Source organism: Ziziphus jujuba, chromosome 1, assembly GCF_031755915.1.
Source record: "Ziziphus jujuba cultivar Dongzao chromosome 1, ASM3175591v1".
NCBI classification, from domain to species: Eukaryota; Viridiplantae; Streptophyta; class Magnoliopsida; order Rosales; family Rhamnaceae; genus Ziziphus; species Ziziphus jujuba.
Genome location: NC_083379.1, coordinates 8992830 through 9064918, shown reverse-complemented (window position 1 = coordinate 9064918; position 72089 = coordinate 8992830). Strand labels below are relative to the sequence as shown.

The following is a 72089-nucleotide window of genomic DNA, read 5'->3' as shown; positions in this document are numbered from 1 at the left end:
AAAATATTTGTTTAAATTTTATAAATTATGCCCGCGGTATTTTTATGGTTGCATCTCGTATTTCGAGAAAATTGTGGTTTGTTGTTATCGCTGTTTCGTACTGGTTTGGTTAAATAAAAATGTGTGGGATGGTAAGTGTGATAATTTAATGTATTTTCCACGGTAATTTTGGAAAACGGTACGGTTGGTTATTAATGTTTATTTTTAGACGCACTTATACAGTATTGGTGTATGGTGTATGGACACGTGGTATCGCGCAGGTATTATGTGGTTTAGCGCGCGGTTATTACTTCACCCGTGAGTTGCCGTTGGACCGTGGGCAGGCAAGTCTGTTATTGCGCACAGCCGTCCCCCTCCTTGGCCGGGTGATGGTTTCAGCAGCAGTACTGTCGGGACGCCGAAGTACCGTTGCAGGTTTCTCTCTTTAACCCCCCGCCAATCGGTGCTCGGGACGCTGGATATCGGAGGGCATCACCGGTATATGGTGTGGTGCGTCGGTGTAAATTGCAATTAATGTTTTAAACCCCAAAGGTGTTCAAAGTTATTTACTATAATTTATTACATTTTAATTATATATTGGGGTATGTATTTATTTAATTATTGTTTATCAAATGGTTTAATCCCTTGGTTTTCGGGAGGTATGCCCACTCGGTTTTGCGAAAAGGTTTTAAAAAGGGAACATTTCAAACGGAGCGATTGGTAAGAGTTTTGAGGGAAATTATTATTTTTCAACAGTTATTATTATTTATTTATTAATTGTTGGTATTTGTTCTATTCCTTAATTGCTTTTAATATTATTTTATTATCACTAAAGGTGTTCAGTAGTTAGGGTTACTCACTGAGATGATTAGCATCTCACACTCTTAAATTCCGTCCCCTTAGGTGCAAGTGGTGGTAGACGTTCTTCCGGAGCGAACCAAGTTTTCCGCTGCTGTTGTGTTTCGAGAAGTACTTCTGTACTCTTTTATTTCAGTGTATTATTTCTTTCAGCCTTGTTGTATTTCTATTGTTTAGCACTTCTTAAAGCTCTGTATACTATTGGGATACTTTTGTTTTATTTATGCACTGGACTGTTGTTGTTTTTGAGAAGTGCTGAAACTTGTGGAACAACTTGTAGTTTGTGGGAGGAATAAGGGGGTGATTATAGAAGTGTGTTTTCAGTGCAGGTAATTTGTGGTTAGTCCATCCCTTAGGGGAGGCTCTGCCGGATTTTCCGTTGGAGGGTCCGGTAGGGTTTCCCTGGGATCAGGGCTTGTCTAGGGTTCCGGGGAAGGAATTCTGGATGAGTCCTGACACTAGTGGCACGCCAAATGCCGAGTTATGGATAAAAAGTTATGGTTCTGAGAAGTTTTAAGTATAAGTTTTATATCAGTATCCAAACCAATCTCCAAGTTTTTATCTGTTAGTGACCTAGGCTCTATATAAGCTTGAGTAAGCATGTCAAACAGGAAACCAAATTCCAAGATACCCTTTTCAGCCCCAAAACCCTAGAAATTCTCCCATCAAATCTGTGGGTCCAAACTAGGTCGTTTCGACCTGCTTATCGTCTAATCGGGTCACCGCTGTTTTTGCCCATTCTGGCCACCAACCTTGTACATGCGCTAGCTAGGGAGAAAGCCCACGCCGAGATGAGCTTGGCCATAAAATTTTTTGACGAACGGTGGGCAGACGCACTCGGATCTGGCCGACGAAGGCAGCTGCAGCCGGTGAGGTGGGTCACCGGATTTTCATGATTTTTGGACGTTTCAGCCCAATCCATACACCTTTTCCACTATTTTCGACCCCTCTAAACTCATTTCCATGATTCTTTTGCCTAGATTCTTTACCATTTGGGAAATCCGACGATGGGAAATTCGGCCGAAGCTGCAACCGAGTTTTTCAGCCACCGGAGGAAAATTTGGACCAAGATGAGCATGCTGATGGGTTCCTTTGTCTTTTGGGCTTTCTGTCAATATAAAGTTTGTGAATTTTGGAGGTCGTTTGATAATTTTTTCCATTTTTGGGTCAATTAATTAATTTTATGGTAAGTTGGGACTGTGTTTGGGCAAAATTAGTCAAATTAGTTAAAATTGGAGTTGGATTAGTGAAATTAGATATTATTAGGACCCATTAGTGGTTCAATTTCGAAATATTAGGCTTCAACTAAAAATCTCCAATTTTGGGTACCGGATCCTAAGGATATGTGGTATAATTGGACTGTTTGGTATCTAATTTATACAATTTTATAGTACTATAAATTATTATGAGACATTTGGTGTCAAGACCCGTCCAAAATTCCTCACCGGAACCTTAGACAAGCCCTAATCCTAGGGAAACCCTACCGGACCCTCCAATGGAAAATCCGGCAGAACCTCCCCTAAGGGTGGACTTACCACAAATTTCCTGCACTGAAAACGTACTTCTATATTCATCCCCTTATTCCTCCCATATTACTACAATTTGATTCCACAAATTTACAGCACTCCAAATGAATAACAGTAATTCAGTGCATAATTAATACATAAATGTCCAAGACTGTATACAGAGCTTCATGAAGTACTATTAAGTATAAAAATTATACAACAAGGATGAAAGAAATATTGCAATTGAAATAAATGAAGACAAAGGTAACTTCTCGAACTAAGACAGCGACGAAGATTAGGTTCGCTCCGGAAGAACGTCTACCACCCCTTGCACCTAAGGGAATGAAATTTAAAAATATGAGATGCTAATCATCTCAGTGAGTGACCCTATCTACTGTACACTTTTAATATTAATAATATAACAATAAAAGGAATTTAATTACTCAATACCAAACAATTAAATAAATAAATAAATAATAATTCATTGAAAATAATATTTTCTCTCAAAATCCTCACTATTCACTCCGTTGGAAAGGTTCCCCTTTTAAAACATTTTCACAAAATCCGTTATTCGTATGCCCCAAAATCAAGGAATCATTAATTTAATAATTAATAAGTAAATAATCCAAATATAAATAAAATGTAATAAAATATAATAAATAAATTCAGAACACTTGACGCACCACACCATATACCAGTGATGCCCTCCGATACCCAGCGTCCCGAGCACCATCTGGCGGGGGGGTTAAAGAGAGAAACTTGCATACGGTCGCTTTGGCGTCCCGACAGCGTCGCTGCTGAAACCGTCATCCCGGCCACGGAGGGGAGCGGCTGATGTGCATTACATAAAACTTGCCTGCCCTCGATCCAATGGCAACTCATGGGAGACATTATAACTTGCGCGCTCATCCATATATACAGTACAGAGCACCAGTACTGTATGAGTGCGTCTAAAATAAATATCCAAATTTTTATTATAAAAAGATACGCAAACTTTTCCAAAATCCACCATGGGAATTATACCATTTTTCGAACTCAACCTCCCACATTTTTTTTCTTTAATATCATTAGCCTGAATACTTCGATAATGTATATAATTTTCTCATATCACAAAATCCATCAATACAATTATTAATTTTCAAACCCATCAACTTTCATTTCCATCAACTCAAATATACAATTTTCCAATGGCATAAATATTTTTGAAACATAATTCTTTAAAACAATATTTTTCTCCAATCCTCAAAATCCATTTAAATCCACAAATCCTTAAATCACATAAATTTCATATATAATTAATTCATATAATTGTGCACAATAATTGAATAATAACCATAGCAATAATTAAAATAAATCAAATGACAATTTCTTTAATGCACAAATATTTACCTAATATTTAATTATGAAATATTCCAACAATGAAATTTGATAATAATTACCAAAATCTCAATTCCTTAAAACCAAAATATTTTATAATGCATAAATATTTAATTCCACTTAATTTTGGCACCAAAATTCCAAATATAAAATTATTAAATATTCAATACATCAAACATATTTTTCAAATAACCAATTAACACAAAATATATATATTTTAACATCCCAAAATAATTTTGAAGGTGGGTCACTCACTTGGAGCACGCAATTAACCTAAGATCCTCCATGAGATCAATTCTACGACGCACACGTGCTCCTAGAACAACAATTCACATACAGTCAAAGAAAATAATATTTTATTTGGGTAAATAATACCCGGTACCCGAAGGGTTAAACATAAACGTTAACCAAAATTGACGAGTAATATACCAAATCGAAGCTTGAGTGATGAGGATTATGAATCCGGTCTTACTTCCCGGAGATTGGACCGATGGTGGCCGGAATCTCGCCGGAAAGCTATCGGTCTTTAGAACCTCAATTCTCCCAAACCATCGCGAATTGGAGGAAAAGGACACCGAATTTGGATTCAGGGGGTCGGAATTAGTGGAGAGGGACCGGCGATGCAACTGGGTACTCGCCGGAACTAGATTTTCCGGCAAGCCACCGAATCCCACCGGAAACCATCACTGCCGGTGGCGCGTCCGATGGTTGGTGGCCGAGTGATGTGATTCCGCCCGAGCCCACTCCACCGATAACCTGCTGGGGTGCTAACTCGACACGGATGAAGACTAGGCCAATCACAAGAGCTCAAATGAAGAGATTTAAGGAAAACCTGGAAGTATTTATACAGGGGGTAATCAATCTCAACAGAGCTTGTCCATACTTGAAGATACAAAGCCTATTCTAAGCATCCAAGTGGTGGAAGCCGATACGGACCCGGGTGACGGTTTTGGTACATTTTTGGAGTCTGAGAAGCATGAAATGGTTCCAATGCTTTATGGGTTCAATACATATGCCTAAGAGGTCATGGAATCAAGTTAAAGCAGCCTCAAATGCAATCAAAAAGGGCTTGTACGGACAGCTTCAACAATTTGGCCGAATTTGCTGTATTGCTTGCTGACTTTACTGTATTTTACTGTATTAGCCTTTTCTTATTTTTCCAAGCATGGGCAACGTGTGGGCCTTCATATTTAGTTTATTTAGCATCCTACAAAGCATCTAGAAGCTGATTTGGAGCTCAATTTGGTCAAAGATTGGTCAAAGTCAACTTAGTCAAAAAGCTAGTATTATAGTTTCCTAATTTGATTCTACTTTTTGTTTTAGGAAATTACCATTACTTTTTAGTTTTTATTTATTTATTTTCTGGAAAAATAAGTTTAGGAAAGTTATTATTTTATTATTTTCATTGTAAATTAATTATTCCTAATTCAAAATAAAGGAATTAATTATTCTAAATTAGATTAGGAAAGGAAGTATAGTTTCAGCCAACTAGGTTTCTTTATGTGTGGTGGCTGGTTTTTCTTTATTTTTAGGGTTTTATTTCATGGCTTTGTAGCCTATTTAAAGGCTTATTTTTCAATAAGAATAAAACTTCGATTTGATTAAGAAAATACTTGTGAGATTAATTATCTCTTTGTTCTTTGAGAACACCTAAAACACCATTAGAGAATTGGTTGTTTTAGCTTGACTTATCAATAGGTTTTCCATCCCCTATTGTGGCGTCTTCATTATACCAAGGTTTCTAACCACAGGTTGGTTAGGGGTTGAGGTCCATTCCATTAGAACTTGAACTTAATTAAGATCCGGGCTAATATAATACGGGTTTAGGAGCAGGTCGTCCTAGGTTCGTATCACCGAGATTTTTGGGGGTTTTGTACATTGAAGGGAGAAGGTCTCAATGGGACCGGCGGTGATAAGTATGGAGGCTGGAATGAGGAGATCTCGGCGGTTGAAGAAATCGGCATCGTCGCCGAAAAAAGCCCTGATCAGGGCGCGTTGCCGGTCGATTGGCCGTGAAATTTTGGGGGTTGGCCGGAAATGGAGAGGCGCTCCTGCCTGGCCAGCGCATGTGGCAAGATTCGGCCGAAAAAGTTTGCAACTCCGACGGTCGGTGGTTTTCTCTCTCTCTCTCTCTCTCTCCTCTCTCTGTTTCTCTCTCCTCCCCCTCCCCTCCCCCCTCCGCCCCCCGTTTTGCAAAAATAAAAGCCACCGTGGGTGACACTGTTCACCCACATGGACCTCTCAGATGTCGACATGTGGCATCACTGTTCACTTAAGCCAGATATATTTAAATATTACGGTATTCAGAAAACTTCGCATGTCCATAACTTTCAAACCACATGTCCAAATCGGACGTGCCGCTAGTCTACGGACTCGTATCGATGAGTATTTCACAACCATGCATGAGTCAAAGCTCAACTTTGCATGAATAAAAAGTCAACTCCGGCTCCCCTTGGACAGTTTGGACCCCAATTTGTTTTGCTCATAACTTTCAAACCGTAGCTCCGTTTTCAACGTGCTACTAGTCTATGAACTCATGACAACGTGTACTTTGTAACGGTACCTCAATCAACCTAGAATTCCATCCGAGTCAAAAAGTCAACTTTTGACCCTTTAGGTCAACGGTCAACAGTCAACCTCGGTCAAAGTTGGAAAATTTCCATTGTACTTTGGGATAGGGTGTTACATTTGGGTTATACAAGTGTTTCTGGTTTAGTTGTTTGGAGCCCGAAGAATATTTTATTATATTACAGGCACTCAAGTTGAGTCTGGAACCGATCCGGTAAAGGAGTAGTGTGACAGCCCAGACCAGTCCTTATGGGGAATCCTCTTACAACCTAGCCCTCATGGGTTTAAAATGCATCTACAAGGGAAAGGTATCCACAAGCTTATAAGCTATGCTTCGTTCCCCTTTCCAACCGATGTGGGACTTCACAATCCTCCCCCCTTGGGGCCCAGCTTCCTCGCTGGTACATCGATTCGGATCGGGCTTTGATACCATCTGTGATAGCCCAGACCACCCGTATGTAGATATTTTTCACTTTGGGACTGGGGAATCCTCTTATAACCCAGCCCTCACGGGTTTAAAACATGTCTATAAGGGAAAGATATACAAACGCTTATAAGCCATGCTTTGTTCCCCTTTCCAACCGATGTGGGACTTCACAAGCAGGTGTGAGCATCTACAGTACTGTGAGTGGTTATAATTTTAAAAATGTTTTGGGTGTATAGTATAATATATATGTGGTTTGAGTATTTTACTTATACCTATTGTTTGATTTAAATGTTCATTTTATGAATATATGAGGATCTACTTTTACATATATGTGTTATCATTTTATATGACTTTCATCAATATTTTAAATGTTTGGCAATTCTAATGAGTTCATGAATGAACTTATGGTATTTAAATATTTTGGTATGTGAATTAAGGTTTTAAATCACTTTGGAAAATAATTTATTTGAGAAAGCAGATTGAAAATTATATGATTTTAAGCGTGTTCAAGTATTTTAAAATTTTATATGCTTAAAATTGGTTTATGGTGAATATATTTCACTGTGGCATTTCTAATTTTATATGATATGATGATTTGAAATTTTTGAAATATTTAAATGAGCAGATAAATTTTGAAATTAAATAAGGACTCATGATACAGTATTGTTTGGAAAAGTATTTGAGATATTACAAGATTGTTTTAAGGATACTGTATCGGTTATTTTTAAATTGATGTACTATGTAATGCCAATATCTTGGATTAGTATTATATTATATTACAACGCGCTGGGTTTTGCCACGGTACCGTGAGGTTGGGTTCAGCCCACAGGATATTACTGCCACTAACCGTGAGGTTGGGATGCTCCCACAGGTTATTATTGCCACGGTATCGTGAGGTTGGGCTCAACTCACAGGATATTATTGCCACAGACCATGAGGTCAGGTTTATCCAACGGTTTATTATTATTGCCACGGTACCGTGAGGTTGGGCTAGGCCCACAGGATATTATTGCCACGGACCGTGAGATTGGGTACGTCCCGATGGTTATTTAGTATTTCCACGACACCGTTGGTATATTGAGGGTCGTGAGGTAGGTTTATTCCACGGTTTACAGATTGGTACATCGTATGGTACATTGTATACGTTTGTATATATTGTTGATTTACAAATATTGTGGTGATTTCTTCATTTTCATATTTATTTGGTGGAATTGTGTTTATTATATTTTATGCTCAAATATTTATATCTTGATTTGAGACATTTCATAATATTATGATGATTGTTCATTCACACTTTTAAGCATCGGTTTTTATGATATTAAATTGGGGTATAAGTTTGGATTTTGTGAAATGATTTTTAAACGGGGAACTTTTCAAACGAGTGAAACGAGAGGTCTTGAGAGAAATATTTTTCAGAAACGAATTATTATTTTTCTATTACACTATGCCACTCACTGAGATTTCTTTATCTCACATTTTCTTGTTTTTAAATTTCGTTCCCCTAAGCCCAGGCAGCTAGTAGCAGTCTATCTCGTGCACAGTTTATCGCTTTGTTCCTTCCACGACAGCAGCTGTATTTATCTTTCCTTTATCTTTTGTTATCTTCTAGACTTACTTAATACTTATTTGTACTCCTAGACTTCGTTGCCACTCCTAAAATGCTCTGATTTTAAATATAAGACTCAGTAGAGACCATGGTACTTATGTGTGTAGTTATGGCCTGTAGTACAGTAAGCCGGTTGTGGACTTTACGCTATTGTGGATTTGCTTTTATATATATATATATATTGAAGTATTATTGTTATTGCTTGTATTCATTGTCCACGTTTTAAGGTGACGTTCCATTGGATATTCTCTAAGGATTGTCCAGTGGGACTTCACTAGGCGGGACCATCCGGGAGATCCTGGAAGGGTTTTCGGGGCGGATCCTGTCAAATTGCCACCGATGGGGTTCTTAAGAAAGTCAAGAATCCTCCTCGGTGAGGCATCGATTCTGAGGACAATCTTATCATGATTCTCTGAACAACTTTGAGAACCGAGTATTTCGACAGGGTCCAAGGGATTCTAGTGGGTAGAGGCACAGAGATGAAGCCATAAATAGAGACAATGAAGGAAAATTTGTCTGTTACAAAAAGAAAAGGGATTTTTAAATAAGGTTTAATAGGAGATGGAGTTGAAAAGTGCGAATGAGAGAGTAGAAAAACTACCCGTATGAACATTATGCGAAGGTTTATAAGGGCATTTGCTGTTTTCAACTCCATCTCCTATTGAACCTTATCTAAAAATCCCTTTCTTTCTGTAACAGACAAATCTTCCTTCATTGTCTCTATTTCTGGTTTCATCTTCTTGCCTCAACCCACCAAAATCCCTTCGACCCTTTCAAAATCCTCGGTTGTGAAATCTGTTTTGAGAATCATGATGAGCTTGTCCTTCTCAGAATCGATGCCTCGAGAGGAGGATGCTTAACTTTCTTAATAACCTCATTGGTGTCAATTCCAAAATGAAAATATAACCAAAGTCGACGCAACTACATGTCCACCGCATCGGCTTTGGTGCATGTTCTAATAACCATTGAATAAATAAATAAATATGGTTTTAATTTTATTACAAATTATGGATATGTTATGTCAAATCCTTTGTAATTAAGCTTTCCAAACTGTTTTTTTGCATGATCATTGGAACTGACAATAGTGACGAATAATGATAAAACAGTAAGAAGAACAAAAAAAAAAAATAAAACAAATATTCGCCAAAGGAAACGCTATTACATGTCCATAGCGTTGATTTTGTCCCAAGCAAACGCTGTGACATGTACTTAGCATTGGCTTCGGTGAATCGCAGTTGATGCTACGGTTATTGGTCCGCGTCAGTGTACACCAATTTATTGGTTTTTTTTTTCTTTTATGTAAAAAAGAGTTTCTGCTCACCATTGTAATTTTTCATGATGCTTGTCACTTTGTTCTACTGATATTGGACAAAACAAGAACAAAGGAATTTAAACAATTGGTTCAACATCATTTAAAAATGAAACAACAATTAGTAATTACTAAATTTTTAATCATGATTCAAACTTATGCAACACCGACGTTACGTTGATTCTACATCGTTGGCGTATATCACCCATTTACTTTGATATTTTGTTTCATTGTTTCCCCTAACTATTGTAATTTGTTTCATGCTTGTAAATTATTCGCCTGCTTTTGGACGAATTAATTACAAAGAATTTTAAACAAAAGATCCAAACTCATAAAAAAGCAAAAAGATTTTAATTAATTGTCTTTTCTTAATCTTTAGTATTGTAATTTCTAATGGATGTAGCGTTACAATTTTTTATCATTATTTTCATTTATGACTATTGGAGGGTAATTATGACAATAGATATGATTACCAAGCTACGAAAAGATGCGAGTACATCGAAACACGGAAGGGTGTTACTAACGTGTAAGGCCTGATTTTATTCCCTACTTTTAAGGTGCGTGTTGAGCTGTGGACTTTATGGATGAGTAAAAGTAGGGTTAGGCAGTTATGCTGCCGTACCATAAATTAGGCGTAGCTGTTCAAGCTTGATGGCTAATCTGACACGTTGTTTGATCGGAGCATCGCCATTTTTTTAGTAGAAATACTTACATAAGATGACGATGAAGCTCAAACGTAGTGTCGGCGTAGTCCCTTACTAAACATAAAATTCCTTTTCATTCTTGCTTTATTTTTTACATGATTTTGCAAAGTTTGTTTAAATTCCTCAGTAATTATTTTGTCCAAAATCAGTGCAAAAACTTACAAGAATCAAATGAAATTACAAAGATAATACAGTCAATAAATTATCCTAATTTTGTGGACGTAGGCCTACGAGTGGTCGTTGATCTAGCATCGGCGTTTTTTCATAAGAGGACGATGAAGCGCAAACGTAGCGTCGGTGTAGTCCATTACTAAACATAAAATTTCTTTTCGTTCTTGCTTTATTTTTTACATGATTTTGCAAAGTTTGTTTAAATTCCTTAGTAATTAGTTTATCCAAAATCGATGCAACAAATTACATGAATCAAACGAAATTACAAAGGCAATACAGTCAACAAATTATCCTAATTTTGTATCCGTAAACCGACGAGTGGTCGTTGATCTAGCGTTGGCGTTTCTTCATAAGACGACGATGAAGCGTCAATGTAGCGTTGGCATTGGTCCCCTAATAAACATAACATATCTTTATGTTCTAGCTTTATTTTTTACATGATTTTGTAAAGTTTGTTTCAATTCCTAAGTAACTATTTTGTCCAATATCGGTGCAAAAACTTACAAGAATCAAACGAAATTACAAAGGCAATACAGTCAATAAATTATCCTAATTTTGTGGCTGTAAGCTGATGAGTGGTCATTGATCTAGCGTCGATGTTTCTTCATAACATGACGATGAAGCATCAACATAGCGTCAGCATTGGTCCCCTAATAAACATAACATATCTTTTTGTTCAAGCTTTATTTTTTACATGATTTTGCAAAGTTTGTTCCAATTCCTAAGTAACTATTTTGTCTAAAATCAGTGCAAAAACTCACCACCATCAAACGAAATTACAATGGTGAGGGAAAATAAGCAAAAATAACCATACGACAAATAGGGTACTAAAACGATGTGGACTTGTTAATATAGCATTGGCGTGTATATAAACCGACGTTCTAGCGTTACCTTCATGTCTCCGTTGTTCCACATTAAAACATTTTGAATTATTTTATAATTTTCCCATTTTTTTAAATGAGATTGAAAATTTTGTTTAAATTTATGTGTACTTATTTTGACCAAAATCAGTCGAGAAATTTACACGGATCAAACGACATTACAAAGGCAAGACAGTTAAAAAATTATACTAATTTTGTGTCCGTAAGCCGACGAGTGGTCTTTAGTGCAGCATCGACGTTGACTCATAAGATGACGATGAAGCATCAACGTAGCATCGGTGTTGGTCCCTTAATAAACATAATATTTCTTTTTGTTCTTGCTTTATTTTTTATAGGATTTTGCAAAGTTCATTTAAATTCCTTAGTAAATATTTTGTCCAAAATCGGGGCAAAAACTTACAAGCATCAAACAAAATTACAATGTTGAGTGGAAAAAAGAAATAAAAAAAATTTGCATGTAATTATTTTGTCTAAAATAAATTTGGGGTACAAAGTCGACGCATTTGCAAGTCAATAGCATTGGCTTAGTCCTCTTCAATATCGAAAAAATTGTTATAATACTTGGTATTTGACGGCTAAGACAATGGCACCAAACTAAGGAAACAATTATTTCCGCGTCAGTTTTGCAGGCCTGGTAGCCCACACGCAGGGGTCATCCCTTAAGCTGCTAATGCGACCCTGTATAACAAAACGTTGAAGCTGTAAGGACTACTTTCGAATAGGCATCAGGGACAAGATATTTAACAGGCATACAATAGTTATAACCTAGTTTTATACCTGTAGAATTAAAATTGGTCAGCGTCAGATTCAAATTCCAATTCTTGTTGACATATATTCGCTTGTTGTGAGGACCTACATAGAAACCATAATAGTTGGTACATGATATGATTGTTCCAATTGCATAAAACAAATAAATAATACAGTTTCTTTGTTTTACATATTGTTAAAGACTGGACAGTTTCTTTTGTTGTGCGTTTGGTCAATTTTTCCACATCCATTGTAATGTCGACCTCTACACTTAGCAGCATTTGTTTGATTCTCTTTCCCCCCTTCTAATCTTCTTCCACATCCTTTTGCCTTCACCTGAGATGGATCTTTCAGTGTTGTGTCATTTACATTACTACCTTTTTCAGAAATGCCTCCACTCTTTGTACTACCAGCTATAGATTTAAATTGATCAACCAAACTTTGCAAAGCATCATGCACAATTACAATTGCCTTTTCATTTGACATGATGTTATTAACGAGTTCTGAGAAAAGTTTGAACAGTTTACTTCGCCACGTTAACATTGAACCACCTTTTCTAGTTATCTCTAAACCTTCCTTTTCGTATATTATTTGAGATTTTGCAGCTCTAGTCCACCTTTCCATTATATATTGATTCGGTAGAGGAATATTACCAAAGAGTTGCAAAAATGCCAAATATGTCTACATGGAATCCCTTCACTCTCAAATTTTTTACGGCTACACAAAAACTTTATCATAAGCAATTTCCCGAAACCTTGAAACATTTCCATTTGGACAACTCTAGACCGTATACATTTTATATGTACCATTTTCACTAACAATTTGTGGCAATGTTACTAAGCAATGCCATAACTCATCTTGAAACTTATAAAAAATCTTGCGTGTGTATATCTCAGCCATTTGCTTCTCCATTTCCAATGGCAATTTTAAAATAGGCTTCTCATTAATGTCAACATGATCAGCACTTAAGGCTTCGTGACATTGATGTAAAGTGCCCTATTAAATTGAAGTATAAAATCCATCAATAAATTTTTCTTTGAAAAGTACCTCTTGAATAATGCATGAGAGCTTTCTGCACATTGGCTACTTGACATTCCAGCTGAGAATACATGATTAACATATGCCGGCACCCATCTTGAGCGTAGTTCAAATATTGACTTTAACAATTCATTGTAATGTAGGTTCGCCTTTTCGATGATAAAAGCCCATTTTCTTTCAAACTCTTCTAGACATTCTGATTCCCAAATGTAGTGTTTGAACTCCTTGTAAAAATCCTTGTAAGTGATTGCATTTAAATATATAAAAAACTTCTCAAGTATGTGCCAACTACAATACCTATGGAATGTATTTGGTAAGCTTTGAGCTACAGCCTTTGTCATTGCAAGCTCTTGATCGGTGATAATCATCTTTGGGGTGTTTACAAGCATGCTCTTCTTTAATAGCTTAAATAACCAAACAAAAGATTCAGTTCTTTCATCGCTTAAAAATGTACATGCAAATATCACTGTTTAACCATGATTGTTAACCTCAATTAAAGGTGCAAATATCATACCATACTGATTAGTGTTGTAAGTTGTATCAAATACCACTACATCACCAAAACATCCATAAGCTCTTTTATAAACCGAATTAGACCAAAAACAACGCTTCAATTTACATTCATCATATGCATCTATTTCAAACATAAATGATGGATCCCTTTCTTGCTCTGTTAGGAAATATTCCTTCAATAGTTCTGCATCTTGTCCTGCATTTCATTATGCAACTTAGCTTCATAGTTATAAATATCCTTCTTCATACACCCAATATTCTATATACCCTTAGCTTCAAATTCAAGAATACTTATTTGTTGGTGAGTTGGCACGTTTGCTACTGAAAACTGCTGTGTTAATGATTTTTTGGCTTCAGATACATTACGATGTGATCTCAATAAATGTACTTTTTTAGGGCTTGATAATGGATGACTGTACTCTTCAACAAATACACTAATGACATATTTTTCCATTTTGGACTTAACCACAACTAATTTTGCCGTACAATTATCTCTTGTTATCCCTCGATACCTTTTTTTCTTACCGCCCTTTATAGAAGATTCTCCTTTTTTATAACAAACAAATTCTTTCCTTACAACTTCATTGGTACCTTTACGTCTCTTACTAGAATTGCTACGAACACTAAATCCCGCCTCTTTTGAATAATTAATGTAAAACTCAAGTGTCTCATCTATCGATAGAAACTCTTGTCCAACCGTTGGTTTTAAGTTTTCCAACACTTGGGGAATGTAAACATCATCAACGTCATTAGGGCATGATAGCAGGGATATTTCTACATCGCTAGCATGATGATTATTTGCTTCGTACTGTAAATCATTCACGTTGCCATCTGAGATAATAAAATCAACATATGATCATTATTAATTTCCATATAATACATTTCAATCCACTTTCAAATCACACTTACTGACTACTTATAATTTATACAACATGCTATTAATCATTAATACCACAAGGAAGGGATGGAAGCATAGATTTTACAAAAATGAAGCTCACAGGAAGGGATAGAAGCAATCAAAATTAATAGATGAACATGTATAAAACGGGTGAAGCCTTGGCTTCCCACAATTGGAGCTTCCTCTTCTCCTCTATCCATGTTTCTTTCCCCTTTTTTTTCCTAAATCGGAAACAAAAAGAAATTCATTAATACACATTGTCAGAATTTAAAATTTTTATCTTTAAATCTAATGGATTAAACTTAATGATTATGATAAAGGAAATGAAATACTAACCTTTAACTCCGAGTATGGTACCAACGGGGGTTGATGTGATTCCGCCTGAGCCCGCTCAACCGATAACCCGCTGGGGTGCTGACTCGATACGGATGAAGATGGGACCGATCACTAGAGCCCTAGCCAAGAAGTTCAAGGACAATCTTACTGTCTTTATACAAGGAATAAGTCATAGTCAAGAGGGGTTGGCCATATCTAAGGAATCAAGGCCTGTTTTACTCATACAAGCAATAGAAGCCAAAATGGGCCTGGGTGGCGGTTTTGGTACATTTTGGAGTCCGGGAAGCATGAAATGGTTCCAATGCTTTATGGGTTCAATACATATGCCTAAGAGGTCATGGAATCAAGTTAAAGCAGCCTCAAATGCAATCAAAAAGGGCTTGTACGGACAGCATCAACAATTTGGCCGAATTTGCTGTATTGCTTGCTGGCTTTACTGTATTTTACTGTATTAGACTTTTCTTATTTTTCCAAGCATGGGCAACGTGTGGGACTTCATATTCAGTTTATTTGGCATCCTAAAAAGCATCTAGAAGCTGATTTGAAGCTCAAAGAGGTCAAAGATTGATCAAAGTCAACTTGATCAAAAGGCTAGCATTTTTAGTTTCCTAATTTGTTTTTACTTTTTGTTTTAGGAAACTACCATTACTTTTTGGCTTTTATTTATTTATTTTCTGGACAAATAACTTTAGGAAGGTTTTTATTTTATTCTTTCCATTGTAAATTAATTAATTCCTAACTTAATATAAAGGAATTAATTAATCAAACTTAGATTAGGAAAGGAAGTATAGTTTCGGCCAACTAGGTTTCTTTATGTGTGTGGCCGGTTTTTCCTTTGCTTTTAGGGTTTTATTTCGTGGCTTTGTAGCCTATTTAAAGGCTTATTTTTCAATAAGAATACAGCTTTGATTTGATTAAGAAAATACTTGTGAGATTAATTATCTCTTTGTTCTTTAAGAACACCTAAAACACCATTAGAGAATTGGTTGTTTTAGCTTGACTTATCAATAGGTTTTCCATCCCCTATTGTGGCATCTACATTATACCAAGGTTTCTAACCACAAGTTGGTTAGGGGTTGAGGTCCATTCCATTAGAACTTGAACTTAATTGAGATCTGGGCTAATATAATACGGGTTTAGGAGCAGGTCGTCCTAGGTTCGTATCATTTGGTATCAGAGCTAAATTTTGTTCAGGTTTGATCTATCTTTATTTGCTTTAATTGTTTTTGTGTTATTCTACAATTTTAGCATTAGGTTAAGGTTGCTTCTATCACCATACACGTTCTGTATCTTAAAAAAAAAAAAAAAATATTCATTCCTAGTTGAATTAGGTTTCCTAGTTTCATCGTATTTTTGTTTCTTAGTTTGTTGGTTGTTTTTCAGTGTTCTTGTTAATTTTGGTTTTTGTTGATTTTTCCTTGCTGTTTTAGTCTTAAATATTTGCATTCATATATTCAAAAAAAAAAAAAAAAAAAAGAGTTTGCGGCAACATTTAAAAAAAAAAAAAAAAACTGCACATTTGTGTTTATTTGGAGGTCACGGGTTTGGTGTTTGTTTTGGAGTTGGAATTGCAATTTTGGTCATTATTCTTGCTACTGCAGTTTTTTATGTTCTGTGAGTGAAAAAAAAAAAAAAGAAGAAGTTTGCGGCAACATTAAAAAAAAAAAAAAAAACTACACATTTTGTTTATTTGGAGGTCACGGGTTTGGTGTTTGTTTTGGATATGGAATTGCAATTTTGGTACTTACTCTTGCTACTGCAGTTGTTTATGTCCAGTGAGTGAAAAAAAAAAAAAAGAAGAGGTAAAGCCGGATTAAAAAAAAGAAAAAAAAAGAAAAAAAAATATTTCGGCTTGCTGGAGTTTGATTTGTTTGCTGGGAATTTGTTGGTGCTGTTGGGTTTTTGTTTATTTATTCAATATTTGAATTGCTGGGAAATTATTTTTGCTGCTGAATATCTGGATTTTGGGTGCTTAAATTATTTGGATTAAAATCAGTTAAAGGATTTGATACAAAACTTGAATTACAAGAACAACAACCAACACTTTTCTATATTTTTGTTCTCTTTGATTCTTGTTCGTATTTGAATTTCTTTTTCTGGAACTTTATTCTTAAACTCATACTCTACTACAATCTGGTGCAGTTTTCAAAAATTCCAACGTTTTCCCATTATTTTGTGTTTTCTTGTCTAGAAAGCCGAAAAAAATTAGGATTTGTTCGATTCTTTCGGCATTGCCTACTTTTTGCTTACTGTTTGTTGATAAGTTTAATTAAAACATACTAGTGATCTAATTGCTGTTTTGTGGGTGTTTTAATTAGAACTTTGAGATAATTCATTGAGTGGGAAAAGCCAAGAGTGTGTGAGCTTAAAAGAGAGTAAAAAGCCGAAACAAGTGTGCAAACACGAGTGTCGAGTCCTCATTTGAGTGAAACACGTAAGGGAGTGAAATTGTAAGGTCCTATTTTATTTCTATTGCATTATTATACTAACATGACAGAATCAAGAATGAGGAGAGGGAAGCCACCCTTGAGGATCAATGAGGAGGAGTCCGTAGCATTCCATGGCGATGCCCGAGCTACTGGGAGTGGAGACCAAGTGGACATGAAAGCTGTTTTGGAGTCAATACAGCGGGTTAGTGCTCAAGTTGAGCATGTGAATCAAAGGATGGGAAGGCTAGAAGTTTCACAAGGAATTCTGAACACAAGAAATAGGCAAGAATTCCATGGAGGATGAGGCCGAGGATGAGGAGGTCGCGAGAGACAGAGAGAGGAAATTGATAAGGAGCCATTCGGTGGAGACTTTGAGGAAGGTATGGACGAAACTTTTGCTGTCCAAGATAGAGCTGGCCGTGGAAGATATAGGAGGGGTGTAAGATAATGGTTTGGATTTGTTTCCAACAGTGGAAGGTCCAATTTAAGTGGCTGGAGGAACAATCCCATCTATGAAAGCAAGCCAAAGCCGAAAGTCAAAGAAGAAAGTTCAAACTGGCCAAGGAAAGAGACTAGAATCAAATCTATCCAAGCACCAAAGAATGAGGTAAAATTAGATCCTAAACCTTTTAGAACTCATGATGTTGTGTGTTTTAAGTGCCAGGGAGGAGGACACATTGCTAGCCAATGCCCGAATAGAAGAATCATGGTGTTAAAGGGCAATGATGAGCTAGAATCGAAAAGTGAAGAAAGTGAGGATGAAGCCAAGCAAGAGGAGGAGGACTTGGAGGATGAACCCGAAACCTTGCAAGCATGCAATGCTGAATTAAACTTGCTTTCTAGGAGAGTACTTGCTGCATACAAAAATGAGGATGGAATTCAAAGAGAGAACATCTTCCACACCCAATGTGAAATTCAAGGTAAGATTTGTAGTATGATTATTGATAGTGAAAGTTGTACAAATGTAATTAGTACCATTGTAGTTGATAAATTAGGCTTAATAACTATTAAACATCCAGAACCTTATAGATTACAATGGCTTAATGATAGTGGTGAAATAAAAGTGAATAAACAAGCCAAAGTAAAATTTAATATAGGTAGATATGAGGATATAGTTTTATGTGATATTGTACCCATGATTGCTGGACATATACTATTAGGTAGGCCATGGCAGTTTGATAAAGATGCTACTTATTTTGGTCAAGAAAATAGTATTGTTTTCAGGTTTAAAGGGAAGAAAATCAAGCTGGAGCCATTATCTCCTAAGGAGGTTTACAAAGACCAATTAAAAATGCAACAAAGGAGAGAAGCCGAAAAGCTCAAGGAAAAAGCAAGTATGGCACCAACGACTTCACCACCATCCTTTCAAGAAGGTGAGATTGAGGTTGCTGATCAAGGTAAGCTTTCTAAAACCCAAATTGAGTGGAAGAACCAAGAAAAAGCTGAGAGAGGGGTGAGAAAAGAGAGCAAACCCGAGAGCACAAAAAATCTGGAAATTTCCGCCAATGAGAGCCAAACCGAGGAAAGAAAAAGAAAAGAAAGAAAAGAGAGGAAAAACCAGAATTTTTATTTGAGTTTTAGGAATATTAATAAGGTTATTGAGTGTAAGAAACCTTTGCTGGTCATGATTTATAAAGAAAATTATTTTAATGATCAAACTAACTTTGAAGAACTTGAATTGCCAAGTTCAATGATTTCTTTTTTGAAGAAATTTGGAGACGTCTTCCCAAATGAAATTCCAAGTGGACTACCCTCCAATCAAGAGGGAAATTGTGAGCTTGCTGTCCAAGGTAAGTCTTCTAATACTCAGGTTGTGTGGAAAAATTTTAATAAAACCAAGAGTGAGAAATTTGGTGCAAAAGCCGAGAGTGAGGAAGGTGAGATGGCCGTGAGTGAGAAAGGAAAAGGAAGACAAGAAAGGAAAAATATAAATTTTTATCTTAGCTTTGGTGATGTTAATAAAGTAATTATGAATAAGAAATCATTGCTGACCATGAATTTTAAAGATACTTATTTAAAGATGTCTTTATTTCATAGAACTTTATCTGCATTGTTGAGAGCTTTACTTAGTGGTAATTTGAAAATTTGGGAAATATTGTTTGCTAACTTTAAAAAGTGTAATTTTTACCATAATGAGCATGTATTTCTAGATTTTGTTGTAATAGTGTTTGACCCAGGAGAATTGGTTTGGTTACACTTACGAAAGGAAAGGTTTCCTAAACAAAGAAAGTCAAAGCTCATGCCGCCTATGGATGGACTTTTTCAAGTTTTGGAGCCGAATAACAACAATGCCTACAAGCTTGATTTACCGGGTGAGTATAACATGAGTGCTGCATTTAATGTTGCTGATTTAACTCTTTTTGCTGCAGGTGATGATCTTGATTTGAGGACAAATCCTTTTCAAGAGGAGGGGAATGATGTAATTCCGCACGAGCCTGCTCAACCGATAACCCGCTGGGGTGCTGACTCGATACGGATGAAGGTGGGACCGATCACTAGAGCCCTAGCCAAGAAGTTCAAGGACAATCTTACTGTGTTTATACAAGGAATAAGTCCTAGTCAAGAGGGGTTGGCCATATCTAAGGAACCAAGGCCTGTTTTACTCATACAAGCAATAGAAGCCAAAACGGGCCCGGGTGGCGGTTTTGGTACATTTTGGAGTCCGGGAAGCATGAAATGGTTCCAATGCTTTATGGGTTCAATACATATGCCTAAGAGGTCATGGAATCAAGTTAAAGCAGCCTCAAATGCAATCAAAAAGGGCTTGTACGGACAGCATCAACAATTTGGCCGAATTTGCTGTATTGCTTGCTGGCTTTACTGTATTTTACTGTATTAGCCTTTTCTTATTTTTCCAAGCATGGGCAACGTGTGAGACTTCATATTCAGTTCATTTGGCATCCTAAAAAGCATCTAGAAGCTGATTTGAAGCTCAAAGAGGTCAAAGATTGATCAAAGTCAACTTGATCAAAAGGCTAGCATTTTTAGTTTCCTAATTTGTTTTTACTTTTTGTTTTAGGAAACTACCATTACTTTTTGGCTTTTATTTATTTATTTTCTGGACAAATAACTTTAGGAAGGTTTTTATTTTATTCTTTCCATTGTAAATTAATTAATTCCTAACTTAATATAAAGGAATTAATTAATCAAACTTAGATTAGGAAAGGAAGTATAGTTTCGGCCAACTAGGTTTCTTTATGTGTGTGGCCGGTTTTTCCTTTGCTTTTAGGATTTTATTTCGTGGCTTTGTAGCCTATTTAAAGGCTTATTTTTCAATAAGAATACAACTTTGATTTGATTAAGGAAATACTTGTGAGATTCATTATCTCTTTGTTCTTTAAGAACACCTAAAACACCATTAGAGAATTGGTTGTTTTAGCTTGACTTATCAATAGGTTTTCCATCCCCTATTGTGGCGTCTACATTATACCAAGGTTTCTAACCACAGGTTGGTTAGGGGTTGAGGTCCATTCCATTAGAACTTGAACTTAATTGAGATCCGGGCTAATATAATACGGGTTTAGGAGCAGGTCGTCCTAGGTTCGTATCGGGGGTGGTATGGCATTCGGAATGGCGGCCGATTCGGAAGGATTTAGGATTTTTGAAATGGTCAGTGGATTTTTGAAATGGTCAAGTCGAGCCTCCTAGCTACACTGTTTGGTGAAAAATTTATGATGATGGGTGGGAAATTTTAAACGGCCAGATCTGTGTGAAAATATGGTGAGCATGAGGCAGAAAATGAATAGCTGGAATGTTAAAGGAATGTAAAATTTCCTGCAATTATTTCTCACGTGTGACAAAAAGTAATCTAAGCCGTTCGCGAGATTCCTTGTAATCTGATGGCTGAGTAATTTTCCACATTTTTGACCGCACTATTTTTGTCCGGTCGGTCCTGACCATAGAAAGACTCTATAAATATAAATATATATTAAAGATGGGAAAGTTGAAATAGAATTATTATCCAAAGAAATAATTATTTTTACTATTGGATTATCTGATAAGGTCATTTCAAAACAATCAATGACCATTTAAGCAAAAAGTTAAAAATATTTGAAGATCAATTTAGTATGTACTCCTGAAGCAAGATTTTATTTCAAGATAGTATTTAATTTATCTTTTAAAATTGTTGTCTTTTTAGATAATTATTTGAATTTGAATTTTTTATTTTAATATCAAAAAATAAAAATAATAGTAGTGTTTTATTTATTTTTGAATCTAGTTTCAATATTTATTCAAAGACTAACTAACAACAAAATGAATTATAATATGATATAATATATATATATATACATATTCATAAGTTAATACTTTAAAATTTACCAAAAAAATATATATTAACATTTGGATAAGTTTATTACCAAGAAGAAAAAACAAAAACAAAACATTCAGCATCTCTAATGGCATTCATGTTGTCATTCTAATGCCAAATTTTGATATATAAGTCATTTCCAATGATACATTACAAAATTTGATAATTGCTAATTGTCAAATTTTAATAGTGAATTCCACCATACTAAATTTTATGAGGCCCACCATTATTTAATATTATATTTAAATTATTACAAATTTTGCTTTTTAGTTAAAAGTGAATTTTACTATTATTTTTACCATATTATTTTTTTTTCGGTATATATCATTCAAAAATCAATGTGTTTTAATATTGATTGTGACATTTATTATTAAAAAATATATATTAATATTAAATTTTAAAAGTAACAATAATAAAATAAATTTTTGTTGGAGATACTATGAATCTCTATAATTGGCCCACCATTTAGTTCACAGGGAGATGACTCATGAGCGGTGCCTGCCATAAGCTAGGAGTATTTTTTGAGTTTCATTTTACGCAGTCAGATCCCATTTTTTTTTAATACAGTCTGATTTACTTTTTATTTTTTTATTTTTTTATTTATTTTGGGGTCTACCTTGTTGACGAAGAAGTTTATAATTACCTTACACTGAGAAGTAAAATCATCAATATTGTAGAGGAGCTTCCGTTTCTTTTTCTTTTTTGGTTATTTCGCTGCTTTTCTTTTGACTAAAAAAAATCAGGCCCCGCTTTGGTGGAAGCCCAAAAAATAATGATAAATAGTAATAATAAAAATAAAAAACATGTTATTTTTTCTTATTTCATGTGAGTCATGTCCTGTACTTTAGTGACATGTGAAAATGGATGCAGAAAGCCAAAAACCAATTATTTTTTGGTTCCCACTATTTTTTTTCAATTTTTGTAATGACAATAATAGTTTGTGTTATTCCTTTCGACCACCAATGATCCACGATCACTACAAAGTGGAAACCAACCAAATAACTTGGTAAAAATAAAAATAAAAATAAAAATAAAAACTGAAAGGTAAATATTGGTGGAACCAGATACTATTTTGTTTAAAGAAAATAGCATATATATGTGCATATGATATAAGAAAAGAATACAGCCAAGGGATTAATTCCTATATACCAAAATCCTATACTTGATTTTTAAGTGTTTGTTTATGCTTACCTTTTCAATTTCAACAATTTTTTTTCAATTTTATTTAATATAATGATCATTTTTTATGCTAAATTATTTAATAACACATGGTTTTAACATAATTATTAAAGCCTTATTTATCGTGGCTTTTGTGTGTTCATATGAAGGAAATTAACAGCGACAAACCGCGGCCATAGTCACTTTGAAGGAAAAGCACAAGTTATTAATGGAGGAAAAGGAAGAAGGCCTCAAGATTTAAAAATGGGATTTTACTGGATCCAAAATAAATTCAGTTCATGCAAAAAAGAAAAAAAAGTATAAATATAAATGATAGAAAAAGACTATGAACAGATCCAAGTATCTATAAATCAAATATACTTGTGGGTCTCTAATCCGTTGCAAACTAGGTACAATTGGATCAAAAGAAATTCTGTCGAAGACTATTGGGTTCCAACTTCCAACCAGAAATGCTTAAATCTTCAAAGACCATTCTTGTTGAATTTCATGATCTCTACTTAAAAATATTCCTTGACTTGCAAAGCTTCATAAAGAAGAACTATCCAATCCCACCCACAATCATCAATCAATTAATCAAGTAATTGCCATCACAATTATCAGAAACCCAGATGGAATTAAACACATTAAAGACTCACAAATATATTTGATTTTAAAGATACTTGGATCTATAGTCGTTAATCTGTTACCATCCATTTATATTTTTATTATAATTTTTATTTTTTGGGGCTTGAACTGATAGTTATTTCGCATACAGTTAAATCTCTTTATAAAACCTTAAGTTTGAGGCCTTCTTCCTTGTCAGCAGGAAAACGGAGATCAGTCTGGTTTGTCGTAGACTAACCCTACTCCATCCATCTTGGCTATCTTGAGCTTATGAATAAGCTTGCGGTGGGGCTACTTTTCTGCTTACCAATAGGGCCTTCCCCAACAATTCCTTCGCGGGGAATTTGGCCCAATACCCTCATAGGACCGAGGTTAATGATTTTTGCCCCCTCACTTGATATCTTTTTCGTTCTACCCCTCAATATCCATTGTAACCTTCAAACAAACAAAAATTACTTACATATCCTATTATATTTTAAACCAAACAAAAATCAACTTTTTCTAAACGTCTTTACACGAACACACAAATACAAAAAACCAAACAAATGGCTTTACACGAACACACAAATACACGAAAATCCCAAAATTTTATAAAAGTGTCTCAAATTTTGCAAAAAAATTGGATGACTGTTCACCCTCGGTAATTCCCGAGGAAATCGTCGGTAACCAACAAATACCCTCTGGAAAAATTACCGACGGTTTCGTCGGTAATTCCCGAAGGTGTATAGTCCATAACATTTTACCAATTTTTTGGGCCCCACAAGTCCCATAATGTGTGTTGAATGCAAAAACATGGCAAATAGGGATTCTAAAATTATGCTAAGTAGAGAAAATCCCAAAATTTCATAAAAGCGTATCAAATTTTGCAAAAAATTTGGATGACTATTCACCCTCGGTAATTCGCAAGGAAATAGTCGGTAACCAACACATACCCTCTGGAAAAATTACCGACGGTTTCGTCGGTAATTCCCGAAGGTGTACAGTCCATAACATTTTACCAATTTTTGGGGCCCCATAAGTCCCATAACGTGTGTTGAATGCAAAAACATGCAAAATAGGGATTCTAAAATTATACTAAGTAGAGAAAATCCCAAAATTTCATAAAAGTGTTTCAAATTTTGCAAAAAAATTGGATGACTGTTCACGCCCGGTAATTCCCAAGGAAATTGTTGGTAACCAACAAATACCCTCTGGAAAAATTACTGACGGTTTCGTCGGTAATTCCCGAGGGTGTACAGTCCATAACATTTTACCAATTTTTTGTGCCCCATAAGTCCCATAACGTGTGTTGAATGCAAAAACATGGCAAATAGGGATTCTAAAATTATACTAAGTAGAGAAAATCCCAAAATTTCATAAAAGTGTATCAAATTTTGCAAAAAAATTGGATGACTGTTCACCCTCGGTAATTCCAGAGGAAATCGTCGGTAACCAACACATACCCTCTGGAAAAATTACCGACGGTTTCGTCGGTAATTACTGAGGGTGTACAGTCCATCACATTTTACATGATTTTTGGGCCCCACAAGTCCCATAACGTGTGTTGAATGCAAAAAACATGCAAAATAGGGATTCTAAAATTATGCTAAGGAGAGAAAATCCCAAGATTTCCTAAACGTGTCTCAAAGTTTGCACAAAAATATGATGACTGTTCACCCTCTGTAAATACCGACGAAACCGTCGGTAATTTTTCCACAGGGTAAGTGGTTGGTTACTGATGGTTTCCTCGGGAATTACCGAGGGGGTACAGTCATCCAATTTTTTTGTAAAATTTGAGACACGTTTATGAAATTTTGGGATTTTCTCTCCTTAACATAATTTTAGAATCCCTATTTTGCATGTTTTTGCATTCAACACACGTTATGGGACTTATGGGGCCCAAAAAACATGTAAAATGTGATGGACTGTACACCCTCGGTAATTACCGTCGGTACTTTTTCCAGAGGGTATGTGTTGGTTACCGACGATTTCCTCGGGAATTACCGAGGGAATACAATCATCCAATATTTTTGCAAAATTTGAGAACTTTTTAAGCAATTTTGGGATTTTCTCTCCTTAGGATAATTTTAGAATCCATATTTTTCATTTTCTTGCATTCAACACACGTTATGGGACTTGTGGGGCCCAAAAAAATTGGTAAAATGTGATTGACTGTACACCCTCGGTAATTACCGACAAAACCGTCGGTAATTTTTCCAGAGGGTATGTGTTGGTTACCGACGATTTCCTCGGGAATTACCGAGGGTGAACAGTCATCCAAATTTTGGGATTTATTTGATACACTTTTATGAAATTTTGGGATTTTCTCTACTTAGCATAATTTTAGAATCCCTATTTGCCATGTTTTTGCATTCAACACACGTTATGGGACTTGTGGGGCCCAAAAAATTGGTAAAATGTTATGGACTGTACACCCTCGGGAATTATCGACGAATCCGTCGGTAATTTTTCCAGAGGGTATTTGTTGGTTACCGACGATTTCCTCGGGAATTACCGAGGGTGAACAGTCATCCTATTTTTTTAGAAAATTTGAGAACTTTTTAAGCAATTTTGGGATTTTCTCTCCTTAGGATAATTTTAGAATCCATATTTTTCATTTTTTTGCATTCAACACACCTTAGGGGACTTGTGGGGCCCAAAAAATTGGTAAAATGTGATTGCCATAAGGTTTCGGTAATTACCGACGAAACCTTCGGTAATTTTTGAATCAAAAACAAATTGAACGTTTTCATTTTTTAATGCCGTTTGATCACTTACTTTGCCAGAATTTATCATTAATAATGCTATATTTAGCATGTTATTGGTTGGAACACACATGATTGAAGTTGCCGGATGGAATTGTTGTGAGTCTTTTACGACGGTGTACAAATGTCAATTACCGATGATGCATTGGTCATTACCATTGGGCAGTAATATCATCCATGCAATAGTAAGAAACATATAAACAATTGAACCAAAAACTGAAGACGGAATGATATGTTGTCAAAACAATACGACAGATGAATTTGACAATAAAAGAACACATAAAGCCAACATCTATTACGCCAAAACACACGTTACACGGTTGACCAACTAATTGCATTCCTGACTACATTTCATACACACGCATACCACATAACATGGCCTCATTGTCTGAATATAGCATCATGCGATTGATGGGCGTTCGTTTCAGTGGTGCTGTTGGTTGTTAGTGCTATTAAGAGGTACGGCGGCGGAGCATGATCGGCTACTGTGACCAACCTGTTTGCACCTCCCGCATCTATATTGATGACGCTCCTCTCCTTGAGATTGAATCCTCTTCTTTCTCGGTCTTCCTGACTGTTTGCCAATTTGAGGTGGAAGTACAACCTGGTTTATGACATCATCTGGAGCATGCCACTGACTTTTATCTCCAAGTCGATATATGGTTTCCGAATATGCATCACGGAGTGAGTCAACTGAGTAATGCGCCGAGCAAAGGAAATATGGAGAGATATGTCGATGCTTACATGCTGCAATTACATGGACACAAGGAAATCCATCAATGTCAAATTCCTTGTATGAGCACGTCTTATTTTCTAAGTTAACAACTCCAACGAACATGCCATGGCCAACAACTTGAAACTCATATAAGTTCATTGGCATAACACGTGAGCCTCTACCATTATTTGAGCGGTCTTGCATGATTTTTTCCAACCAATTAGTAACAGGAGTTTGCATTGCAGCAGCATTAGTTCGACGTTCATACCACCACCTTTGCAAGACATCATGAATGTGATCTAGTAATGGCAAAACAGGTTTATCCCTAGCATCAATAAGCACAGAGTTCATGCTCTCTGCAATGTTAGTTGTCATTTTGTTGTATCTATTGCCGGAAAATGTGATCTAGCCCAATATAATATCAACCAATATAATATTAAACACAGTAATCACATAATAAAAGCATTAAAAGTTAACTAAAGACTACAACTGTGGATATTTAGATATCATAAAACATCAACAGCAAGTAGACTTCTCATATAAAACATTTAATATGTCCCCAAGAAGATAATAATCATCAAATGCGGCTCCTACCATGGACCTACCAATAATCCAAACCACAACAGCTGTGGTCCTTGTGGTCCTTAAAATTTTGAATAGAAACCTAAAGTGAAAGAGCTTCATGATATCATAATATGCTGACAACACAAATACAATTGAGTGAATAATCTTCCACCAATTCCTTTCACCCTAAAGAGAAAAAAGTTCATCCCACATAACAAATAGCAAGGAGGATTAAGCATTTCTTAAAAATTAACAATGTTTCAGAACATGTGACAAATAAATTGCTTAATTTTTAAAATCCTAAAAACTAGTTATTAAGTGCACAGGAGAAAAAAGGTTCTTAGATAAAGGTGGAAATTCTGTGGTTCGGTAAAATAAAGTAGAAAGCTAAAGCATAGATATTAATTTGAACATTGTTATACAGATAATGAGGATCCATTAATAGTTCCAACCAAGTCAGAGATCAAAATGCTAACTCCATGTGTGTAGAATGTACAAATATACAACAATGAAAGGAACTCAATGTTGACCTTAATTTGAAGGTCAGCAAATATGAACTGAACAAGAAGAATATAGGTAATAATACTATTGCACTACTTTGACCAATATAGGAACCAAATGGACCTCCAAAATTCAGAACATCTAAATTTTTTAGTCTGGCTAATGATGAAATGAGGAAAAGCAACATCTAAATTTTGAAGTGCATGTAAATGTTGATATCTATTTGTGCAATTTCAATTGGTTTACTCGTTTTTTCATATGAACACCTTATTTTACATTCATTGTGATTTTGCCTGTTTTCTAACATCTTTTCTTGGCTTTTTTTTCCCTTAATGTGTGTGTATTTGTCAATACAATAGATAATATAGTGGTGGCTAACTTCCAAAAAGCATAATTGATTCGTAGCCAAACCGAGGAACTCATATAAAATGTCTTCCTTGCATAGCTCCCATAGTTTTCTATTATTATCATACGTTAACCTATCATTGCATCTTTTAACATGAAGTGCAGAGGGAAATGATTCCACAACATCATAACTGGAGTTTGAGTTAAATCAATAAATGAAAGCCCCAATGGACTGTTTAAATCAATAAATATGTATGAGAAATGACTAAATTAGAAGGGGATAAATACAAAAAATATCAACAAAGAAAATGGAGAACAATATTTGTGAAGTATCTCTTTGACACAAGAATAATTTACTTGAATAAAAGATATTAAAGTAATAATAATAATATAAATAAAAATAGAAAGAAAAATGCATGCTGATACAAAAAAATAAAGGAAAAACAAAGCGCATTTACATTGGATATTAAGTGTTATGAAGCGGAACGAATGCAAATACTTTAAATCAAAAAACTCATTCATAGAACTCAAAGAAAGGCACTGAAAACAATATCACTAAACAATTCACTTCGTAAACCATGATTAATGCTGCAGAATAACACTACCCCAGGAAAACTTAACTCGTAGAGCCCAAATCCAACTAAAGCTACCAAAGGCACAACTAAAAGTGGACTCAAAAACTTGAAGAATAGATATAGAAAATCTAATTAACAACAGCTTCAGAATTCCAATTGTTTGTAGGACAAAACTATTTTGGAGAAAACATTAAAAGGCATCAGTGCAAACACTTAACAGCCTTAACAAATATTTGACAATAGTTTTTGTAGTCGAGTTCTATTACTTCACTTTCCTCTCCATTTTCTTCAATCTATATTCCTAGCCAAACCACTGAAAACCATTCTGAATAGGATCATTACAAAATTGTTCAAGATGTGATAAACAGGATTGGCACACGTCCTATGTATGCACAATCATACAAAGAAACCAAAAGATATTACGTGTTACTGTTTGCATTTAGATGGAAATTTCAATTTTTAAATAAAGAGAAGCACTAAAACAAAAGTTAACATCACACTGATAGAACATATTCTCTAAATGAATCAAAGAAACCAAGTTGGCCAGGAAGAGTTTCCAATAACCTACTAAACGGGTGGCTAATATTGATTTAGATTTCCCATTTTCAAAAGAAAAAGTCAAAGAGTAGTTTTAAATTCTCCAAGATTCTTCATATGCTATCACCATTAATGCAAGTACCTTAAACATTTTTTAGCACAAGAAGAATTACGTGTATCATGCAATCAGATTAATCCAATCAAACAACCAATATCAACCAGGAAGACCAGATTGTTTATACCTTTATGTACCTTCCAAATTTAGTTCCTTGATCTTTTCTAATAGTGGAACAACAGGCTCTATGACAATATAGATAGCAACCTTTGTCGTATTACCACAAAAGGTTTTAGTCCCCATACTATAAAGGAATGATAAAATATTTGGTTGTTTGACCTGAAAAGAACAAATGTGACCTTTTTATACTAGTAGGTATCGCAGAAAAATTCCTTTACAGAAGGCTAGTAACAGAAGGATAAAGTAGCTAGACAGGGAAACAAAACATGTATTAAAGCTTTAGAAAAATAGGCATACTATTAAACAAAATCTATGGACTCTGAAAAAACAACCATGTTGAGTTAATGCTTGATAAAATCAAAAGTTTAAACATTTTTTTACAAAAATATTACACTTAAATTTTATCAGATTATTGGATTTCAAATTTCAGGGATGTGAGAATCTTTCATATCAATTCCCTCTTTGATTTTGATAGGTGTATGTGACAAGAAAATCCACAATGCATCAATCTGCTAATATCTAAATTCAAAAAAGTAGCAACTTAAAATATTGAAAATTGCAAATAGAAGAATATTTAAACCAATCCAAGAAACCAAAGAGAATAAGAACTTTCTTAAGAAAAATACTAACCACATCAAAGAGTAAAACAGATGAGAACTTATAGTTTTGACGCTTTACACCATTATGACCAGCAGCTAAATGTCCATCTTGGGCATTACTTCCAGAAAGAGAAAATATACATATAACAGATCCATCATCCTAAAATACCAATTAAAAGTATATCAACATATCATGTACTTATATATGATAAAATTTTCTTAGATTAGAGGAACTGGAGATTGAAATTCGTAATTGACGTATAGGAAATAGCCAATAATAAGATCTTAGGAAGATCTGAGCATATAGCACATCCAAGACTTTAACAGAACAGGTTATGGAATAGCTTCACTACTAAAATTTTCTCTTCATTTGTATGAGCAAAAGCATTATATAATTTCTACCACACACATGCAACCCAATGAAACATATCAACAAACAGTTAAAATGCATATGATTTTGGCCCCAAATAATAAAACCCAAAAATAATAGCATTCTGAAAACAAGTTTAGTAATTAATAATTACTATATCCCATGTATAAGATCCATTAATTTAATATTTTCAATTGTAATAATCAACAAAATTTCCAGAATAGCTAATAAAAACAAAAGTAAAAGCAGACCCAAAAAACTGAACGGAACAAAAAGTAAAAGAAGATTTAAGGGGGCTGAATGATCATCGTCACCTGATGAGGTTATTGTTCTAGTTGTCTCAGTGAGTCAGTGAGAAGTAGAGGAATGGGAAGAGTGGTGAGAAGAAGAAGAAGCAGAAGAAGAAGAGGAAGGAGGAGTTTGTTGTAGACCAGCTCATCGACTCTGAGGCTAAGACCGAGAAGGGCATGATAGAGCTGATTGCTGAGCGTTGGATGCTTCCTCCACTTGCTCCTCCTCCTGAAGAACTCCGATTGTCCCAAAACGCTTTGCCATTCTCTCTCACTTTCTCTTCCTCTTCTTCTTCGTGCTCCGTTTAGGGGAAAAATGGAGTAACCTTACATCTTCATTCTTCCTTTTCACATTTACAAAGGGTAATATGGGGATATTTGAAAATAGAAGGGTAAAACAAAAAAGGTTGGAAACGGGTGGGTAGTTTTCATTAGAGCCTTTAAAACAAGGGTATTGGGCCAAATTCCCCTTCCTTCGCTTAATCGGCCTCATAGCCCGTGTGACCTTCACAGCCTGAATAATGCACTTTTATGGGCCCTTTGTCAAGCATTGTAGAGTTTCTTTCTTAGGATGTGCCTTTATCGTCAAACGATGGTTTGGCATACTTATTGTGAACATTTTTATGCGATTCTTGTTGCGAGTGGAGTGTGCCATTTGAAAAATGTTGGAGTTTAAAAAAAGGAAAAGTATGCACCAAATAAATCAAAATTGAAAAAAGTATGCATCAAATAAATAAATATTAATTTCAATAATTGTTACTAATTATAGAGAATATAATAATTAATAAGTCGTAATTGCACTTGCCTTTGAATTTGAATCAAAGAACACAAAAGGACTTTTACAAATAAAATAAAGAACTTTTACAAATGAAATTCTAATTGACAACAACTAACAGTACTAGACTAAGCGTCCGTTTATTATAGTTGATGAAAATAGAGTTTTAGCATGTAAAATTTTGTATAATAGATCTTTTGAAAAAGAGCTTTTATTAAAAAGTTAATATGTGTTTGAATATAAATAAATAAATAAATAAGCTACATCAAATGCTCATTAAGTTATATTAAATGCTCATTGGGTTTCCATAAAAATTAAGAAAAAGTGCTTTTCTAAAAAAAGCAAAAAATTTGGCTTTATATAAAATAGCTTAAAAAAAACTATTTTTTTGTCAATAAGTGCTTGTTAATTATTGCCAAACACTTTTATTTTTTAACAAAAGAGTTTTTGACCTTCAAGTAGAACTTTTGATCGAAAAAAGAACCCTGCCAAACAAGTACTAATAATAAATTCTATTGAAAATTAACCAGCTAGTCCTTTTGGTTTGTAGTTATGCAAAAAGAGTGACATTATTTCAAATGTTATTGAAGCAGCTTCAATATATTAGTGAGTAGTTTCAGAAAATGCTTCTTGTGTTTTTGATATGGGATTTTTTTATTTTGATTTCTTTAACAAATCTCATTTATACTTATGAACATGCAAAGCTCTTTCACTTCTAAATCATGCAGGACAATACATTCTTCTTCAATATTTGAATATTTGAATATTTTTTTCCTATAATTAAAATAATATTTGAATAATCAAATATTAAATTAATAAAATTTCAAAGCAATGTTGAATGTCTTCTGCCTTGGCACTACAGTAATATTTTTGGAACAATTTACCTAATTTACAAACTAACCAAAATCCTCTCGCATTCTCGTGTGCCCACGAATTTACTTAATTTACAAACTAACCAAAATCCCCGCACATCCCCGTGTGATTCGAACCTGTGCTCTTGTGGGCACAGATAGGGGTGCTCAACCATTGAAACTACCCAGTTCATTACACCACAGTAATTGCTAAGTTCAATATTAATTACATTAAATGTCTTGGCCAGAAGATACGCATCAGCAAACCTACATGTGAGATCCCACATCGGTTGGAAAGGAGAACGAAGCATGCCTTATAAAAGGGTGTGGATACCTTTCCTTTGAGAGACCTTTTAAAACCATGCGGGCTGGGCCCAAATCGGACAATATCTCATACAGTTGGACTGGGCTATTACAATTGGTATCAGAGCCAGACCCGGATTGGTGTGCCAGTAAGGATGCTGGGCCCCAAGGGGGGTGGATTGTGAGATCCCACATCGGTTGGAAAGGGGAACGAAGCATGCCTTATAAGAGGGTGTGGATACCTTTCCCTTGAGAGGACCTTTAAAACCGTGCAGGCTGGGCCCAAAGCGGACAATATCTCATGCGGGTGAACTGAGCTATTACATACGTGCAAACTAACAATTTAAATATTCAAATTAAAATATGCTACATAAATAATAATTGTCACCGATGATGATAAATAACAGGATTCATTTTTTATTTTACCATCCAATAGTTAACTGTGCAAGAATGAAATCAATTTAAAGCAAAATCTAAGGTAATTAAGGAATAATAATTTTGTATCTACCACATTTAGTGGAAACCAAGATTTAACTTTTGGCCAATCCGTGATCTCCACACAAATTTTTCCCTATTTCCAAATATATCACGATTCCTTTCCTTTGATATCCTTGGCATCGAGGCCTAACAAAATCTCATATGATACGATAACACGATACGAACCCATACGATGATTTATGGGTTTAGGTTGACGATATCATGTTAGGTCTATATCAATATCATCCAATAAAACCCAATCAATTAATGGGTTTTAATGGGTGAAACACAATAAACCAATTAGCCCCATTGAAGAGGAGTATTTTGGCGATTACACAAGTTTTATAATATTAAAATTACTTAATTGTTAAATATGTACTAATTTATTCTTTTTTAATTTAATTTTTAGAAAATCTAAAAGCAAACAAGAACCTTTGTAATTTTTTTAAAAAAATATTATTTTATTATTCAAAACTAAATGAAAGGGGAATTTGGCCCTATACCCTTATTTTAAACACCTTAATGAAAAATACCCCTGCCCTTTAAAACTTTTTTCATCTACCCATCTTTTTTTCATTATTCCAACTTTATCCTTACTCTGTAAACCACGTGCAATTTCTTTCTCTCACTGATCAATATCTCACCTACCATATTCCACATCCAGACAGAGCTTTTACAGCTTTAGCAGCTCACCTCTTCTTCTCTGCTGCTTGTCTTCTGCTGATGTTCTTCCCCAACGTTCGTCTACAACCCCATTGCTTCCAATCAGCTCCCTCTGGCTGTAATCAGCGATATTTACCTTCTAGACTTCGTGGATCCATCTGGGTTTGTTCAGGAAATCTCTTCTAAGGTCAGCAGAGTGGTGGTTTTGGATCAGTACAAGACCGCAGTAGATTGCAGTGAGAGTTCTTATTCAGTTGGTGAGAATGTGGAGAAGGTTATTGACATCTGGAGGAGTGGAGCTACTGTTGTTTTTGATTATTTCAAGGAAAGAGCTGGTAGTGGTCTAAAAGATTTGAATTTTGTTCGATGAGGGTTTGATCTTTGAATCCATCTTCGTTCAAGCGGGTAATTTGTTTTTATCGGTTTATTGAATTTTTATTTTATTTTTTAAAGCTATAAAGCTATAAAATTCTCTCTTTATTTGGGTGTATAAGGCTTTTGCATTTGCTTTTTTTGAATTTGGAGGATGTAATTAGTCAGGGATTAACCGACTTATCCTAGAAGCAGGAATGATTCTCTCGGCCAATCATTTAAGATTGCTCTTGTGGCTGGAGCATTTGGAGATTGCCTGGTATAGTCAATATATCCTTCTCTCTCTCTAAACATGGGTCACTTTTATATATGTTCTTGTACTTATTTGCTCCAGCGTATAGAGGTATTATGTTAGGTAGAAGTGAATTGATGACTGAATTCTTAGTGTACAGTCATGTCAAGTTTATACATTTGTTTATGTTAGATTTGTCCTTCTATACGTAGGCTATGAAAGATGATTCTGTATTGGAGTTGAGGAGTGAACTTGGACATATATTAGCCAACAAAAGCTGTAATCTAAAGTTGAGGTGTTGAGGTATGCAGCTATCTACCTACAAATATGATTGTCAATGTATTTGTAGCATATTTTTCTTTTCTTTTTTAACATTCATTGATTAGATTTTTTTTTTATGTTATTAGTTGACTTCAATTTATCCATAGAAAATAAGTAGGCTTGGAGTGTACGTTAGTTTCAATCTAGTCAAAAGTTGTTATTTTGCTAGCTGCACTAATAGTTGTTGACATGTTGTGGGCCTGAGGCAACTTAAGGACTTAAATGACATTGATGATTACAATAGCTTCACATTTCATTGGAGAGATTTCTTTTCTTGAAGAATTTATGTTCTTTTCTCCTTGAATGCATTGATTATTGGCTCGCCACATTTAAGCATTTACATGCCAGTTTTCTCGTAATTATAATTCCTATGGAAAAGCAATGTTGAGGACCAAAACTGGTAACTATGGCATTAATTGCTTAGGATATTCTTTCTAGAGTTATAATGTGGTAGATTGTTCTTTTCTCCAGTAATATATAATCATACAACAGAGAAATCATACCTTAGTTCTCTCTGATAAATTGGATAAGCCCCTTTGTCAGAGTAAATAACAGTCAGTCACTGGGCATTGGAAATCACTTCAACTCTATGATGATGTGGTTCAGATAATACACCTAATCTTTTCCTTGGTTAAGGGCTGTAGATTTGTGTTCCTACTTTCTTTTGATTATCTTTGAAGTGTCACAACTAAAAATGCCTCTAGTGTCACAACTAAAGGACTATAAGGGGTCGCAGAATAATATAAGAATAGCTGCCAACCAAAGAAGTCTTTACGAACAAGCCACTAAAGAAGTGAATTTAATAGCTATTATGAAAGCTCCAGGCTTGCTGCCTTGTTAATGATTTTCAAGTTGATATTTCTATAACTATATCAAAATGGTTTGTATAAGTCCTTATATTATTATTGGTTTTTGGGGATCATTTAAATCTTGTTAAAATGTTTAAGAAGCAACTAGTAATGTTTTTACATAGAAATCTTTTTCTAGGCTCAGCAGACAGAACTGTGAAATTCTGGGATTTGGAAACCTTCGAACTGATTGGATATACAAGCCTCGGAGTCACCGCATTCGACGTCTACTTGGTGAGTGAGTAGGTCTGCAGTCGAAGAGAGCTTGGGAGAGAGAAGAGAAAGAGAGAGAGAGTAGGTCTACAGTTGGTGTTCTTTCTTATATTTTTTATCATTAAAGAATGTTGCACTCAACATGTTCTATGGTGCAATACATTGTTAAAAAATAATTGTAAATTTGGATGATTTGTGAAAGAAAAATTTAAACGCAATTTTAATGATAATTAAAAATATCCTCACCTTAAAAGCATATATGGTCCGGTATTCTGTTGTTCCCTATATTGTTTATGTTCTTTATCTCTCATCTAGTGGAAACTAGTAGAGCTCCATTTGATCTCCCAAAAGTGGAATCTGAATCTGAATCAGTTGTAGGCTATAATGTGAATGCAATTTTTCCTAAGTCTTTCTTATGCTTACAAGAGGAGAGGTGAGAGATGCTTTTTCATAGAGGAAAGGAAAACAGAGGTGGTATTACTTTGGTAAAATAGTATTGTGTTTTAAGTATTTCGTATGTTATTTACCTTTATAAAGATGGCATTATCATGATAATACGATATTAATGTGTGTATGGAATTATGGTGGGAATAATAATTTATTCTTCGCACAAATACACATTATAAAAGTAGGTATATTGAATTGTAATGATTCGAAATGAAAAATAAATGAAAAATAAAAGAAAAGGCAACAACATGGTTATCACATTTTACCAATTTTTCAGCCCCCACAAGTCCCCTAATGTGTGTTAAATGCAACAACATGCAAAATATACATTTTTCAATGATCCTAAGGAGAAAAAACCCCAAAAGTTCTGAAAAAATTTTCAAATTGGCACAAAAATTTGATTATCATAGGGCCTTCGGTAATTACCGATGAAACCTACGGTAATCAATTTGTCCTTATTTGAAACACTACGATAGGTTTCATCGGTAATTACCGAAACCCCTATGGTAATCACATTTTACCAATTTTTTGGCCCCCAAAAATCCTCTAATGTGTATTAAATGCAAGAACATGTAAAATATACATTCATCAATGATCCTAAACAGTAAAATCCCCATAAAGTTCAAAAAAAGTTCTAAAATTGCCAAAAAAATTTGATTACCATAGGGCCTTTGGTAATTACCGATGCAACCATCGGTAATCAAATTGCCCTTGCTGGAAAAATTACTGAAGGCCCTTCGGTAATTACAGTTGACAAATTTTTTGACTCCCACAAGTCCCCTCATGTGTGTTTCGTGCAACAATATACAAAATATACATTCATCAATGATCCTAAACATCAAAATCCCCATAAAGTTCAAAAAAAGTTCTAAAATTGCCAAAAAAAAAATTATTACCATAAGGCCTTCGGTAATTACTGATGAAATCATCGGTAATCAAATTGCCCTTGCTGGAAAAATTACCAAAGGTTTAATCGGTAATTACTTAAGGCCCTTCGGTAATTACAGTTGACAAATTTTTTGACTTTCACAAGTCCCCTAATGTGTGGTTCGTGCAACAACATGAAAAATATACATTCATCAGTGATCCTAAACTGAAAAATCCCCGTAAAGTTTGAAAAAAGTTCTAAAATTGCCAAAAAAAATTGATTACTGTAGGGCCTTCAGTAATTACCAATCAAACCATCGGTAATCAAATTGCCCTTGCAAGAAAAATTACCGAAGATTTCATTGGTAATTAGCAAAGGCCCTTCGGTAATTACAGTTGACAAATTTTTTGACTCCCACAAGTCCCTTAATGTGTGTTTTGTGCAACAACATGCAAAATATACATTCATCGATGATCCTAAACAGCAAAATCCCCATAAAGTTCAGAAAAAGTTCTAAAATTACCCAAAAAAAATTGATTACCATAGGACCTTTGGCAATTACCGGTGAAACCATCGGTAATTAAATTGCCCTTGTTGGAAAAATTACCAAAGGTTTCATCGGTAATTATCGAAGGCCTTTCGATAATTACAGTTGATAAATTTTTTGACTCCCACAAGTCCCCTAATGTGTGTTTCGTGCAACATATGAAGAGAAATAAAGGGTTTTCCACTTTTAAATGAACTTTGACATGGATATGTTAATTCATACTTTATCAACCACTTTTAAATGTTCTTCTTAAAAAGTGATATAGTTGAAAATATTGGGGTACCATTCCTCAAAACAGTTTTATGTTTGTTTCTTATCTTATGGACCAAATAATGATAATTTTGATAGATTTTCTAGTTAGCATAGCATGGGTCTAATAAAAAATCCTTTGAAAAGTGAAGCCAATTTAATTATACATTACATGTCAGGGCTTTGTTTTAATTAGCAACTGAAATTTGAATTATGCAATACACTAGAGGAATATGTTTTTCTTACAAAATTTGTCGTGATAGAGATATTCTTTTCTGTTATATCTGCAGCATTTTAGAGGCTTCGATAATGTGTGTTTCTACCAAGAACATGCTAAATATAACTTTATTAATGATTCTGACAAAAGAATCCACACAAGATTTGGAAAAAGTGAGAAAATTACAAAGTGGATTACCGAGGGTAATTTTTCCAGAAACTACAAATTGATTACCGTAGGTTTCATCGGTAATTACCGAAGGCCCTACGGTAATCAAATTTTTGTGCCAATTTGAAAACTTTTTCAGAACTTTTAAGGTTTTTTCTCCTTAGGATCATTGAAGAAAGTATTTTTGCATGTTGTTGCATTTAACACACATTAGGAGACTTGTGGGGGCAAAAAAATTGATAAAATATGATTACCGTAGGAATTTCGGTAATTACCGATGAAACCTAAAATAATTTTTCAAGCAAGGGCAAATTGATTATCGTAGATTTCATTGGTAATTACCGAAAGCCCTACGATAATCAAATTTTTATGCCAATTTGAGAACTTTTTCATAACTTCGTCTTAGTCTCACCCACTTTGAATCCCTCATATGTTTGACTCATGCAACCTTGCCTCAATCCTCCGTCACCATGCAATTTTCCAAAGACTCATATACTAATGTAACATGCAAGGTCAGGAAACTATCAAATGACATATTTAACAACCAAAGAATTAAAGAGTGGGCCATCAAATGACATATATACCAGGGAAAAAAAAATCAAATAGTTGTGCAAATTTATGGTTCAAATTATGAATATATTAAATACTCTAAATTATGCAGGATTGTAGAGTTTCATTAATGATGTTTAACTCTTAATATCTGGTTAACATTGAAAATGAAAAGATCGGTCGTGTTTTGATACTTGATTCCCTTAAAAATGGTGATCTATGGAAGGAAGGACCTAAGTAACCGTATGATAATTTTTATAAACTAAAAATACCAGAACAAGCATGACAATTATGAGGAATGCATAAAAAGTTGATTCCAAGTATCTAGAAGTCCAGCAATACACCAATGGTTACAGTCCATGTGCCTAAAGCCATTATAAAAGCCAGGATGTGCATCTTTTCTAAGTTGTGATAAAGTTGTTATGTCCAACAGATGAACATGTTTTCTCATTCCAGTTAATACATCTTTCACCACATATAATGCCTTGGGCAATCCACCTCGATAACTAATCCACTTAGGAGTTTTGTCTCATTTCCACAGTTTGTCACCCCTAGCTCATTCCAATCCTTTGCCACTAAATATGAAAAGGAAAAAAAAGAAAGAAAAAAAAAAGCATCAGAGAAATTCACGCAATTAATTTTTGGTTTTCCAAAAAAAAAAAAAAAATTGGTGATGGGAAAGAAGTAAACTTAACGGTAGTGGGTAAGAGAAATTCCTTGGACGATGACTTTGGTTTTACTATGATTCATAGTAGAATCCACCCACTTAGCCCATGTTGTCAAACCAACCATACATTTCATGTCTTTGAGAGTTTGGTTACCATATTGAGAATTTAAATGCTCTCTTTCTAGTCCTCAGGAACTAAAGTGAAGGTAGTTCATAGGGATGCAGATTGGACAAAACAGGAAAACAAAAGTAGCAGAGAAAAGAAGTTAATCATATGTTTATAGCAACTTCATTAAAAACTCTATGAGCAACAGAGCATTTAAATTCTTTTTTAATCATGTGCTTATAGCAATTTCATTAAAAACTCTATGAGCAACAGAGCATTCAAATTCTTTTCCTCTTTTGTTTTCTTTTACCTAGTATCACCTCTAACTAGACCCCATTTGTACCCAACAAGGACTGATTCCTTAAAGCCAATATTAAATCCCTCTTGTGCTATAGCTTCTTCTCTTGCTATGAGACCATCATGATATCCACTCTATTAATACACCAATTGTTACACGAAATTCACAGAAAGGGTGTGGGGGCAGCGATTATTACTTCTAGACAAAATAAATAAATAAATAAATAACCCACAACTTCCATATATTAAGGAGGGACATTACATCAACATCATAATCAAGTGCACAAGGATAATGATATGCACCTGACCTAAGGCGTTTTCAAGCACATTTTTGGAATTGTAACCAATAGTATGGGTTTCTCAATCTGTAAATATCAGTTTATCATGGAAGTCTTGAGGGCCATTAGCCTATAATACAAAACCACAAGCAAACTAATACCACATCTCCGCAACCAACCTCAAATTCATAAAATAGGAATAAGTATAAGACAGTTCACCTATCCTATCCCCAACTGCATATTTGTAATCAACTTGAAAATTAATAATGTTCCACCAGCCAAGCCTAAGAAATTCCAACCTTGGCTGAAAACTAAACAGAAAGAAATTAAGGCAAACTAAACAACATAGATAGTATACCTCATGGTCCATATAGCAGGTATAACATCTTTTTTAAATATTAACTAATTGTAAACAAAAAAAGAAGAAGTTAGCTTATATAATTCGCCATAGAACATATAACTAAAAGGATACCATAAGAATCACTTTGGTCACATCGGGCACTTGGCATAAGATCATTTTCTATTTGATGCTGCAAACTTTCCAAGTGAAGCTCCTCTGCAAAACTACCACTCACCTTCATAACCATAAACAAGAAACCAACATAAAATCAAAATAAAGTTATGTAATTAAATTATGATATCTAGCAGGATGGTGAGTGTTATATAAACAAGAAAACAAATGATTCAACATTTGAAGCAGATTTTAACCATAATTGCTTTCTACTTATTCTTCAATTTTGTTTTTTTAGGTTTTCTTATCTTTCAATTTCTTTTAATATTCTGTTGCAATCAGAAAATTCAACAAACACTTGTGAAGTGTTTCTGACCTTAAAGCAATATAGAAACCGACCCTAAAGCATACTCATAATATTTAATTACACCACTAAATTGTATAACCTACTACTACTACTACTACTACTTGATTTCGACTAGTTTCCTCCATTCCAATCATCGTCTTCACCTTTCACCAATCAAGCAAAAACCCAAGCTACAAAAAAAAAAAAACAATCAAAATACACAGATCCTTACCTCAAACGCAATTTTTCCTTAGTCTTTCATATGTTTGCATAGATTTTTTTTTTCTTAATGAGATTGTGTGTGGGTTTTCTGGGGAATGAAGAAAAATAGAAAAGCCGAGTGCAGAAAAAGACTGTGGGTTTCTCGGATTGAAGGAATGAAGAAAGGAAAGTAAAGTAATTTTTTACTTTCATTGGGGATAAAATGGGAAGCAGAGGGCAGATAAAAAAAAACTAAGAAATGAGGGGTATATTTCATTAGAGGCCTTGAAGGAAGGACATTGGGCCAAATTCCCCTAAATGAAATTTAAATTTTCAAATTTATATTTATTATTAATGGGTTAACGGGTTGGGTGATGGGTTACATGAAAATTTATCGAATGGGTTTGGGTTTATCTATTTTCACATGAAAGCTTAACGGGTAGTGTTTGAGCTAACTTAATTCCACATGAACATGATACAATACGACACGAACACGATTTAACATGACATGTTACCAGGCCTATTGGCATCACGTGCTGGCCATCAATATAACTTTTCTTTCTTTAACCATCCAAGAGTTAACCTCGCAAGAATGAAATCAATTTAGAGCAAAATCTAAGGTAATTAAGGAATAATAACTTTGTGTCTACCACATTTAATGGAAACCAAGATTTCACTTTTGGCCAATCAGTAATCTCCACACAAATTTCTCCCTTTTCCAAATATTTCACAATTCCTTTCCTTTCATATCTTTGGCATCACATGCTGCCCATCAATGGATCAACCCTACCATCTTCTAACATAAATATATTCTAATAAATCTCAATTAAGGTTCTCTTTGTGTGGCTACTTTGGAATATCTTCAACGTAGAAGATTTTCTCTTCTAGCAAAAAAATTGAGGATGGCTCATCCTGCCACGATAACCCCATCTTTTTGCAGCAGAACTGGCAACAAATTTGTAACACATCAATATGAGAATGGAGCAGATAGAGAAAAGCTTGGGCAGTTTTCTAAAAGTCTCGGATAGCTTGGAGGTTAATCATTGCTACAAATTGAAGGATTTCCCATGCTCTGTCAAGTCACCAGAGGTTTGGAGTAAAAATCAAGTTTCAGTAATTGATTCACCCCGCATGGGGGGGGGGGGGGGGGCGCTGGGGGTGGAAATCACATTGTCAAGGAAGGTCAATGATTATGTGAGTTGGAAATTATTATATTTGCTTTCTATACATTGACGTTGTCATTGTAAATATATGTTCAGTGTGCAGTATAGCAATGCTTCTTTGGTGTACTTGTAAGTTCTCTAGGCCTTTTTCTATAAGGGATGATGTATTTGTGTACCATTAAATGAAACTTAAGTCCAGTTTACAAAATTTTTAGTGCACCAACCTTTGGCAGGCCAACCTTTTAAGAGGAAGTAAGTTCAAAGTTTGAGAGGCATGTCCTGTACTCTGCATCAAAAGGTGTATATCGAGCCGCTGTACTTTCTGTCTATTTCCTTTAAAATATGCTGCAATGTGAATGTGTTTGGCCATGAAGTGAGCAGCCAAAACTACTCAAAAGGAGCATGAATGAGATATATTTCACATTATGAAATTCTCAAAATGGTTCCAATATCTGGAAACAAAAATGTTATATAGATATACAAATGAAAACTACTTACCAACAAAGGAAAGGAAAAACGATATGGGGAAAATGTTGCAGAAAATTGATGTGTAAAAAATTTCCCTTCTCTCATTTTCTCTAGTGAGTTGTTTCATGGTGCCTATACAATGATCTGAACTTTTCCTATATCAGGAACTGTCAGCTATGCCTATACAATATGCAAGGATTTGCCAATTATTTGACTGGTCCCGAATACATAAGCTCCTATAGAAGCAAAACTCAGTTATTAATGACACACATACAGTATAGTGCCTACAAATTTCCTAATCTATTAAGATTAATGAAATTGGTGAGCAAAAGATTAGCGGATGGATTAGTAATTAATCACCAAGCGTAGGCATCAAAAGGGAAAGTACAGCAATTCCAGCAATTTTAAGTGGGATACCAATCTTGATCATATCTTTGATTTCAATATGGCCATTGAAAACCCAACAACATTTGAAGGTGATCCTATTGGGAGCAAGAATGCAAACTGTGCACCAATTGCTCCAGGAACTAAAAGCAAAAGTGGGTGGACATGCATACTGTGTGCAATCTGAACCAGCAAAGGAATCACAAAGGTTGTAGTGGCATTGTTTGACATGAACTCAGTGATAGTCTCACTTATAAGACAGACAACAGGGGCAATGGCTAAATGTGGAGCTTCCTCCAAGAAATCCAAGGCTTTCGACAATATATCTGTCAGGTCGCTAGTTCAGACACCTTCAGCTATGGCAAAGCTAGCACCTAACAGCAATATGATGTTCCAAGGTAGTTTCTTGCATTTTTTCCAATCTATCAACTTTGCTTCTTGTTTGGAATTATGAACAACAAGGTTGCCATCATCACCTATTCTCAAATTTTAGAGTTAGAAAAAATAAATAAATAAATAATCAATTTGAATTCAATAAGGAATTATATATGTGTGGATGGCATTTGGGATTTTCTTGAAAGCAGAGAAACATAAACTGATAGTTCCATCACCAGCTCGCACATTGAAGAGTTCAGCCCAACCTGGAATATCACCTGTTATGCTTCTTGTCATCCATAGAACTAGTAGCACCTGCACAAATTCTGTCATGTTATATGGAAGTAAAAAACAGCCAAGAGAGGCGGTGTTAATAAAACATTAATGAGTATTTTGGAAACGCACCGAAAACACTGCCAATACAATCTTATCTGCAAATGTTATTGGACCTACTCATGTTGATACAGAAAATTTTTACAATTTGCCCAAATTATTTATTTATTTATTTATTTATTTTTGTCCAATTTGATTTGAAAAGCATACGACAAAAAATGAAAATGCATGGTGTAGATTCAAGGCCTTGATGAAATTGGGTGGAGCAGTGAACATAAAAAGCAATGCGAAAGCCTCATAAATAATGTTTTTTGCAGAGGACAAGCATAACATTCTTATTGGTCCACTATTTAATTCCAACTTAATAATTAATCTATAGATCAATCAATATCACCCTTTTTTTCAATTTCTTATCATAACTATTAAAAGAAATTTATGACTTATTGATCTTTACAAGTGGACCAATAAGAATGTTACAAGTAAAATATATTTATTTAAATATATATTGTTAAATAAAAAAATATTTATGGATTTAGCATAAACGGTTACTCACTAACAGGGCCTATTTATGTCATTAATGGGACTGACTTATTTTATTATTTTGTAGTAGGATCCTTGGTTACACACTCTCTATAATACTCTAGTTGGCCCATTGGACTAGAGAACCAATTCTCTTTATAAGCCCATTTGACTTACCCATATTTTATTATTATTATTATTATTATATTATTATTAAATTATTATTATTTTAGTGTGTGTTAAAATTAATGGATAAGTCTGACTTGCAGAGACTATAAAATATCTAAGGCAAGCAAACAGATACATATTGTATTTCGTGATTAGGGTTTTCAAAAATCATTGAGAGTGGTTTAAGAGTTGTGTGTCCATAGGCGCTATTGTATGTTGTTTTCTATTTTGCAGGATTAAAAATTCAATTTATCAATGATTGCCTTTGGAGGTTAGTATTTTATGTTTTATTGGAATTTATTATGAATATTTAGATCTGTAAATTCTAACAATTGGTATCAGAGCATGGTTAATATGCATAATGAATTCTTTTGAAATTTTTTGTTATACTGACTGTTTTAATACTGTGTATATTAAATTGTGTTTCAGCCATTGAATATTGATTGTGTAAATTGATTACATGATGTTTATATTTTTAATATTTCCCCTTTTCTTGATAGATCTGAGATTACACGTTGTGTTTGTGATGTCTGCCAAACAATATATATGTATATATATTCATGCCCAATTATTATGTGTAATAAAAAAAAATTTGTTTCTTGACAAATCTTGATTTGGGTATTATGGTATTATGTTTTCTGAGTTGAATGGAATAATTTTGGAGCCGTAATTATGTATTGAAACATCTAATTTTTCCTAATAATAATAAAAAAAATATTTTGAGAAACCCATGGACGAATAATATTCTTACTTGGGTGTTTAATTTTCTAGGTCTTTGGACCAAAATGATTTGGGGAAAAAGTTTCTCAAGAAGAGGCGAATAAAATGGCACCGATTTTGCCCAACATTTTTTGGAATTTTTTGTGATTCCATGGATTTTTATTTGGAGTTTTTTGCCGAATATAACTCTTGATTTGGGTGTTTATTTTAAGCTTCTTTTTCGCCAAATTGATCCCTTAGAATTGTTGCCCACATCGAAAGGAGTAAATTGGTACCAGTTTCACAGAAAACAGTGGCCGGAATGGTGTGTCTCCAGCCGAGTTGGAAGTGGGTCGGACGACCCGTTAACTAGAAAACCGGGTCAACCTACAACCTGGCTGTGGGAAGAAGACAATGATGTCAGCACCCCTTTTGCTGATGTCAGTAGCCGAGACAAAATTTTTTTTTTCTTATTTATATTTATTATTTATTTGTGATTATTTGTTTGTTTATTTCTTTATTTATTTATCCATTATTCAATATTATTAAAAAAAATTGTTATTTATTTATTTATTTATTCCATTTCAATTTTCTTGAATTCAATTAAAGATCTATGTTTGGAGAATTGGATTGTGTTAGCTTTCCCTAAAGAAGCTTTGTGCCTAGTTGGTACAGTAGTGTGGAATTTTAGATACTCACTTGTCGTGAAACTTATTTTGTCTGCATTATATGTATCAATATACTATATGTTGGCATAGTGGATGTGATGTTTTATATTTACCTATTTCATGAAATTGCCAATATGTTATATTTCTCCCACTTATTGACCAGGGTCTATATAACTAGGCTACCTTAATGGTGGTTTTAGTTGCTTTGTATGACATCTGGAATGGCAGTGGAAGTTAATTAAATGCCATGAATCGCAGGTTCTGAGTTATCCTGTCGGTAATTCAATTCAATGCATTTTTATTTTGGTTATTTGGTTAACTGTCCCTAGCCCGCAAAAGGGTATCCTTAATGCTAAAAAGATCCTAGCGATATTGATTTTATGTTTTGTGTTGAGAGGCTAGAAAATAGTTATTGTTTTATATATGTTAAATGCTTTGTCGTGTTTACTATTTTCACAGTTAGTAGCATCCCGAATACTCTGCCAATGATTACCATGATAAAGTTATATAGGACAAATTATCAGAAGTGGAAAAAGACCTTGATTATGAATTTGACCTTTATGAAATTGGATTTGGCTTTGAAGGTAGATCCACCAGAGTTACCAATTGATGAGAGTAGTGCAGCAGTTGGGAAACTTTATGAGGATAGGAAGCACTCTAATAAGTGCTGCATGATGATGATGGAGAACTATATGGATAAAGCTATATATGCTACTATTCCTAAGGTTGACACTGCGAAGAAACTTCTTGAAGAGATAGGAAAGAAGTTTATTAAGTTTGATATGAATGAGAAGTATCATTATTTGAATTTTTTAAATAATACTAAGTATGATGGCGCTTATCAGATAGGAGAAAGGAAACAATACTTCAATGGAATGTGTGGCTATTTTAACAAAGTTGGACACAAGAAGATAGGTTGTTGGAGTTTAAAGGGAAAGCGAGAGAAGAAAGATAATATTTTAATGATTGAGACTAATATTATTGATGTGCTTATGAATTCTTGGTGATTAGATACTGGAGCAACAATTCATGTTACTAATTCATTGCAAGGGATGATAAGGCAAAGGAGGCCAACCAATCTTGAGTAGCATGTTTATATGGGAGATAGCTCAAGAGTGAAGGTGAATATCATAGGAATAATCAAGTTGAAGCTTGTCACTAGATATGTTTTAGAATTATAAGAAAGTTCATATGTACCTTCAATAAGAAGAACTTATTATCTATTTCTCTTTTGAATAGTCAAGATTTTAGTTTTTTGTTTGGTAATAACAAAGTTGAGATGTATAAGAATAATAAATTTGTGAGTTCTGAAACTTTATATGGTAATTTATATAGACTTAATTTATTTTGTAATGGTCTTAATTGTTCTGTTAATTTTGTTGTTGCCCCTATTGTTGATTCTAAACATCCAAGAGTTAATGATAATTCCTTAATGTTGTGGCATAAGCGTTTGGGACATATTTCTAGGCATAAAATTGAAAGGTTAATGAAGGATAGAATGCTTCCTAATTTTGATTTCTCCGATCTGTCGACTTGTGTTGAATTTGTGAAAGGGAAATTAACTTCTAAGGTTAGAAAGGATAACATAGTGAGGTGTGGAGATGTTTTGGAGTTAATCCATACTAATATATGTGGACCATTCACACTAACTGCTTTGGATGGTTATAGGTATTTTATTACCTTCATTGATGATTTCTCTCATTATGGACATGTTGAGCTTATCCATGAAAAGTCAGATTCTTTAGTTGCTTTTATGGAGTTTAAGGTAAAGATGGAGCTTCAAAAGAATAAGAAGATAAAGGTTGTGAGGTCTGATAGAGGTGGTGAGTTTTATGGCAAATATGATGAGACTGGATGGAACCCAGGGCCATTCGTAAATTATTTACGTGAGTGTGGCATTGATGTGCAATATACAATGCTTGGTATGCCTCAGCAGAATGACATAGCTGAGAGGATGAATCGCACTTTGTTGGATATGGTGTGATTTATGTTGGCAAATTCTAGTTTGCCAGATTACTTGTGGGGAGAGGCTTTAAGGACAGCTGCTTATATTTTAAATCAAGTACCAAGTAAATCCATTCCTAAGACTCCTTTTGAGTTGTGGTCAGGAAAAAAAGACTAATTTGCATAATTTTCAAGTATGGGGTTGCAAAGCTAAAGTAAGGATTTATAATCCCTAAATTAAGAAGTTGGATCCTAAAACTATCAGTGGATATTTTGTTGATTATTGTATTGGTTCTAGGGGTTCAAAATTCTTTTATCCATCTCACACCACCAGAATTGTAGAGTTAGACAGGGCGGTTTATTTTGAAGATGATTTTGGATTTGATGATAGTATTGGTCCAAAGGAGCCTCAATTTAGAGAAGAAAATGTATTCATTCCCAATGTTGTTGTTCCTGATAGAGATATTATTAATCTAGTAGTTGATAAACCAATAATTGATTAAAATGAATCCATTATTGAAGGGCAGGATATTCCAACTATTGTAGATGCTGATGTGCCTTTGAGAATGTCATAAAGGACTAGGAGGTCAACTATTCCTGATGATTATGAGGTTTACTTGTAGGAACATGATTTTGACATAAGTGATGATTCAGATCTAGTCACTTATGAGGAGGCTATAAGCAGTTCGCACTCAAATTTTTGGTTGGACGCAATGGAAGATGAAATGAAATCCATGGCATCAAATGATGTTTAGGATTTGGTTGAGTTACCAATGGGTAGCAAGCCTATAAGATGCAAATGGGTCTTTAAGACTAAAAGAGACTCTAATGGTCAAGTGAAGAGGTATAAGGCTAGACTCGTTGCCAAAGGGTTTAGCCAGAAAGAAGGAATTGATTATATAGAGACATTCTCTCCTGTATCCACAAAGGATTCTTTTAGAATCATTATGGAAATTGTGGCGCATTATGACCTGGAGTTACAACAAATGGATGTCAGAACTGCTTTTTCTGAATGGTGATTTATATGAGGATGTATATATGGTTCAACTCTAGTTGGCTTTTAGTAAACAGGGAATGATAATTTGGTTTGTAAGCTTAAGAAGTCAATTTATGGTCTTAAGCAAGCCTCGAGGCAATGGTATCTCAAGTTTGATAAGGCTACACTAAGAGTCATTTTAAGGAGAATATGGTTGATAGGTGCATATATATGAAAGTCAGTGGGAGCAGTTTTATATTTCTGGTATTGTATGTTGATGACATACTCTTGGCTACCAATGACACTGACCTATTGGTTGAGACAAAACAGATGTTGGGCAACCATTTTGATATGAAAGATCTTGGTGACGCTTTTTTTGTTTTGGGGATCAAGATTGTTTGAAATAGAATTAATTATGTGTTGCAATTGTCTCAGAGAGCCTATATTGATAGAATACTTAAGAGGTTTGATATGCACAATTGTTCTCTTAGAAGTGTACCGATCACAAAGGGTGAAAGGTTTTCTAAGGATCAATGTCCAAAAAATGATAGAGAGAGGATGGCGATGAGAAATATTCGTTATTCTTCAGCAGTGGGTAGTTTGATGTATGCTCAAGTTTGTATACGGCCTGATATAGCTTTTGCTGTGGGTGTGCTTGGTAGATTTATGAGTAATCCTGGTCCTATTCATTACCAAGAAGTTAAGAAGGTGTTTAGGTATCTACAGGATACTAAAGATCATATGTTGACATATCGACGTACCAACTCTCTTGATGTAGTTAGTTATAGTGATGCAGATTATAAAGGCTGTTTGGATGATAAGAAATCTACCACTGGATATATATTTATCATGGTAGGAGGTGCTGTGTCTTGGCGGAGTGCCAAGCAGTCAGTGATAGCATCCTCGACTATGGAGGCAGAGTATGTGATGTGTTATAAGACTACTCATCATGCAGTTTGGCTTCAGAATTTTATTCATGATGTAGGAGTAGCTAACTCCATTGAAAAGGCTATTATAATGGATTATGACAATACTGCAGCTGTGTCTTTCTCCAATAATTTAAAAGGTACTCCTGATGCGAGGTACATTGATGTAAAGTATTTTGTGGTAAAAGAGAAAGTTGAAGAGGGCCTCATTACTGTTGTTCACACGCCTACTTATAGCATGGTGGCAGATCTACTGACCAAGGCCTTACCAATAGGCATATTCGAGGAGCATGTGTTCCGTATGGGATTGTTAGGAAATTAAGACTGCTATGGGTCAGTGGGAGTTTATTATGTATTCTGCAGTAATATCCATGTTGAGTATTATTTATTTCATTGAGTATTTTGATATATTGATATATGTGGATCATTATTTATTTATGAGATGTTTTATTACACATATTATTGCTCCTTATATTTACAGGCCTGTTGAGACTTTTAGTCTATGTATATGTGTATATTGATCCACCGGTACCATAGTGAGTCCCTACTACCTAGTTTAGGTACATTGTTATATCTTATCGATACACAATGTGCTCGATGAAATGGTATTGTGTGTGTTAGGTGATTGCACGTGGTTAGGTAAATCTCTACTACCTAGACTGAGTTTGTGGAATGCAAAGTGCTCAGTTGAAATGGTATCATATTTTAAGAGATTTACTGAGAGAATCTCTACAGCCCAGTCTAGTATACTGTTGTGCCCTGTCGACATGCTATATATTTAGATGAAATGGTATTATGGTTCTGGAGGTTCTGTAGTAAGTGAGTTTGGATTATATATGATAATGATTATGCAGTCCAAGTGGGAGAATGTTAAATAAATAAATATTTGTGGACTTAGCATAATCATTTACTCACTTATAGGGCCTATTTATGTCATTAATGGGACTGATTTATTTTATTATTTTGTAGTAAGGTCCTTGGTAACACATTCTCTGTAATACTCCAGTTGGCCCATTAGACTGGAGAACTAACTCTCTCTATAAGCTCATTTGACTTACCCATATTTTATTATTATTATTATCTTATTAATTTATTATTATTTTTGTGTGTGTTAAAATTGATAGGTAAGTCTGACTTGCAGAGACTATAAAAGGTCTAGGGCAAGCAAACAGATACATACTGTATTGTGTCCATAGGTACTACTTTACGTTGTTTTCTATTTTACAGGATTAAAGATTCAATTTATCAATGGCTGCGTTTGGAGATTAGTGTTTTATGTTTTTATTGGAATTTATTATGCATATTTAGATCCGTAAATCTTAACATATATTTCTTGTGAACCAAAAAAAAAAAATGCCTAAACATTTATGGACAAACAAACATCCCGAATAAATTAATGAAGAAAATGAAAACATGACATAAGATGCCCATATTATTTGAACTGTCATGGATTGTCTGGAGCTCTTTCCTCAAATGGGCTTTGTCAAGATAAGCAGACAGAACTTGGCCAGAACCTCTTGGACAATGCAAACAACAAAGTATATTACCCACAAAGCAATGAAAATTAATAAGGTCAATGGGAAACCAAGGCAATCTTAATCCAAGCTCAGGCATTTATGAAGCTAACAATGTTCTCACTGATTGCATTATTAGATATGAATACAAGAAAGGTGGGTCGTGTTTGAGCTCATCCCTCCACAATCCCTTCTTTTTGCACCAGACTGGCAACAAATTTGAGACGAATGGAGCTGATAGAAAAGAGCTCGCACAGTCTTCTAAGAGCCTTAGATAGCTTAGAGGTTAGTCATTGCCACAAATTGAAGGATTTCCCTTGCTCTATCAAGTCTCCAGGGGATTGAAGAAAAAAATCAAGATTCCAGAATTGATTTACAGGGGACAAAAAAAAATTCACAACGTCAAGGAAGGCCATTGATTGTGTGAGTTGGGAGATTATTATGTCTGCTTTCTATACATTGACGCTGCCATTGTAAATATATGTTCGGTATGCAATAGAGTTATGCTTCTTAGGTGTACTTTTAAGTTCTCTTGGCCTTTTTCTGTAAAGGATGATGTATTTGTGCACCATTAACTAAAATTTAAGTCTAGTTTGTGTAATTTTTAGAGAACCAACCTTTGGAAGGCCAACCTTTTAAAAAGAAGTAAGTTTATGGTTGAAAGGCATGTCCTCTACTCTGCTTCAAAAGGTGTATATTGGGCAGCTGTACTTTCTGTAGTTTCTTTTAAAATATGGTGTAATGTGAATGTGCTTGGGTATGAAATGAGCAGCCAAAATTACTTGGAAGAAGCATGAATGAGTCGAAGCCTAAATATATTTCATATTATGAAATTTCAGACTAAAAACGATTCCAATCTTTGAAAACAGAAATCGTTATACAGCTATACAAAAGAAAACTACTTACTAACAATGGAAAGAGAAAACGATATTGGGAAAATGTTGCAGACAATTAATGCATAAAAAGTTTCCCTTCTCTCATTTTCTCTACTGACTTCTTTCATGGTGCTTATACAATGATCTGAGCATTTCCTATACCAGGAACTGATAAACTTCATCATCCCAGAGAATGAAAATATGGTTTTTTTTAGATGAAGTTTTCATTGTCTGATTAGGAAAGTTGTGTTCATGAAACACAACATTAAGTGTAACATAAAATGTTTTTGTGGATAAACATTGACAAACATATAGGCTCACTACTATACCCAAGAAAAATGCACAATTCAGAATGAAAAGAGAATTTTTGAGAGTTGTACGACCTGAGAAAAGGATAACACTCACAGCCAAAAACCTTTAATTTGGAAAAATCAAATTCTTTATTAAAAAGCATTTGATATGGAGATTTTTGATTTAAAATTTTAGTTGGGAGTCTATTAATTAAGAAGGTGGCAGTAGCAGATGCATACCACCAATATGACAAAGGTAGGTGACTGTGAGCAAGAAGTGATAATGTAGTCTCAGTTATATGGCGGTGTTTCTGTTCAACTCTTCCATTTTGATTATGCATATATGGGCATGGATGTTGAAAAACAATACCAAAATTGGACTTTAACCATTAATTTAATTGAAAAAATATTTTTGAAACCTCTGACTTTAATTGCATTGGATAAACCCATGAATAACGTGAAAAATCATCCACAAAAAACACATAATACCTATACCCTTTATCAAACAAAACTTGTGCTGGACCCCACACACCAGAGTGAATAAGATCAAGAGGTGCTTTTGATCTAGTTAGAGATGGGGGTGCATGTAATCGATGTATTTTTCCAAGTTGGCAGGAAGAGCAAAAATTATTTATATTATTTTGGAAAAATCAAAATGAATATCCTTACATTGAGAAACAAGAGTTCTGATAACTGATAAATTTGGGTGATCTAGGCGATAATGCTAGGTGTTATCTTTAGATAAATGAGCAGAAAATAATTTAGGCCTAGGATTATTTAAGGAACTTGAAAATTGACATGATAAACTATTTGGAAAATGGATCAGATACAGACCCCCTCTAGGTGTTCCTTGTAGAAGCACCCTCTTCGTAACCTGATCCTTCACAAAAACATTTTCAAAATTAAATTCAACTATTGCATGATTATCAAATGTCAATTGAACAAAATATCCTTTGAACTATCCTTCAAAATTATCCTTCAAAATTAACTTTTTTTTATGTGGTAATTGAACAAAGGACAATCCAGTATGAGAAATTGGCAAACCTTGACCATTCCTGATAATTAACTTCTCTGTTCCACCATACTCATATTTTTTATGAATATTGGAATGATCTAAAGTAACGTGATTAGTAGCTCCACTGTCAAGTAGCCACCCTAGACTGGCAACTATATTTGAGGAGGAATAATATGCTGCAGACTTAGAATTATTAGTAGGCTGAAATTTTTTATCAAACCTGTACCAACATTGATTTGTAGAATGTCCAGGAACAATGCAGATTTGACAAATAATACGTGAACCATGTCCACCTCTTCCTCCACTTCAACCTCTGCCACTGCCATGACCACGTGTTCCTCCATGCCCTTCTTGATCAAACTATTTGGGTTTATTTGCATTGTGGCTTTCTTTTTGCTTGCCTTTGTCAACTATATGAGTTGATGGTGTAATTTCAGTTGCAGTTTGCTGAAGTCGAATCTCTTATCTAAGAAGCAAGGATTGAATTTCCTCAATTGTAAGAGGGTCCCGCTGTGAGTTAACGTTTGCTATGATGGGATCATACTCTATTGGTAATCCTTGCAACAAATGTAGAATAAAATCATCATTTGTAACATGATAACCAGCTAGTGTAAGGTTGTCTGTGGTCTCCTTCATTTTTGAAAAATAAGCACTCATTGTGACTGACCCTTTTTTAGTTGATTGCATTTGCAATCTAAGTTGCATCATTCTTGCTCTAGAATGAGTCCTAAAAAGTTTTTCCAAAGAATTCCATAATTGGAAAGTGGTATCATGTTTGACAATTTGTGTAAGCACCTCTCATGAGATGGAGGACATCATCCAGACAAGCAAGGCTGAATCCAACCTCGGCCACAGTTGGTAGTCCGGATTGATCACCAATGTTGTTGAGCTGCATGGTCTTTGGTGGTTCTTGAATTTCTCCTTTCACAAAGCCTTCAAAGTTGCTTCCGATTACTACAGGTAGCATATGGGATTTCCACAACAAGTACTTGCCATTTTTCAAGTTTAAAAGGGAAGTTGTAGTTTGGCAATGAAACTTAGCCGAGTGGAGGAATTTTGGAGGTGATCTTTGTCAAGGCCATGACATGAGTCTTTTGAGGCTCTGATACCATGAAAATATTTAATATATTTTGTATTATTATAAAACCGCTACTGTCAGATGTGTACAGCAAGCTTATATATACAGCAAAGTTAATGATGGATGAGGACTGATGACTGATGACTTTGAACTAACAACCCGATAACTAAGTAAATAAGATATTTACATGAGATAAGGATACAGCTATGATAATAAGATATGTACATGAGATTAGGATTGTTTATCTGCACTAATAGAGAACAATCAAACTGTTGCTGATCTTATAAATAGTTCTTTGTCGTATCTTGATATGACCAATACTATGCATATAATGTGCAAGCATTTGCCAGTTACTCGACTGGTTCGTTTGTCTCGTGATGCGAATCTGTCCGAGTTCGCACAACCGATAACCCACTGGGGTACTAATCCGATACCGATGAAGACCAAGCCGATCACTCGGGCTCAAGCTAAGAGGTTTAAGGACAACTTTGCTGCCTTTATCCAGAGAGTAATTCATTCTCAAAAAGGCTTGTCCATACTTCAAGATACAAGGCCTGTTTTAAGCATCCAAGTGGTGGAGGTTGATATGGACCCTGGTAGCTGTCACCAGACATCATACATCGGACATTTTACATTGGACACCCATACATTGGACATCTGTCATCAGACATCATATATCGGACACCCATACATCGGACTTCGAACTTCGGACATCAGACATAACTTAGTTTGGACATCAGGCAGACATAAGTTAGCTCGGACATTACACAGACATAAGTTTACTTAGACATCACAAGTTAACTCGAACATTATACATAAGTTAGCTTAGTTGTCAAATTAGTCAACTCGTTACCTAATTGCGTTTGACTTTTTGTTTTGTTTTTATTTATTTATTGGCTGGACAAATTAACTTAAGAAAGTTATTATTTTACTATTTTTCATTGCAAATTAATTAATTCCTTATTCAAAATAAAGGAATTAATTAATACAAATTAGTTTAGGAAATTAGTGTAAAATTTGGCCAACTTGTTTCCTTTTCTTTTGGTGGCCGGTTTTACCTAGTTAATTAGGGTTCTATTTTGTAACTTTTTATCCTATTTAATGGCTTGTTTTATCAATAACATTTAGCACTTTATTCATACAGAAAATTATTTGTGAGATTGAATTCTCTTTGTTCTCTTTGAACACCTAAAACACTATTAGTGAATGAGTGTTTTAGTTTGACTTATCAATAGGCCTTCCATCACCTATTGTGGCGTCTTCATTATATATCAAGGTTTCTAATCACGGGTTGGTTAGGGGTCAAGGTGACCATTAGAACTTGAACATAATTAGATCCAGGCTAATATAATACAGGTTTAGGAGTAGGTCATCCTAGATTCGTATCATTTGGTATCAGAGCTGAATTTTGTTCAGGTTGGATCTATCTTTATTTGATTTATTTGTTTTTGTGTTAATCTATAATTTTAGCATTAGTTTAAGGTTGCTTCTATCATCATACACTTTCTGCATCTTTTAAAAAAAAAAAAATCATTCCTAGTTGAATTAGGTTTCCTAGTTTTACCATATTTTTTGTTTCCTAGTTTGTTGGTTGTTTTTCATCATTGTTCTTGTTAATTTTGGTTTTTTTTTTTCTTTTCTATTTTAGTCTTAGATATTTGCATTCATATATTCAAAAAAAAAAAAAAAAAGCAGAAGAAAAGCCAAACAGATATATATATATATAAAAAAAAAAATGCATTTTTGTATTTTGTTGGAGGTCGCGGGTTTGGTGATTATTTGGTGTTGATCCTTGCTACTGCAGTTGTTTTATGTTCTTTGAATGAAAAAAAAATGAAGCAAAAAGCCGAATAAAAAAAAAGTCGGTTTGTTGAATTTGGTGTTTGCTGGAAATTTCTTTGAAATGCTGCATTGTTGACTATTTGTTACATATTTGGAGTTTCTGGAGAATTATTTTTGCTGCTGGATATTTGGAATTTTGGGTGCTTAAATTATTGGATTAAAATTAGTTAAAGGATTTGATACAAAACTTGAATTACAAGAAAAACAACCAACACTATCCTATATTTTTGTTCGATTTGATTCTTGTTTGAGTTTGAAATTCTTTTTCCTAAATTTTATTCTTGAATCCTTAATCTCTTACCATTTGGTCCAGTTCTTAAAAATTCCAAAATTTTCTCATTGTTTTGCCTTATTTTGCCTAGAAAAGCCGAAAACTAGGATTTGTTAATTCATTCGATATTGCTTACTTTTGCTACTGTTTTGTTGATAAGTTTAATTAGAAGATACTTGTGATATAATTGCTATTTAGTGGGTGTTTTAATTAGAACTTTGAGGTAATTCATTGAGTGAAAAAGGCAAGAGTGTGTGAGCTTAAAAGAGGGTAAAAGCCGAAACTAGTGTGAAAACACTAGTGTCGATACCTTGTTTGAGTGAAACACGTGAGGGAGTGAATTTGGTGAGGCCTTAAGAATTAATGAAGAAGAGTCCGTAAGATTCCATGGCGATTCCCAAGCTTCGGAAAGTGGCGAGTAAACGGACATGATTGCTATCTTGGAGCAACTATAGTGGATGAATACTCAATTTGACCATTTAAATCAAAGGATGGACAGGTTAGAAACATCCCAAGGAGTGCCAAATATAAGGTTAGATGCTCATGGAGGATGAAGTTGAGGTCGAGGAGGCCAAGGGCGACCAAGAGAGGAATTCGGGGGAATTAACTTTGGAGATGACTTGGATCAGGGGTTTGATGAAACTTTTAAACCTCAAGAAAGGCTAATCCATGGGAGACCAGCAAGGAATGAAGATGATGATCTAGGGAATATCAAGGTAAACATTCCATCTTTCATGGGAAAAAGTGATCCAGAAGTATATTTGGAATGGGAGGAAAGAATGGAGATGTTTTTTTATTGTCATAATTATTTGGAGGCCAAGAAGGTGAAGTTGGCAGCAATGGAGTTTAGTCATTATGAACTCCAATGGTGGACCAATGAGCAAAACCCCAAAAGAGAGTTGGTGATGACTTGATCACTACATGGCGACAAATGAAAGGAGCCATGAGGAAGCGATTCATACCATCACACTATCATAGGTTGCTGCATCAAAGACTTCAATTTTTATCTCAAGGAATTAGGTCCGTGGAGGATTATTACAAGGTGATGGAGATGCTTATGATGAGGTTGAGTATGAATGAAGATAGAGAAGCAACCATGGCAAGATTTTTAGGTGGTTTGAATCATGAGATAGCCAACCAACTAGAATTGCAACAATATATGGAATTGGAGGAGATGTTGCATGCGGCTATTAAATTGGAGCATCAATTCAAGAGGAGGGGTGTAGGCTCATGGTTTGGAGGAGTTTCCAACAGCAGAAGATCAATTCCAAGTGGCTGACGAAACAATCCAACCTATGAAAACAAGCCAAAGCCGAAAGTGGAAGAAGAAAGCACCAATTGGCCAAGAAAGGAGCTTAAAGCCGAATCTGTCCAAGCACATAAAAATGAGGTAAAATATGATCCTGAACCTTCAAAATCAAGAGAAATTATTTGTTTTAAATGCCAGGGTTGAGGTCACATCGCTAGCCAATGCCCGAATAGAAAGGTAATGGTGAGCTAGAGTCGGAAAGTGAGGGAAGTGGTGATGAAACCGAGCAAGAGGATAACGAAAAGCTTGAAGGTGAGGCCAAAACTTTGAATGCTTCCCATGCTGAATTAAGCTTGGTTTATAGGAGAGTACTGGCTGCATATAAAGATGAGGATGAGATTCAAAGAGAGAACATTTTCCACACCTGATGTGAGATCCAAGGTAAGATTTGTAGCATGATTGTTGATAGTGGAAGTTGTACTAATGTAATTAGTAATCTTGTGGTCGATAAATTAGGCTTGACAACAATTAAACATCCAGAACCATATAGGTTATGATGACTTAATGATAGTGGTGAGATGCAAGTCAATAAACAAGCCAAAATAAAATTCAGCATTGATAAATATGTGGATGTGGTTTTGTGTGATGTTGTGCCTCTACATGCGGGACATATTTTACTTAGTAGGCCTTGGGAATTTTATGGAGATGCTATTCATTATGGTAGAGAGAATAGTATTATTTTTAGATTTAAAGGTAAGATGGTCAAGCTAGAGGCATTAACTCCTAAAGAGGTGTACAAAGATCAAATACAAATACAACAAATGAGGGTGGTCGAACAACTCAAGGAGAGAGCTAGCATGGCCCCCATGGCAACAACACCCATCCAAGGAGTCCAAGCCGTGCAATACCAACCAGGTAAGTGTTCTAAGACCTAACTTGAGTGGAAAAACCACGAGAAACCAAAAGTGATGTGAGAAGGGGAGAGAAACCTGAGACTGTGAGAAAAGCCGAGAGTGAGGGAAATTGTATGGTGGCAAAGAGAGAGAGAGAGAGGAAAAGAAAGGAAAGAAAGAAAGAATAAAAATTTTTATTTGAGTTTTGGAGATGTAATAAAGCTATTTTGAGTAAAAAACCATTGCTGGTCATGATTTATAAAGATAATTATTTTAATGATCAAGCTAACCTTGAAGAACTTGAATTGCCAAGTTCAATTCTTTCTCTTTTGCAAGATTTTGAAAATGTCTTTTCGGATGAAATACCAAAGGGATTACCACCAATTAAAGGGATTGAACATCAAATTGACTTTGTTCTAGGGGCTTCCATACCAAATCGACCTGCATATAGAAGCAATCCTAAAGAAACAAAGAAGCTACAAAAACAGGTAAGTGAGTTACTTGATAAAGGTTATATTCTTGAGAGTATAAGTCCATGTGCTATTCCTGTTTTATTAGTGCCTAAAAAAGATGCTTCTTGGAGAATGTGTGTTGATTGTAGGGCTAAAAATAATATCACCATTAAATATAGAAATCCAATTCCTAGATTAGATGATATTCTTGATGAATTGCATGGTGCTTGTATGTTTACTAAAATTGAACTTAGGAGTGGATACCATCAAATTAGGATGGAAGAAGGTGATGAGTGGAAGACCGCATTTAAGACTAAATATGGGCTATATGAATGGTTAGTCATGCCTTTTGGTTTAACTAATGCACCTAGTACTTTTATGAGGCTTATGAATCATGTTATGCGTACATTTATTGGTAAATTTTTGGTTGTGTACTTTGATAACATTTTAGTGTATAGCCGAAACTTAGATGAACATGTAAATCATCTTAGGCAGGTTTTAAATATCCATAGGGAAGAAAGGTTGTTTGTTAACATGAAAAAGTGTGATTTTTGCAAAGATGAGCTTGTTTTCCTAGGATTTGTAGTAAGTCCTATAGGAATCAAAGTTGATCAATCTAAAGTTCAAGCAATCAAGGAGTGGCCGACACCAACCTCTATCACTCAAGTGAGGAGCTTTCATGGTTTGGTAAGTTTTTATTGAAGATTTATCAAGGACTTTAGCACCATCGCGGCACCTTTGAATGAAGTTGTAAAGAAGAATGTTGGATTTAAATGGGGAGAAATACAAGAAAAATCTTTTAATTTGTGGAAAGAAAAATTATGTAATGCACTTTTATTAGTTTTGCCAAATTTTTCTAATACTTTTGAAATTGAATGTGATGCTTCGATTGTAGGTATTGGAGTTGTATTAATGCAAGAAAGAAGGCCCATAGCCTACTTTAGTGAGAAATTAAATGGAGTTGTACTAAACTACCCGACATATGATAAGAAGATGTATGCTTTGGTGAAGGCTTTGGAAACGTGGCAGCATTACCTCATGCCAAAAGAATTTCTAATTCATACAGGTCATGAATATTTGAAGCAAATTAAAGGCCAAGGAATGCTCAACCAAAGGCATGGCAAGTGGATTGAATTTATTAAGATCTTTCCATATGTGATCCACTACAAAAAAGGTAAGGAAAATGTGGTTGCCGATGTATTATCCCAAAGGTATGTTCTCTTTTCTACCTTAGATGCTAGATTGCTTGGTTTTGAACAATTAAAGGAACTTTATGAGCATAATAGTGACTTTGGAGAAATATTTAGAACCTATTTGAAACATGGATTTAATAAATTTACATATTTGAGGGGTATTTGTTTAACGAAAACAAACTTTGTGTGCCTAATTGTAGCGTTAGGGAATTGTTGGTTCGGGAAGGTCATAGGGGTAGTTTAATGGGATATTTTGGTGTTTTTAAAACTTTATCCTTACTACAAGAACATTTTTATTGGCCTAACATGAAGAGAGATGTTGATAAAATATGTGAAAGGTGCTTGAAATGCCAAAAGACTAAGTCCACATTGAAGCCGCACGGATTGTACCAACCTTTGTTGATTCCTTCACATCCTTGGGTAGATTTGTCTATGGATTTTATTCTTGGTTTGCCTAGGTCAAGGACAAGTAAAGATTCATTTTTTTTTTTTGTTGTGGATAGATTTTCTAAGATGGCATATTTTATTGCATGTAATAAAACTGATGATGCATCTAATGTTGCTAATTTATTTTTCAAAGAAATTGTGAGGTTACATGGAATGCCTAGGACTATTATTTCGGATAGGGATGCTAAGTTCTTAAGTTATTTTTGGAAAAATTTATGGGCTAATTTATGTACTAAGCTTTTAATTTCAACTACTTGTCATCCACAAACTGATGGACAAACCAAAGTAGTAAATAGAACTTTGTCTACATTGTTGAGAGCATTAATTAGTCGAAATTTGAGAACTTGGGAGGATTGTTTGCCACATGTTGAATTTGCTTATAATAGGTCTTTGCATTCAGCAACTAAATTTACTCCTTTTGAAATTGTTTATGGTTTTAATCCTTTGACTCCATTAGATCTAACACCTTTACCTTTAAGTGAACATGCTAATCTAGATGGGAAACAAAAAGCTGATTTTGTGAAGCGAATTCATGAAAAGACTAAGGCAAATATTGAGAGAAGGACCTAGCAATATGCAAGGAATGCTAATCAAGGCCCAAAAAAAGTTGTGTTTGAATCTAGAGATTGGGTTTGGTTGCACCTAAGAAAGGAGAGGTTTCCCGAATAGCAGAAATCAAAATTGATGCCGAAAGGAGATGGACCTTTTTCAAGTTTAGAGCGGATAAATGACAATGCTAACAAACTTGATTTGTCGGGTGAGTATAATCTTAGTGCTACATTTAACGCTGCTCATTTGTCTCCTTTTACTGCAGGTGATGACTTTGATTTGACGGCAAATCATTTTCAAGAGGAGGGGAATGATGCAAATCTGCCCGAGCTCACACAACCAATAATCCGCTGGGGTATTGATCCGATACGGATAAAGACCGAGCCGATCACTAGGGCTCAAGCTAAGAGGTTTAAGGACAACCTTGCTGCCTTTATCCAAAAAGTAATTCATTCTCAAAAGGGCTTGTCCATACCTAAAAATACAAGGCCTGTTTAATCATCCAAGTTGTGGAGGTTGGTATGGACCCTGGTAACTGTTACCAGACATCATACATCGGACATTTTACATCAGACACCCATACATCGGACATTTATCATCAGACATTATACATCGGACACCCATACATCGGACTTTGGACTTCGAACATCAGACATAACTTAGTTCGAACATCAGGCAAACATAAGTTAGCTTGACATCAAGCAGACATAAGTTAGCTTGGACATCAGACAAATACAAGTTAGCTCGGACATCAGGCATAAGTCAGCTTAGTTGTCAAATTAGTCAACTCGTTAACTAATTTGCATTTGACTTTTCGTTTCATTGTTATTTATTTATTGACTGGAAAAATCAACTTAGGAAAGTTATTATTTTATAATTTTTCATTGTAAATTAATTAATTCCTTATTCAAAATAAAAGAATTAATTAAAACAAATTAGTTTAGGAAATTAGTGTAACATTCGGCCAACTTGTTTCCTTTTCTTTTGGTGGCCGGTTTTACCTAGTTAATCAGGGTTTTCTTTTGTAACTTTTTAGCCTATTTAATGGCTTGTTTTATCAATAACATTCAGCACTTTATTCATACAGAAAATTATTTGTGAGATTGAATTCTCTTTGTTCTCTTTGAACACCTAAAACACAATTATTGAATGAGTGTTTTAGTTTGACTTATCAATAGGCCTTCCATCACCTTTTGGCATCTTCATTATATATCAAAGTTTCTAATCACAGGTTAATTAGGAGTCAAAGTGGCCATTAAAACTTGAACATAATTAGATCCAGGCTAATATAATACGGCTTTAGGAGCAGGTCGTCCGAGATTCGTATCATCCCGAATACATAAGCTCCTGTAAAAGCAAAACTCAGTTACTAATGACATACATACAGTATAATGCCTACAAATTTTCTAAGCTATTAAGATAAATGAAACAGGTGAACAAAAGATTAAGGGATGGATTAGTAATTAATTACCAAGTGTAGGCACTCAAAGGGACAGTGCAGCAGTTCCAGTAATCTTAAATGGGCTACTAGTCTTGATTATATCTTTGATATCAATATGGCCAGCTAAAAACCTAACAACATTTGAAGATGTTCCTATTGGGAGCAAGAATGAAAACTGTGCACCAAGTACTCCAGGAACCATATGCAAAAGTGGGTGGACATGCATACTATGTGCAATCTGAACCAACAAAGGAATCACAAGGGTTGTAGTGGCATTGTTTGAGAACTCAGTGATAGTCCCCCAAATAAGACAAACAACAGGGGCAATGGCTAAATATGGAGCTTCCTCCAAAAAATCCAAGGCTTTCGACAATATATCTGTCAGGCCGCTAGTCCAGACACCATCAACTATGGAAAAGCCAGCCCTAAGATCAATATGATGTCCCAAGGTAGTTTCCTGCATTTATTCCAGCCCATCAACTTCTCACCATTTTGCTTCTTGTTTGGAATTATGAATAACAAGGTTCCCATCATCACCTATTCTCAAATTTCAGAGTTAGAAAATAAAAAATAAAAATCAATTTGAATTCGATAAGGGATTATTATGTGTGGATGGCATTTGGGATTTTCTTGAAAGTAGAGAAACTTAAACTGACAGTTCCATCACCTAGTTGCCCATTGAAGAGTGCAGCCCAACCAGGAAGATCATCTATTATGCTTCTTGTCATCCATAGAACTATTAGCACCTGCACAAATTTTGTCATGTTATATGGAAGAAAAAAACAGCCTAGAGAGGCAGTGTTAATGAAACATTGAGGGTATTTTGGAAACGCACCGAAAACACTGCCAATACCATCTTCTCTGCAAATGCCATTGGACCTGCTCATATCGATACAGAAAATTATTACAATATATCTGACCATGAAGCTCTTCTCTTCTAAACCAGCCCATTTCCTAAGCCAAAGCAATAAAAGCAGCAAAGCAAATACTATTGAAGCCAAAGTAATCACTGAAATATCTGTGGGGAGATAGTCCCTCGTCATCTTCAATTTTGACTCTGATTCAATGATATACATGAAACCATGCCAGCCAAAAAAGGAAAAATAAAATTGATGTTTGATCGTCTAACATTCTCATTTAAAACAATAAAAAAGAGTGTGGAAACTTCTACTTATATGACCAAAATCTTTCTTTAGAAAACTTTTTACCAGGAGTTACAATTTTTTTGCCTACATTAGAAGCCCAATTAAAATGAGGTAGATTGCCCCGGGACCCTTTTCCAGTCCAATACAAGTGCATGTTTTTCTTCTTGTCCTTCCTTAAAAATTGAAAATTGAACTAGGATCAGATTTTTATGAATATATGTTGCATTAAATGTTTTAAAAGAATTAGTTGCTTAGTCCTACTCTATAAGATTGATTAGCCTTGCAGGTACAAAAATTACTTACCATTAAATGAATCTCTTATTGGATAACTTTTCAAATATGACCTTATTGGTTCTTTTAGTCCTATTTACTTGGTCTAAGTAGATTGTCATATAGATGGCTAACTTCTATTCTGTGATGGTTAGAAACCATAAACTCTCGCAATACAAGAATGAGTTATCCTTTATTTTACATAGTGCAAGGCAAAAGTTCAGTATGTTCATGCCCTGCATGTTAAATCTTGATTTTTATTGTTTTCAAAATACATCGAATTTTTCCTCAATGATGGAATTACTTGGCATCTAGAGAAGACTTTAGACTTCCTTGTGTAAAATGCACAGAATTAGTTTTACTAATGTCATATGCCAAACTTGTTTTCCAAGTACTTGTTAGATTATAATTTTCATCCTTATTTTCTCAATACATATTTTTATTTTAGTAATGTAAATTTGAGCAGGAGTTAAGGTATCCTGATTACAAGAGGTGCAGGGAAGCCATTGAATCAAGTCATGTTATGGGTGGTTATGATTCCCTAGATAAAGCACTTAAAATGGGAATTTCTCAAAGCTAGGTGACAGGACCCAGCCCGGAAACCGTCTCAGGACTTCCCAAATGGTCCCGCCTAGTGAAGTCCCCCTGGACAATCCTTAGAGAATATCCAATGGAACCTCACCTTAAAACGTGGACAACGAACACAAGCGATATCAATAATACCTCAATATATAAATATAAAATAAATCCACAACAGCACAAGTCCACAACCGACCTATAGTACCATAGGCCATAACTACACACATAAGTAATATGGACTCCGTAACATTGATCAGAGCATTTTAAGAGTGTTAACAAAGTTTAGATGTACAAATAAGAAATAAACGAGTACAAAAATGTAAGGATAAGATAGAGAACTGATAAATACTGCTGCTGTCGTGGAAGAACAAGTGATAAACGATGCACAAGGTAGACTGCTACTAACTGCCTGGACCTAGGGGAACGAATTTAAAACAAATAAAACGTGAGATAAAGAATCTCAATGAGTGTCATAATATAATAGAAAAATAATAATTTATTTTCGTAAAAATCTTTCCCTCAAGACCTCTCGTTCCACTCGTTTGAAAAGTTTCCCGTTTAAAAATCATTTCACAAAACCCAAACTTATACCCCAAATTAATATCATAAAATCGATGTTCAAAAGTGTAAAATGAACAATCAATACAATATTATAAATTCCTTGATCTAAATATAAATATTGATCATAATATATAATGAATGCAGTTCCACAAAATATTTATGAAAATTCAGTAATAATCATAATATTTGAAAATCAACAATGTACTTAGAACGTATACATATACCATTTGATGTACCAAACTGTAAATCGTGGGATACTTCCACCTCACGACCCTCAATATCCGAAAGGTATCATGGAAACAATAAACCATCAGAACATACCCAACCTCACGGTCCGTGACAATAATATCTTGTGAGCCGAGCCCAACCTCACGATACCGTGGCAATAATAACCAGTGGGATAAACCCAATCTCACAGTCCATGGCAATAATATCCTGTGGGCTGAGCCCAATCTCATGGTACCGTGGCAATAATAATAAACCGTCAAATAAATCTGACCCCACGGTCCATGGCAATAATATCCTGTGAGCCTAACCCAACCTCACGATATCGTGGCAAAAACCCAACGCGCTATAATATAATATAATATAATATAATACTGATCCAAGATATTGGCATTACATGGTACATCAATTTAAAAATAACCAATACAGTATCCTTAAAACATTATTGTAAAATCATATATATATTTCTCAAACAATATTGTATCATAAATCACAATTTAATATTTAAATTCACCGTTTATTTTCAAAATTTTCAAATCATCATTTCATACGAAAACCAGAAATACCACAGTGAAATATATCCACCATAAACCAATTTTTAAGCATATAAAATTCTGAAATACTCGAACATGCTTAACATTATAAAGTTTACAATCTGCTTTCTCAAATCAAACAATTTCCGAAATGATTTAAAATCTCAATTCAACTACTAGAATATTTAATTTAACATAATTCACGAGTTTACTATGAACTCATCAAAGTTAGAAACCATTAAAAATCTTATTAAAGTCCACATAAAATTATAATACATATCAGTAATAGCAAATAATTAAATATGTATAAAACAAACATTTTAAACAACTGGTATATAAATAAAATATCTAAACCACATATATATATATATATATATATATTACATATACCCAAAATATTTTAAAAATAATAATCACTCACAGTACTGCAGATACTCACTCCTACTCCCTTGTAGGACTGCCTCCAAACTCAACACGAGTGTCTATAATATAATAAAATATTTTTTAGGCTCCAATAACTAAACCAAAGAAACTTGTATGATCCAAATGTCTCAAATTGATTTATACTACTATAAAATTATATAAATTAAACACCGGGAGGTCCAATTATACCGCGTGCCCTTAGGACCTACTACTCAAAATTGGGGCTTTTCATCCGGAAGCTAATTTTTTAAAATTGAACCTTCTAATGGGTTCTAATAATATCTAATTTCTCTAATCCAACTCCAATTTTATCCAATTTAACCAATTTTGTCTAAACACAGCCTGAATTTGTCCAAAAATTAACTAATTCACCCAAAACTGAAAAAATTATCAAATGACCTCTAAAATTCACAAACTTTATATTGACGAAAAGTCCAAGAGACAAGGAACTCATCAGTATGCTCACCTTGGTCCAATAGTTCCTCCGGTGGCCGGAAAACTTGGTTGAAGCTTCGATCAAAGTCCAAGTTGAGGTATCTCTCAAACGGTGAGGAATATTGGTAAATGGACCACAGAAATGAGTTTAGAGGGCCCAAAAATGGTGGGAAAGGTCTATAGGTTGGCTTGAAATGGCCGAAAAAGGGCCAAATGGCTGGAAAACGTCAAACGGCTGTAGCCGGCTTCGAAGGCCGATCCCGGTGCATTTGATGGTGGTTTGGCCTGAAATTTGGCCGATGAGGTCATCTCAAGGTGGGTAATAAGGGTGTCAGGTGCGTGTATAAGGAGGGTGGCCGGAATTGGACAAAACGACGATGACCCGGTTAGGCGAAAAATGAGTTCAAAAGGACCCAGTTCGGGTCTGTGGCTCTGGAGAGAAATTTCTTGGGTTTGGGTGACAAAATGGGTATTTTAGAACTTGTTTCCTGCTGGGCATGCTTTCCCACATTTATATAAAGTCTTGGATCACTAACATACGAAAATTGGTGATTGGTTTGAACACTAATATAAAACTTATACTAAAAACTTCTCAAAACTATAACTTTTTATCCGTAACTCAGAATTTGGTATGCCACCAGTCTATGAACTCATATCAAAGAGCTCTACACAATGGTACATCAGTCAAACCAAAAATCTTATCCATAAAAAAAGTCAAATTTGGCACCATGTATTGTTCGCTGGTCAAACTTGTTAAAATATATGTATTTTTGGTATGGGGTGTTACTTAGGGGTGTCTTTTTTTCTTTTTTTTTTCCCTTGATAATTCAGTTGGTTGTTTTCTGAAGACTCTGCTTCTGTTTGGCTTTCTGACACTTCAAGGATCTTAACCAGCATTAACTGGTCCTGATGTTTTCAATAGGCTGCAGTTAATTCCCTATGTTTCGGACCTTGGTGATATTAGCACAGGTTTTGCTTCAGTTAGGAAAATGTCCCCGTGTTAAGTTCTTAGAGTGCCGTAGACTCCATGAATGGGTACAAAACTCTAATTTCAAAAGTAGTTGAAAAGATCTTTAACCTATCATTTTCTGTATCATTATAGTTTCTGACATGGCCAATCCAACCTTTATAGTTGCATACTATCATGGCAAAGAAAATCTTATTAACCAAACTGGATTTGAAGCAAGTTACTATACTTTTTTGCCAAGGGTTTTCTCATTCTATATTGCCTAAAGGTTACTTGCTTATCATGTATAGGGCAATGACCATCATATCTGTTGCTCTTGGATGAAGTTTTCACTATGTCATATCAAATCCTACCCTTCATTATGGGAATCACATGCAGAAATTGCTCATCTGTTTTACACAACAAATCCAGTAAACAACAGATTATGCAAGACAATATCAACCATTAAAACTTTGCATCTTTTGTAAACAGTAGCTATCCTATATCTTTTCTAATAGCTTAGATAAGTTTTAAAATGTAAATATTTACACTTTGCAAAACTCAATTTTTTGCAGCAGTCAATTGCATAAAAATTCCCCATAGAATGCTATGCTTTTGTTCTGTTTTATCGAAGGATGTCCATATAATGACATTCCCTGTACATGAAATTTTGCACTTTGTTCAACTTGTGCATTTCTACTGGTCCAAATGTTAGTTTGAAATGATATTTTAATTTCCCAGTGGTTCTAATATATTCTACTGGCAACAAGAAGAATGGGGTTTGTTCGAAGAAAAAGGAACTTGAATGGAACAATTACAGTTGCCAGATTGGATATTATGATTTAAGTATATTAAAAAAAAGGATGAAATATACCGCTTCATATTGCTGAGGATTATAGAGGAAGAGCATGTATTGCAGCTTGAATGGAACTCAATCACTAAAACTATTAAGCAGGTAAAGAAAGGAATCTTCAGTTAGATTCTAGAATCTGGAAATTTTTAGTAGTCAACGTATGTCCTACAATATGTGAAGCTAATTTAATAATGATATTATAGTGCTAACAGCTATGACTGCAGATAGAAACTGATTTCTTATAGATGTTTCTTTGATTGCACCAAAAACCTCTTTGCAGCTATGGCAAAATTCTCAAGAATATCATCAGTTTGCCTTTTCATTTGTTGTTCAACCTTAACGTATCACCTTTTGCGGTGTTTGTGCTAATTTCATTGTTGAATTAAATTTCAGCTTCTTTTTTCCAAGCAGGAAATGGAGCTATCTTTGATAGGGCTATAGAATACTAGAAAGACATCACTTGCATTTATTAACATTCTTTTCTTTTATCTGATTCCAAGGACCGATGAAAATTGATATGATCATTCAGGTGAGTTACAGCTTTTGAAAAGGTTTATGGTTAATAACTACTCATTTTTGCACAGTAAGGATAAATCAAATGCTTGTACGCTTTGCACTTATAATGAGTTCTTTTCATTTCCATCTGCGAATATATCACATTAATTTTTAACAATACTGGATGCATATCAATCTGCAGGAAGGATTTATTATGAGAAAGGTAACAAAAGGGAATGTTACAATAAAGTTGTCGGATCTTGGAGGTCAACTTAGCTAGGTTCCGCAGCATGTGGAACGGGCACTGTCAGACCAGTTTCTGCTATTGTGTATGACACTAATTTTCCATCTCAATTAGGTTTGTATTCTGGCATCTTCTATATTGAATTTTTGAAAAGAAAATATTATTTTTCTGAGGTTTTTTGGTAGTTATTTCATTTTTCATGCCTGCAAATCTGTATACCTTTTCAATTTACAGATCCTCCTTTTAGTATTGGAGAAACTTTACTAATTTGGTAAATCTGCTATCGGAATCAGAGAAATTTCCTATTAGTATTACTAGAAATAAACAGAAACTTCGACTTTGATGCCAAAACAATGTTGTCAACTTTGCTAATGAACATAATATTGAGACCATGTCACAAAAAATACTTGGCTCTTCTTTTGATCTGTTTCTGGTTTATGTACTCTAGTAAATATATTGAATAATCAAAATTAGATAAATATCTGATTAAAAATCATGTTGGTTTTACGTATTTAGAGGTTACTATTGTCAGCTAATTACATCCTTTCGTAATTTTTATTCGTGGTGATTTTACTTTATTCTTCTTTTCTTTTTACATTTCTTACTTAGGCAGGCTCATGGACCTGGGTTTTGTTTTCTCTCGTTAAGTTTTATCGGCAATGGCTATGATGCAAAATTAGATAGTAAGAAATAGCTATGATGCAAACTTATTTTGGCTTATAGATTTTTTACTTAGTTATTATTATAATTATTATTTATAATTTTATATATGAGTTCGTTTGTTGTTGGTATCCATGAGTTAGTTTGTTGTTGTTATCCATTTCTTTCCATGAACATCCTGCTGGTTAGGAGCATAAGTATGTGAAATGATGCCGATCACATCCTAATGGTCACGTGGATCTTCAAATTTGGGCTTTTCTTAGTGAGGTTGTTTCGCATTTACTAATACTGACAGAGAGAAAATGTTGTAACATGATTGTTATGTTATGTACTTCATACAAATTATAGCTGTATCATTGAGATACCCACTCTGTAGTTTAGTATCTCAGCCAAGGAAGATCCGTTACTTTTAGGCGTGAATTTAGATGTGGAGGTAAGTCTCAAACAGCTGTAAAGAATTCTTCATTTAGAGTTGGTAGACCTTATTGCCTCTCTCTATTTTAGTTTCTGCAGGTTGCAGCTACATTATAATACTTTTGTGAACAAGTGTCGTTTTACCTTATTCATAAACTTTTATATATATTGTCTAATTTTGTCATTGAGTTATCCTAAGCATGTAACCTGAAATAATATTTATGTTGGTATTTTTTGCTGTAGTCTTTTAATGTTTGTCAAATGTCCTGTACGATGTATTTAATATGTGATATTTCAGAATTTTGATGATACCTTTTTATATAATCCAGTTAACTCCAATCTTTTATCGGGTTATCAATAAATTCTAATCTTATTTTGATTTCTGGTTTTGTAGTCCGAATACAAATATGAATTGAAAGACGAAGGCACTCTTTGGACCTATTCCATTTTTCAGTTTTGGCTGAATAAGATGAAATCCTATCACATAATTTGTCGATAAAGTTAACAAAAAATTCACAGTTATACTTTCCTTTTTTTATTTTTTTCCCCTCTCTTTTCGAAATATTTATTTCAATTAGTTAATTTAAAAAACTTTAAATTTAATTTAAAGAAATTAGCATGATTGCACCCAAACTCTATTAAATCTTGCACATTGCATCTATACAAATTAGTATTATTATTATTTGTTTTTTTGACAGTTTGCATCCCGAACCTAAAAAACACTTGCACTGTTTGTCTTCTGTCAAAATACAAAATAGAAATGATCACGAGAGCCGCACAAGATGCTCCAGTAGAGGCAGTTATCGTCATTTTACCCACAGCTCCATTTTTTTTTTTTTTTTTTTTTAACAATTGCATCATCTTGTGATCCCGAGGCCTATTCTAACCAAATATACACTCAACCAAGCTCTTCTTTCTCGATCAAATCAAGGTGGGCATCAATGGCGGTAGAAAATAATCTATGAAGGTACAAAAAATACCAAACACTTTTTCAAAACATAGATAAAGACCATGTAACATTTACAGGAAACACACACAGGTACAAAAACCTAACTAGATGTAAAGGAAGGAGGGTGGCACCGCTAGCTACAATCTTAGACAGCCAGTGCCATTGATCCAGACCGCTACCCTTCACGGCTTGGGTCGCCGCTGGACGAGCATGATGTAGTTCTTTTTCTTTCTTTTTTATTTTTATTTTTTTTCTTTTTTATTTATT

General features: G+C 34.6%; 2 long non-coding RNA genes and 2 pseudogenes across 3 annotated transcripts; 1 reads left to right on the top strand and 3 right to left on the bottom strand.

Moving 5' to 3' along the window:
- Nucleotides 1-33805: 33805 nt before the first annotated feature.
- On the top strand, nucleotides 33806-36228 carry LOC132804428 (uncharacterized). Of its 2 annotated transcripts, none has more exons than XR_009639563.1 (4): nucleotides 33806-34386; nucleotides 34507-34612; nucleotides 34798-34888; nucleotides 35894-36228. It is a non-coding gene; the product is annotated as an uncharacterized LOC132804428 (long non-coding RNA). The 2 variants fall into 2 exon arrangements; XR_009639564.1 differs by having other exon boundaries at nucleotides 35880-36228.
- A 2945-nt stretch (nucleotides 36229-39173) lies between these two features.
- On the bottom strand, nucleotides 39174-41422 carry LOC132804425 (uncharacterized). The gene is made up of 2 exons (XR_009639560.1): nucleotides 40580-41422; nucleotides 39174-39587 (listed from the first exon to the last, which is right to left on the bottom strand). It is a non-coding gene; the product is annotated as an uncharacterized LOC132804425 (long non-coding RNA).
- Nucleotides 41423-43169: 1747 nt separating this feature from the next.
- LOC132804094 (tonoplast dicarboxylate transporter-like) lies at nucleotides 43170-54055 on the bottom strand (annotated as a pseudogene).
- Nucleotides 54056-54137: 82 nt separating this feature from the next.
- On the bottom strand, nucleotides 54138-64041 carry LOC132804088 (tonoplast dicarboxylate transporter-like; annotated as a pseudogene).
- Nucleotides 64042-72089: the final 8048 nt, after the last annotated feature.